The sequence below is a fragment of the Molothrus ater genome, chromosome 24, assembly GCF_012460135.2.
Source record: "Molothrus ater isolate BHLD 08-10-18 breed brown headed cowbird chromosome 24, BPBGC_Mater_1.1, whole genome shotgun sequence".
Lineage (NCBI taxonomy): Eukaryota > Metazoa > Chordata > Aves > Passeriformes > Icteridae > Molothrus > Molothrus ater.
Window position 1 is genome coordinate 3417825 of NC_050501.2, and position 69257 is coordinate 3487081.

General features: G+C 50.2%; 3 protein-coding genes across 3 annotated transcripts; 2 read left to right on the forward strand and 1 right to left on the reverse strand.

Annotated features, from left to right (window-relative positions):
- The first annotated feature begins 279 nt into the window (after window positions 1–279).
- EPHA10 (EPH receptor A10) lies at window positions 280–33891 on the forward strand. The gene is made up of 17 exons (XM_036397215.2): window positions 280–418; window positions 1543–1607; window positions 3033–3702; window positions 10857–11012; window positions 12336–12677; window positions 18733–18857; window positions 20976–21129; window positions 22557–22665; window positions 23376–23431; window positions 24181–24306; window positions 26607–26792; window positions 27792–27853; window positions 27941–28144; window positions 29294–29443; window positions 29566–29759; window positions 29832–29996; window positions 31164–33891. Exons 1-17 carry the CDS (start codon window positions 280–282, stop codon window positions 31276–31278), a joined length of 3018 nt encoding a protein of 1005 aa, XP_036253108.2. The 3' UTR covers window positions 31279–33891.
- An 8509-nt stretch (window positions 33892–42400) lies between these two features.
- On the reverse strand, window positions 42401–47075 carry CDCA8 (cell division cycle associated 8). Its single transcript, XM_036397181.1, has 10 exons — window positions 46777–47075; window positions 46562–46690; window positions 46280–46320; window positions 45728–45803; window positions 45267–45397; window positions 44909–44982; window positions 44534–44632; window positions 43511–43637; window positions 42904–42990; window positions 42401–42589 (listed from the first exon to the last, which is right to left on the reverse strand). Exons 1-10 carry the CDS (start codon window positions 46856–46858, stop codon window positions 42533–42535), a joined length of 903 nt encoding a protein of 300 aa, XP_036253074.1. The 5' UTR covers window positions 46859–47075; the 3' UTR covers window positions 42401–42532.
- A 46-nt stretch (window positions 47076–47121) lies between these two features.
- AIRIM (AFG2 interacting ribosome maturation factor) lies at window positions 47122–52152 on the forward strand. The gene is made up of 4 exons (XM_036397281.2): window positions 47122–47387; window positions 47455–47637; window positions 47734–47852; window positions 48168–52152. Exons 1-4 carry the CDS (start codon window positions 47122–47124, stop codon window positions 48233–48235), a joined length of 636 nt encoding a protein of 211 aa, XP_036253174.2. The 3' UTR covers window positions 48236–52152.
- Window positions 52153–69257: the final 17105 nt, after the last annotated feature.

The window sequence follows — 69257 nt, forward strand, 5'->3', positions numbered from 1 at the left end:
AGCTCAGCACGGCCGTGCGTTCCCTCAGGATCTCGCCCGGTGCCGGTGCCGGTGCCGGTGCCGGTGCCGGTGCCCGTGCCCGTGCCCGTGCCCGTGCCCGTGCCCGAGCCCTCACGGCGCCCGCCCTCCCTCAACCGGCTCCAGAGTCACCGCCCTCCCGCTCTGGCCCCGCCCCTTTTCGCCCCTCCCCTGCCGCCCATTGGCTGCGCGGGCCGAGGCCCCGCCCCGGCGGCGGCGGTTGGCGCGCAGCGGCGGCGCGGGGCGCGGAGTCGCGGCGCCATGGAGACGGCGCTGCTGCTGCCGCCGCTGCTGCTGCCGGTGCTGCCACTGCTGCCGGTGCTGCCGCTGCTGCCGCTGCTGCCCCTGCTGCCGCTGCTGCCGCTGCTGCCGCTGCTGCCCCGCGCCGCCGCCGAGCAGGGTGAGCCGGGCGTGGCGGCAGCGCCTCCCGATGCTCCGGCGTCCCCCGGTTCTTCGCCACTCCCGCGCCGTGTCCCCGGTGCTCCGTCACCGCCGTGTCCCCGGTGCTCCATCACCGCCGTGTCCCCTCGGCGCCTCGGCCCCGGCTTTGGTTGCCCGCGGCGGGTCGCGCAGCGCGTTGCGGTACCGGGAGCGGCCGGCTCGGCTCGGCGCTGGGGTCGCTCCGGGGCTGGCCGGACGGGTTGTGGGGCGGGTGTGCCGCCGCTCTCCGGGGTGTGGAGATCTGCCGGAGGAGCGGGAGAGGACGGACGGGTCCTCCTCATGGAGTGACCGGGTCAGCGCGGGGTGTCCCGGTCCCCGCGATCACCGGAGGCACGAGGCAGCGCGCTGCCAGTGCCGTGACACGGTTCGAGCCTGGGGTCCGTGTTCGCGGGGACTGCGCTGCCACGGACGGACCCCACTGGTACCGGAGGCGAGAAGAGCGTCCAGGAGCATCCCGGAGCATCCCGGAGCGGTGTCAGGGATGTGCCTGCCGGGGATGCGCCGCCGCGCCCCTCGTTCCCGGTGTCCCGGAGCATCCCGGAGCGGTGTCAGGGATGTGCCCGCCGGGGATGCGCCGCCGCGCCCCTCGTTCCAAGTGTCTGAGCCCGAGGCTCAAGCTGCCGCTCCGGGGCTGTGGCTGTTTGCTGGCTGTGGAAGGATCGTGAAGCTGCGATGTGAGGGAAATAGCTCTTCCTGTCAAAGACAGAATTGGCTGTTTTGTGGGAAAAGGGAAATTTGCCAGGGAAATCCTTCTTTCAAAGCAGCTGCTGGTGCCTTTCGGGTCCAGGATCCGGACGCTGTGGGCATGGTACAGTGGCAGTGCTGTCTGTGGTTATGGTACAGTGGCATTGCTGTGGTGTCCCTGGGGTTGCACATTCCTCAGGGCATTGATCAGGCACCTGCGAGCTTGTTCTGAGTGTGCAGTGACAGCTCCGTGCTCACACGGTGATGCCATGGCTGCTGGAGACCTGGCAGAGATGCCACTAAGCTTCCCAATGCATGGACACGGTGGGTTTTACCAGCTTTTTCTTAACCAGCATTTCCTGTGTCAGTGGTTTTCCTAACACGTTGTCTTGCCTGCAGTTGTCCTGCTGGACTCCAAGGAATCGCAGGCGGAGCTGGGCTGGACCTCACACCCATCCAACGGGGTAAGCACGGGGGTGGGACTGTCCCTCTGCACCACTGGAGAGGGTGGAAGGCTCTGCCAGCTTCTTGGTGCTCAGCAGCAGCCTGTGAGAGCTTTGTTTACACGGAGCTGGGGTGGGGCTGGCAGCCACGGGACCTCCTCATTCAAGGTCGATGGGTAGCTTGGCATGATCAGTGCCAGGAGCCTCTGGGAGCAGAGCAAGGAGTGAGGTCCCTCCTCCAAAGGGATTTTACACTCCTAAAACAAGCCAATAAACACTGGATCGTTAAGGCTTTGTGCTGTGGTTTGCACACCAGCATGAGCACCAAGGGTCAGTCCAGCCCTTAGAATCCCAGGGCTGTGGCTGGGGAGGTCACTGGGAGCTGTGCCATGTCGTGTTTGTCTCGTCAGCCCCTGGCTTTGCTGCTGGTGTTGGTCTAAAGCCACTTTCAGTGAGCTTGGAGTTGTGCTCCTTGCAGCTTTGGGTTCATTTTCCTAAATGGAAATAAAGCGTTCAGAGGGAAGAGTGATAGGTCTGGAGTCATCTGTGTGGCACAGCTGTTTGTAGAAGGAACTCTGTTCTGGGTATGTTTTGACTGTTTTGCATAAATTTACCCCCAGAAAGAATTGCTCTGGGATATTGCCAGGTTGTCATTCAGGCTGTGAGGGTTGAATCATCATTTCACTGATCAGAAATCTCTGCTGATAGCTTTGGGGAAACCCTGTTTCACTTGTAGGAGTGGAGGATTTGTCCTGTTGTAGCTAAAACTTCTCCTGGCAGAGAAGCTGCTGCTGTTCATGAGGGCATTTGACATCCTTATGTGATGGTGTGACTGGTGTCCTTAGAGATGGATTAGAGATGGATTTCTTGGAAATCTTGGATTTCTCTAGGTGGCCCAACCCCATCCAGCATTATACTGTGTGGATGCACCTTCCCAGGGACAGAAAATCTGAGGAGTGTGTGGGAGATGAAGGCTCCGGCTCCTCAGCAGAGGATGCTTGATCAAAGCAGAATCAAGCTTTGTTTTCCCAGACCTGCTGCCTTTCTGGTTGCATCCTCACATTTGTACCTCTGTGGAGAGCTCAGGTGTTGGCTGGTCCAGGAGCAGCTGGTGGGCTCAGTGGGCTGAGGACTTCCAGTGCCTACAGCACCTTCCCAGGGATGGAGAATCTGAGGAGTGTGTGGGAGATGAAGGCTCTGGCTCTTTATCAGATGATGTGTCCAGAATCAAGCTTTGTTTTCCAAGACCTGGTGCCTTTCTGGTTGCGTTTGCACATTTGTACCTCTGTGGAGAGCTCAGGTGTTGGGTGGTCCAGGAGCAGGGTTACTGCAGCTGGTGGGTTTGGTGCCTACAGCATAATTGGTGGGGAGGCTGTGGCAGTGCCATTTATGCTGGTTGGTGTGTCTCTGCTGGGCCAGCTCCCGAGCTTTGTGTTCTGTCCCCAGTGGGAAGAGATCAGCGGCGTGGATGAGACCTACAAGCCCATCCGCACGTACCAGGTGTGCAATGTGATGGAGCCCAACCAGAACAACTGGCTGCAGACGGGCTGGATCGCCCGGCGTGATGGCCAGAGGATCTTCATCGAGCTCAAGTTCACCCTGAGGGACTGCAACAGCATCCCTGGCGTGACGAGCACCTGCAAGGAGACTTTCAACCTGTACTACGTGGAGTCTGACTCCGACCTGGGCTGGAGCGTCCATGAGGGGAAGCACACCAAGATCGACACCATCGCTGCCGACGAGAGCTTCACGCAGGGAGACCTGGGCGAGCGCAAGATGAAGCTCAACACTGAGCTCAGGGAGATTGGGCACCTGAGCAAGAGAGGCTTCCACCTGGGCTTCCAGGACGTGGGTGCCTGCGTGGCGCTGGTCTCCGTGCGGGTCTACTACAAGAAGTGTCTGAGCACGGTGCAGAACTTGGCCCTGTTCCCCGACACGGTGGCAGAGACGGCCTTTGTGACGCTGGTGGAGGTGCAGGGCACCTGTGTAGCCCATGCTGAAGTGGATGTGGATAACCCCCCTCGGATGCACTGCAGCGCAGAGGGAGAGTGGCTGGTGCCCATAGGGAAATGCATGTGCAGCCCTGGCTTCGAGGAGAAGGATGGGGCATGCAGAGGTAAAAGTGGCCATTGGTGTCCTGGCAGCTTTGGTTTGTGTCAGTTCATGCTGCTGCCAGAGCTCTCTGGTGCCTGAGCACAGTTTGGATAACTGGAATTGTCTTTTGCAGCAATATGTTTGTTTGGGTGATGGCAACTCCCCAGTGAAGCACCAGAGGTTTGTTTGGAGGGCATGGGGCTGCTCTGCAGCATAGTGCTGCTTGGGCAAGATGTGTCAGAGCGGGTTTGGTGGGCTGAGGACTGCTGCCAGACCTCTCTGTGCCTGAGCACAGTTTGGATAAGTGGATATTGGATATTTGGATAAGTGGAATTGTCTTTTGCAGCAATATGTTTGTTTGGGTGATGGCAGCTCCCCAGTGAAGCACCAGAGCTTTGTTTGGAGGGTGGCATGGGGCTGCTCTGCAGCATGGTGATGTATTAGAGTGGGTTTGGTGGGCTGAGGACTGCTGCCAGACCTCTCTGTGCCTGAGCACAGTTTGGATAAGTGGATATTGGATGTTGGATATTTGGATAAGTGGAATTGCCTTTGCAGCAATATGTTTGTTTGGGTGATGGCAGCTCCCCAGTGAAGCACCAGAGGTTTGTTTGGAGGGTGGCATGGGGCTGCTCTGCAGCATGGGGCTGCTTGGGCAGATGTGTCAGAGCTCTGGATGCTGTCAGGCATTTCCCACAGCTTTATCTGTAATGTTAAAATTACTCTAGAACATTAATATCCCTATTGATACGCTTTGGACACGGTTTAATGATTTGGTGACTTTACAGCTCACAAGGTTGTGTTTAAGGGCAGCTGCACAAATGGATGCACCCTCTGCCTTAACAAGGCATCCCACTAATGAACCTGGGGCTGTGACCACTTCCATCTTCCTTTCAAAGGCAGGTGAGAGACAGGTGTGGGATGCTGGCTGTCATGCTCTTCCTCAGAGTGTGCAGCCTCTGAATGGAGAGAGTTGCTGGGCTAATGCCACCTCTGGGCACCTTCTTGCCAGCTGGGACCTGGGAGAGGAGGTGAATTCTTCAGTAAAACACATCTGAAAAGACCCTTTGCTGTCCAGATGATGCCTTGGATGTCTCCCTTTTCACCTCACAAACACATTGAGAGGAAAACAGCTAAATAAGTCCCAGGCAGGTGGAGTTACCTGACACTGGAGGCAGGAGGTGCAGTAGGAGATTGAGCTTTCTGCCCTTCAGGAGCACCTCCAGGCTTCTCACTGTGCTGGAGGTTCTGCCTTCCTCCTGGTGGTGGGATGCCCTTCCCAGTGCTCTGGGCAGTGGCTTCTCCTTAAGAAGACCTTATTAAAGCTATCAAATTGAAATCTCAGTGCTGTTGATTGCTTCAGTGGCTGCATGGCAGCTTGCCATGCTTTCCACATCTGTTTGGAGTGGGGATTTACATAGTGAGTCCCAGAAGGCTTTTGCTAATGTTTCAGGTTTCTCTGTGTCGAGTTTAAATAATTCATATTCTCTGAGGAAAAATATTTGAAGTAATTTAATGGACATAATTAAGTTTCTCTCCCCTCTCACAGAAAGCAGGTCATTAGTCATTCTCTGTGGAGCAGTGTCTGATGTCTGGTCAAATATCAGAAAATAGTTTTTAAGGGTTGAAAGTTTTGGGTTTGTTTGCAGCCCTGCATTAGCATAGTGCTAAGTGAATAGCTTTAAAAGATTCCTGATGAAAGCTGTAGAAATTCTTCAATGAGGACAAAAGCCCTTGAGCTGGAGGCAGGTGGATGCTTTGGGAGTTTGGGGGTGTAAAACCAGCCAAGTGATGGCACAACACACCTGGCACCGCCACTGTGATCCTGTGAAGGCTTTGGAGGGTTCAGAGGGTGTGAATCCTGCACGAAACTTCTTGGCCACAGTCTCTTTTGCAGCTTTTGTGGGCCTTGAGAGCTCTGGGTGGTGGAGTTGGGGTGGTGGGGGCTTTGCTGGTGCCCGTGGGGTGGCATGGGGGCCAGGGTGGTGGCAGCAGGACTGTGGAGGTGGCAGCAGTGGAGGAAGCAGGAGATGAACTGGTGAAGGTGTTTAACCTTGGTGGCAGAGCTGGTGTCCCTGTAACCCTGATTCAATTACTGAAAGCATCCTGTACCAAGAGAAGGTTTGTGTCCTCGCTCTGAAATTAGGGGAGATGACAAAAAGGACAATAGGATTTCTGACTCTGCTAATTCTGGCTGCAGGAAAGCTGAGTCTTTCCATGTCCATCCTGTCCTGCACCACTGCTCCAGCACTCCTGACAAGTTTGCATGTTTCTGATGAATTGTTTTGGTGTTTGGTGGAGTGCAGCCATCTCTGGGGTGGGACTGCACAACTTTAGTGCCTGTTTAACATCCACCCACAAAGAACAGGAGAGTTTGTCACTGAAAATGCACTCAGACTTGTCTTGTCTGATGTATCTCTGTAGCCAGCTGCTGCTCTGTGCTTACTCTGACCATAAAACCCATTCCCAGCAGATGCACAGCAGGCAGTTGGGCAGTCCTGTGCTCTGTGGATGATCCCTTGTCCATCCCTGTTTTGTTTTCACTTGCCTTCTCAGCTTTGATGTCTTTTTGCCATTAATTTTGTCAGGTGTGAGCTGTAGCCCCTTTGTGCTGTTGTTTTGTGGTGTGTAGCAATAGTTTGTGTGTAAATGAAGCCCTGATGTGGGGGATCTGCCCGACATTTTCATTCAAAGTTGTCTCCTCCTGCTTCCTCTCTTCTATCCAATCCCTAGTAATATCTGCAAGGAGAATTTCAGCAAAGCTCAAGGTTAATATTTACCAGCCAGATTTGCTGCAAATGAGACAACTTAAACCAGATATTGCATTAATATGATGGAGAGCAGTTACCAAAAATAACTGCCAGCCACTCTTCTTTGACTGAAACAGTAAATTTGTGCTCTGGCAAAGTTTCCTCCTCAATTCATTTTCCTCCACTTCTGACAGCCCAGGCAGGGGCCAGCTCTGCCCTGCTGCTGTGTCCCATGCTCTGCTGCCCCCACCAGCACCTGGAGCCCTGCTTGGTCTGGTCAATGATGGTCTAACTAGTGTCCCTGTCCCTTGGCTACATGGGAATGACATCACTGGAAACAGTTTTAGAGTTGGAATAGTTTCTAGTGCTTTGTCAGGATTTTTAAGTGACCTTTTAAAGAGATGAGGGTTGCTCATCTCTTTAAAACCTCACACAGGAGGTGGCTTGAGGGACAGCCTTGTCCACAGGTGCTGTTTGGGGAATAACAGAAATTCCCCCTCCTAGTCTGCATCACTGGGTGGATTTTTGAGCAGCATGTTGAATTCAGCCTGCTATGGACAAGACACAAGGAAGATTTATTTGTACTTCTCTTAGGGAGAAAGCAGAGGTTTAGGGTGGGAGTGGGATGTGGGGTGAGTCAGATGTTCTTCTGTCCATTGGATGTGTCCCACCACAGCATTGTGTCACTGCAGTGTCCTTAGGTGGAAAAGAAATGGTTCCATTGAAAGTTAGAGGAATTTAAAACAATAAGTGACAATATTTTGTCATTTACTGCAAAGATACCTCCTGAAGCCCGAGGTCTGCTTTTCTGTTTAAATAGAAAAAAGATGGATCCAAATGTACAGCACTTGGAGCTTTTGATTTGTTTCATCTTTTATACATTAGCTTACAAACCTGTAAGTGCTCCTGGAGTGTTCTTTATCTGCTGACTGATGCTGGAGGATTATGCATACATTTATTTTTCCTCCTGGGGCTCTGCAAGTTGCACAAAGCACCAGGTTTTGCTTTCATCACAGATGCAGCCACAGGCATCCCACAGTCAGGCCCTGTGCATGCTGCTGTGTGGAACTGGAGGGAATTCCAGAGCAAATTCCAGAAGAATTCTGAAGCTGGGCATGTGGAGGGCAGGTTGTGAGGTGGGATCAGCTGGGTGTTGGGTGCTGCTGCCCACCAGCCACGCACATGGAGCAGCAAAATGAGTCTCTCTGCAGTAATGGCCAGCCTTGGAGGTGTTCATCATTTGGGATTGCACGTTCCCTTGCTGCTCACAGCGTGTCTGAAATAATTCTGCCTTTGGAAGTCGTGACAGATCCACACACAAATCGCTCCGTGACATTTCATTTCAGAGCAAGCTGCTCTGACAATTACAAGCATCACAAGTTGTTTGCAGGATTCCTGTGAGGTTAAGGTCATGGATATCTGGCTGCTGGATGAACGTGTTGGATGGGCTGTTGAAATCCAGAGGGGACGTGTCTTGCCCACAGCTGAGGGGGTTTGTGTGAGCCAGAGTGCTCAGCAGGCTGCTGCAGAGGCTGTCCTTCTGTCTGTCTGACTGGTCAGCCAGTCCTTCACCAGGAGCTGCTTGGTGGCTGCATTAGGGAGCTGAGAACACAACAGTGAATTGCACTTGGCTCAGCGGATGTGCCTGCTTCAGTGTGTCCTTGAGGAACATTCTGGCATAAATAGCAATGAGGTTCTGTCAGTCCTGGCTGGATTCATCAAATGCACTCTGGTAGATATTTCCAGACTGTCTTTCTTCTGGACTAAATCGCTAAATTTAATTTCTGCTGTTAAGAGTTTGTTGTTGGGGATGCACAAGGATCTTGCCCTTGGACACAGGTTTTTGTTTTAGTACTCCACAAATTATTTAACAAGGACAAAAATTACAGAGTAGCATTGTTTAGAGGTGTCAGAATTGCTGGCAATGTGTTGGACCCTAGGCTGCTTGTTAAAAACCAGTTATTAAAAACCTCCAAACTGTGTGGAAGGCTTTTGGATTCTCTGGGGTGGTGCAGCCCAACATTCCCATCATGGCAGACATGGAAGCAAGGTGAGCCTGACTCAGTGCTTGTATTGATTGCTCCTCATGCTGACTTTGTCCCTCTCACAGAAGCACAGAGACTGGACATGAGTGCTGTCCCTTCTCTCTGCCTGCAGTATTGATCACAGCTGGTGCACTAAGGCAAGGTGAGACCCCAAACTCAGTGTGGAGGGGGCAGGAGCCTCTCTGCCACCCAAGGATGTTTCCAGCAAGGCTCTTTGGCCACCTCAGTGCAGCACTGAAGCTCTGTTCTGTCAGTGATTTGGTGCCCTGTCTGGTTTGGGCAGCCTGTCCTTGTCCATGGGCACTGGCTGGCAGCATCTGTCCCTCCTTGGGGCTGCTGTCCCCTCCTTCCCACTCTGCTGGCCTGAGGCATTTTGCCTCTGAAGCACTGATGAAATGTTTGGAACATAATAAACAGTGACTTGATAATGGGATTTGGATGGATGGAGTAGGGCTGTGCCAGCCTGGTGCAGTGAGGGGTCAGCAGAGCTCCTGTGAGGGATGCATTGTGAACAATTTGGGTGACACTGGTGACATTGCAGGTTTGAGTGCTGCTCAGGGAGGGCTGGAGGGGCCCAGTGCTCCCAGTCTGCCCTTTGCTGGGAGGGGTTTGGGCTGTCAGGCTGCCTGTGGTGCTGTCCTGGTTCTTGCTGTGGCACCCCCAGTGCTGGCTGCCTGTTTCCCCAGCTGTGGCTTTCCTAAAGAGCATTTTTATGAATGTCTGCTTCAACAGAGAAAATTAACACACATTAAAGCAGATGAACTTTGTCAAATACAATTCCAGGACCAAAACTGGAAAGGAATTGATTTTGGAAGACAAGTGAGTTGTAGTGTTAATTATAAATGCCTGTATAGGCATTTTGAGTGAGGCTGCAGCTGTTATTAATTCATGCTGGCACACACAGCACTGCTGCTGGTAGGACTTCACTGGGAAGGGAAATGGAAAGCTGTCCTGTGCCACTGGAGTGGGAAACCATGCATTTTCTAGGTCTGCATCCTCAGTTACCCCTGCTTTCCCCATGGCACGGGCTGGGAATGAAGAGAGGACGTTGCTCCCTCCAAAAACACCCTGTCCTGCCTGAGGAGCTGTGTCAGATGAGGTGCTAAGAGAAGCCTTTCCCAAGGTTGCTTCATGCTGGGTAATTAGCCAAGCTGCCTCAGAAATGAGTGCTGCTGGTTTGGCAGTGTTACACAGAGGGGAATGTGCTCTCCCTGGCAGGGACAGGATCATAAGTGTGCTCCTCCCTGCTTGGGGAGCTCCTGTGGTCAGCATGGTGGAGCTGGAGAGAGGCAGTTGATCCATCTGACCCATCTGACTGCTTCTCTTTGGCTCTGGGACAATGAATCATTGAATTTCGTTGTTTAATAATTTAGTCGTGGTAGCACCAGAGGACCAGGAGCAGGATAGAAAGCAGTGTACAAAAAAAGAGAATTTCATTCTATAAATTGATGACCTGATCCCCTCAAGAGCTGTCACATACCCACTGCAGAAATAAGCACTGTGAAATGACAGGGACACCTAAACCAGCTGGAGACCAAGAAAAACACTCGTAGGATGAGGTGGAAGAGGGTGGGAGTTTGTCTGAAAAAAGAAACAGAGACACACACATGATGCATCACATGTGCTGGGCACTTCTGTTCTTTTCAAGGGCAAGGTTTGGACAGCCAAGGGAAAAAAATTAGCAAGTGAAGCCCATGGCTCCTTGTGGGACACACTCACATGGGGTTGTGGTGCCTGCTCCTGGGACATGCAGATTGGGGCATTTTGTGCCAGTATTAATGTCAGGCACTTCTGTAAACTTACTTCTGGCTGTTAGAAAACAGGGTGGACTATTCTGAAAGACACTTCTAATTGGAAATATTCAGTTTCCTGCCATGAGATGTCAGATTTGTGTGACAGCCACATCTGAGGGATGGGGTCTGGGTTTAGTGCTTGGATCCCATCATGTTTGTAAACAGGATTGATTTTCCTGTCTGATGCAGTGATATTTCTGCCCTGTGGGGTGGTCAGTGCTGCCTAACTAAAGGAAAAAGTACACTCTGTCTCCATTCTATGAATACACTACAAGTTTTGATTTGGTTTCTCAAACTCTGAAGAGAGAACTGGAAAATTTGGGAGTAATTTTAACATTTGCTATTTTTTCCTAGTTTATCCAGTACCCTAGACAGGGAATGACATTACTGTGAAAGTCAGTGCAGAGCTACACAACCCAAATAGGTAAAACCCAGGGACATCTTTTTTTCTTGGTGCCAGGATCATGCAGGTGCTCAGGGAAAGCAGCTTAGAGGGTGGTGTCTGCAAAGGAGGCTCCAGGAAACAGGGAAATGCAGTCATCAGATGTGTCCCTGTGTGGGTCTTCCCTTAACAGCCTCTCTCTCTTTCAGCTTGCCTTCCAGGGTTTTACAAGCTCTCCCTGCGTCTCCCTCTCTGTTCTCCATGCCCTGAGCACAGCTTCACACATGAGGAAGCCTCCACCTTCTGTTTGTGCCAGACAAATTACTCCAGGTCTCCTTCAGACCCACCATCTGCCTCCTGCACACGTACGTCTCTGTCTGTCTGTCTGCCCAGGCACTCTGTCTGTCCTGCGGTGCCCAGAGCTGTGCCTGCCTGCTCTGTGTGCTCATCTCAGTCTGTGCTGGGGGGATGCTGCACTGGGGAGGGGATGCAGGGGATGCAGGGGATGGAGGGGCTGTCCCTACAACCCAGACTGCTGAGGCAGATGTGCAGTCAGGCTCACAGACTCCCTGATAAACTGGGGCACTGTCATTTAGTCACTATAATTCACAGGTTTTAATTAAATGACCTCTAGTTAATTGGACTGGACTCCAGCTGCTCTGGTGATGGATGCTGTCCAGCTGGCAGCACAGGGATGAGGAGCCCTCCATGTCTGCAGAGCATGGCTGGGCAGTGTCTGACCAGGAGTGGGCTCCCGGGGCTGGTGCCGCTCAGAGAGGTTCTGGGACCAGCCAGGTGCTCCTCATGCACACTGTGAGCTGTGGTTTGTGATGCACACACATCCCTGCAGCTGGCATCCTCTGTCCCACATCCCACTGTGCCTCTGTGTCCCCTCGTGCCACCCCTGGCTGTGGCTGTCCAGGACTGTCCCCTTGTGCCACCCCTGGCTGTCCAGGACCTCTGTGTCCCATCATGCCACCCCTGGCTGTCCAGGACTGTGCCCTCGTGCCACCCCTGGCTGTGGCTGTCCAGGACTGTCCCCTCATGCCACCCCTGGCTGTCCAGGACTGTGCCCTTGTGCCATCCCTGGCTGTGGCTGTCCAGAACTTTTGTGTCCCCTCATGCCACCCCTACCTGTGGCTGTCCAGGACTGTCCCCCTGTGCTCTACCCCCAGCACCTGCTCTGCTGCTCCCAGAGAGGACCTACAGGTTTGTGATGTGTTCCTCTTTGAGCCAGGTCTTATGAGCTCTCAGAGAAACCCATCACACCCGGGACAGCTCAGCTACCCCAAATGGCATAAAATTACCAGGATGGCTTCTGAGGTAGTGTTGGAAACAGAAAAAGGTTTAATAAAAGGCAAAATAACAAAGCTCTTAGAGAGAAAAACCGTGCCAGGTTTTGCAGGGGCAAGAGATTCTTGCTTCTGCTAAAACACCCCACAAAAGTGATTATTTCCTTTGTTCTTTTCCTTTTCTAGTGAATTAACTAAGTGGCAGCTCTTGGCCTCTGTCCAATTGGACAGCCCCAGGTCTGAGGTGAAGTCCCCAAGGTCCAAACTGGGAGAGAAACTTGTGGCCTTTTTTTCCTTTTGAAGCAGACAAAGAATAATTCAGTCACTCCGCCAACAGGGAGCACATTCCCATGTGTTTACCCCAACACCTGAGCACTGACCCTCTTTTCCTTGCAGGCCCCCCCTCAGCCCCCAGGAACCTGGTGTACAGCCTGCGCCAGTCCTCCCTGGTGCTGCACTGGAGCGCCCCGGCCGACGCGGGCGGCCGCAGCGACCTCACCTACAGCCTGTGGTGTGCCCGCTGCCCCACGGTGCCACCAGGGCACTGCCAGCAGTGTGGCACCAGCGTGGGCTTCGTGCCGCAGCAGACGGGGCTGGTGGAGCGCACGGCCACCCTGCTGAACCTGCTGCCCCACGTCACCTACACCATCCGAGTGCTGGCGCAAAATGGCGTCTCGGCCGTCAGCCCGCTGGGAGGCCAGCAGTACGCTGAGGTCAACGTGTCCACTGGGCACACAGGTAGGTGACACTCTTGGAATGTACCAATATAGCTGGATGGGACGTGCCTGAGCTTCTCTGGCCTTGCTGCTGAACTAAATAGTGGCAACTGTGGTGTTTCACCCCACAGACACTTTTGGCTGCCTGGGTGTGTGGTGTTTCACCCCACAGACACTTTTGGCTGGCTGGGTGTGTGGTGTTTCACCCACAGACACTTTTGCCTGGCTGGGTGTGTGGTGTTTCACCCCACAGACACTTTTGCCTGGCTGGGTGTGTGGTGTTTCACCCCACAGACACTTTTGCCTGGCTGGGTGTGTGGTGTTTCACCCCACAGACACTTTTGCCTGCCTGGGTGCTGCAGTTGGCACATGGGGACAAGGCCTGCAGGAGCTCTGGTGGTGCTGGGATGGAGCTTCCCCCCATAACAGGGGCTGCTCCTGGGGTTTCCCTCTGGCAGAGAAGCTTTAAGGGGATGGTGAAGGAAAGGAGTCGGTTCTGATGGAGGGTTTGGATCCAGAGCTTTATTCTGGCCCTCAGGCCTCTGAATGCAGCACCAGCTCCAACAGAACTCCCTGAGCCCGTGGCTGCTGCTCCTTTAACCCCGGGGAGAGGGGCAGGGAAGGGGCAGGGAGGCACCAAGCAGGGACAGGAGGGGAGGGACAAAGGGACAAAGGACACCTGGATGGCCCAATGCCCCCCAGGGGTAGAGGGCATCCTTTGGATCTGCCAATCACTCGAGGCCCTTCTGGAATTCCAGGAGTGCCAGACAGTGCTGGGAGGGGAAAGGAGAGGGGACTGACACACCTGGGAGGGAATTATCAGGGGAGGGACCCGAGGTTCTGGGGTAAACCCTGAAATCACAATGCAACAGCATGCACAGGGACAGCTCCCTGCTTTGTCCCCCTGGGGCTGCTTTGTTCTGGCATTTTGTGACTGACACTTCTCTGGGAGGCAAGGTGTTGTTGGGGAAGATGAAACAGGAAAGCCTTATAAATATGATTGCCTGGCAAAAGATTTTGAGAATATGGAAACTATAAGTGAGATTGAAATGAAAGCAAGCTTTGAGATCCCTCAGTTCCTGAATAACTGGAAAACAATGGCATGGGCAGCTGAAGGTGATCCCCTTTTGATCAAACAATCCCCTCTGCTTGCAGACAGGCCCAAGGCTCAGAGCAGACCCTGCCAGCTTGGCAGAAGGGGCCCAAAGAGGAGTTTGTAGGGTTTAAAATGTAACCCAGTGTGGTAATGTAATGATTCCTATAGGCTGTATGGAAATGCTGTAGGATTTGTATCTTGGACTAGATTGGTTAGTGAGAATTAGAATATTCAGCACTGGAGAAGATTGATGGTATTGTAATGGGAACCTCGCTCTCTCATCCTCTTTACCCCTCTCTTCTCTCAGGCCTGCTCTGAGCTGTGGCTGGCAGCTCCCAGCAGGGCCCTGCACCCAGGCCCTTTGCAATAAACCCCAAGTTCCCAGCCCTGGCTGCAGAGATCTCTGCTCTCTGTCCATCCCGACCGTCCTACCCCCATCACTCCTACACAAGGAGTGAGCCTGGTGACAGCCTGGGCTGTGAAGGGACAAGTCTGCTCTGAGATCTGGCTGCAGTTTGAATTTATAAATCATAAAACCCCCTTTGATGAAACAGCATTTCCAGCCCATTCATCAAAAAATCCTCCTTAAAATAGATAATTCAAATGTTGGCTATCATTCAGAAACAAAAAATTGATTTCCTCTCTCTATCCTGTGCTGGTCTGTGACACAATTCTTACTGTAATTGTCTGTTCCCTCCATTTTTGTTCCCTCAGGTGAGGGGAAGTGAGTGCCCGTGCCTGTGGACAGGTCCCTGACCAGAGGGGTTGGCTCAGGAGTCCCTCCTGAGGTGTTGTCTGTGCCAATGGACAGTCAGGTCCCTCCTGTGCTGTTGGCTCTGCTGAAGGACAGTCAGCTCTGGCTTGTCGTGTCCTTGTCCATTCCTCTGCAGTTACACTATTAATTTGCATGAAAAGCCTTTCCCAAGCCACAGTTAATGGAGACAGATGATCCTCAGGTACCTCTTGGCAGAAAGTGGCCAACAATTTCATCTGAAGAGATTAAACTTTGATCTTGTTAGAAATAATTTTCCCACCACTTGATCAAATGGTTTTTTGTGCACGTTGCTGCTTTCTCTTCCCTCATGCCATAATCCCTGTGGCTCCATTGGGGGATGCTGTGCTGCAGACTGCTCCTCAGCTGAGGTGTCACTCCTCATTAGAATCTTTGCTGTTCAAGGATGGATTTAGCTCTGGGAAGGTCTTCTGCCTCCTGAGCTCAGGCCAGGGGCACAGAGAACAGGCTGGGGTGGGGTGAGCTGAGAGAGGTCTGGTGAGAAGCCATTCCTCCAGCCTGGTGCAGGCAGAGGGACCTGGAGCTGTCACCTTGCCTGGGCCCCCAGGTCTGAGCTGGCTCAAGCTCAGGTGTGGGCAGTGAGTGCCCTGTTCTTTTAGGGAGCAAAGCAGCAAGTCAGTGATGCCAGCCATGCCTTGGTGTAAGAGCCTAAATGAGAGATGCAGGACTCCAGGCTGCTCTCCAAAATGCAGTTTATTGCATCCAAGGTGTTACAGCAGTCCAGGGTCGTGGGTGACAGAGCTGTGCCTACAGCTGTCAGCTCCAGCTGCAGGCAGGCCTGGAGACCCTTTAGTTTAGGTTACAAATGCATTCTATACGTTTCTTTTGGTTACAATGCATTCTATACTTTGCTGAGCATCTTAATACAATAGAACCAATCTATACCTTAACTTTTATCTATAGCCTGTCATAACTACTGTAATTACCATATTCATGTTACTGTTCTCCAATCACTAAAAGTTAGTACATTACAGTTTAAGCTAGAAGTTGGTTTTCAGTTTTTTTGCAGTAGAAAATTCTGAGACCTTTTTTCTACTAGCAATATTGGCAGGTTTGTTTGCCTGTGCTCTCTTTCTGCTTGGTAAAAACATCTTATTTGGGGTGGGTTTATCCTTTGCTCTAAGCCATAAAGACCCCTTCTAACACACCCTTTGCCTCCTTGGTTATCCAGTGAGACTGGCTCAGCAATTCTTTTCTTCTATATAAAAACTTGCTTCCATCTCTATTCCTTCTTCAGATTCTACATTTAAAAATCTTTCTGCTAAGCATACATAACTGTGAGACTTTCTTGTCAAACTTTCATCCTTCCCAATACCTTGGCTGCTCAGAACAGCTTTTCCCCTGGGGAAGGGGGAAATCTCAGCCCCTTGCTCGTACTGTGTACTCCTGAGGGAACTGAAATGCATGTCAAGAACATGGATAATTAATCCTGTAATCTGCTCAAAATCAATGTCTCTTGTTGAGCTGTCAAGTCTCCAGATGCAGGTGGTGGCTGGGAATTACCCAGGCAGCTGAGGCTTGGAAGTTTCTTGGAACACTGACAGTTTTTATTGCTGAGGGTGCCAGGCTGGGGCTGCCCTGCCCTGGTTCCTCTTGCCTCTGCACCATTGGCAAGGGGTGACAGTGATGGTTAACCCATTCCTATCAGCAAAGAAGAGGAGAACTGGGGAGAAGTTGTGTCCTGAGTTTGTCTGTCAGACCTCACTGCAAGGAGGGGACCCTGCGTGGGCAGGACACGGAGCCACAGCTGGCAGGGACAGCCTGGGCAGCTGCTCCTTGGAGCACATGGTTCCTTGGAGTCCTGACTCTGCAGCCGCTTGTCACTAGAGCCCAGCACAGAGGTGCTGGATGGGGCCAGAGGTCAGGAGGAGGGAGGCTCCAGGGATGCCTGGCAGTGCTGGCTGTCGTGCTGTGGTCTCAGAGTCGTTTGCAGCAGCAGGGGTGCTCTGTCTGCTGATAAGCAGGTTCAGAGGAAAAATTAAACAAGAAACAAGACCTTATTTAGCTGTCAGATCCTGCTCCTCTAATCCAGCTCCGTGCTGTCCTTCCCCTCCAGCAGTCACCAGAGGGAATTGTCCATTGCTCCTTGTAATTGCAGCCAAAAGAAGAGATGCAATTTAGTCTGCAGGTGGCAAAATTAATACTGTGTTTTTTCTAATCTGTCCCCAGCATGAGACTAAATAAAAGTGTTTGAGGAGTGAGGGGAACTGTTTGCCTGCAGGAGTGGAGCTGCATTAGCCATGTAAATGTGCACTCCAGGCCACTGTCATTTGTATTCCCGGCAGGAATACAAGGCTCCTGCCTTAAAGAGCTTTTAAATCTGCTGCTGATTAATAATGCAGCCAGTGCCAGAATGCATCCTCCTTCCTGAGGCTGGAGAAGGGGGTTGAGCTGGATTTGGTCCTCCAAAGCAGATTTGCCTGTGTGTGCCCAGGGCTGCCTCAGTCACCGTGGGGCAGTGGGGCTGCAGGATGAACCAGCTCTGGGGCAAAAGTCTGAGCTTCTGGGGTCTTTGCCCTGAAAGGGCTGCCTGCTGATGGTGAGGCAGCTTCTCTGCTTTGGAATGGAGGTATCTGAGGCATGTTCAGTGTTGGGATGTTAGTAACTGGTGAGGGAGGAGAGAGGTGGCTCTGTCTGGCACGAGCAGGGGTGTTTGGTGCCCAAGTGCAGCTGTTGGATGCAGTGAGTTGTTCTGGGGAAGGACACGGTGCACATGTAGTTTTATGCCTGTTCTGCTGTAGTTTTATGCCTGTTCTGCTGTAGTTTTATGCCTGTTCTGCTGCTCCCCTGGTTAATCAACAGGAGAAAACCCACGTACAGGGGAATGGAGTTTATAAAGTCAGGCAGTGTGGTGAATAATTTAATGTTTGCTTTTTCAAATAGAGGCAATGATAGGAGAGCTTAAAATATTGATGGGAAACACATTTTTTTTTTCACAGTGTGAAATGCTTTATAGCCTGTGTGATTTTCTTTAATGTTTTTTAAACATGTTTGAGGCTGGCACCTGCTTTTCTGTCATGTACCATGGGCTCTGCTCTAAAGCACATCTGTGAGTGAACAGGATTTTTCCTGCTGACTTTGTTAACAGTCAGGACCACGCAGTCAGGGCTCTCCAGTCCATTTCCAGGATTCAGAGACACAGGAGGGCAGCTGTGTGATATTTTATTGATGGGGATCATACAACACAGAAAGGAGCACTTAGCTTATCTCACAGGAGCAGGACCCAAGGCAGGTGTTGGGGGATAATGTTGGATTATGTCCCACACCCTGAGGGAGCTGTGTGTGGGCCATGGAGCTGCACAGGAGCCTCTTTGACTCCTCTCTGGAAGCCAGAGTGACTTGGAATCAAGGAGCAAATCACCATGAATAAAACATCATGAGGGCTTTTTATTTCAGCAAAGATTAATGAGCTAAGTAATAAATACAAAATTTCACAGATACTTAAGTTTACTTTCTAGGGACTTGTTCCTCTCCATGGGAGTCTTGGTGGGACAGAGACAGGTCCAGCAAATGTCCTGATTTGATGGGAAGTAGGACAAGCTGGAAACAGTCAACATCCCTGTGCAGCTTTTGCTGTGCCTGAGGGCTGTGAGCTGCTGCCTGCATAGGCTGGAGACCTGTTTGGAGCCAAACCTGGTTAAAATGGGAATATTGGCAAGTGCATCTTACAGTGGATGAACTAAACGGATGCTTGCATGTCAGGGAGGGAGTTTGTGCTGACCAGAAATACACAGGCAGCTCCTGAGGCACTGCCTGCTCTCAGAGCAGGGGTCAAACTCTCAGCAGTCCAGGCTGGATCTGGTGTGAGGTGGTTCAGGAGGCCTTGGTGTGTCCCACCAGCCCTCCTGATCAAAGACTGTGTTTTGCCTATCCAGGCCTCCTCAGCAGGGGTTCAGAGCCCAGGACATGAACCCATCCTCAGACCCCTCAGCAGCACTAAGGGTGGAAGGTGCTGTTGGGATTTTTGCCAGTTTTCCATTGGAGGGTTGCAGGCTGCCCATGGATTACAAAGCTGCTGTGTTTCACCACTATCTTCTCCAGGATGATCACCAGCTCATCCTGGAGCTATTCCAGTCCTGATTCAGAGAGGGGGGATTGGTGTCTGCAGAAGCCACACACTCTGTTTAAGTGAAATGTTTTACTGGAGCAGCCCCTCAGTCAGTGCCCTTTCCCTCTCTGCATTTTCAGAGCCAACTCCTGTCACTGACATCCGCACAGACAGAGTGGAGCAGAAGAGTGTCACCCTGTCCTGGCAGGAGCCAGGCTTGCTCACTGCCAATGGCACCGAGTACGAGGTCAAGTACTTTGAGAAGGTAGGCTCTGGGTGTGGGAGTCCTTAAAATCACAGGGGTTTGGGAAAGCTGCCAAAGGCAGGCCTCAGAGACAGCAGAACTGGGATTGGAGCTAAACAGTAGCCATGAGATTGATCAGCAGAAAAATTATGTAAGAAGTAGAAAAGTAAGGACAAATAGAACAATGGTCTGTGTATTAATGCTTAAGGAGTTATTATTAAGGAGTATTAAGGAGTCTAGAATAACTCCTTAAGCTGCAAAAAAGTTTATCTAGTGAGATATTAGGAAGTTCTAACCTTAATAATGGAGCTCTGTGCATTGTGTTTTAAGGCTTACAAGCAGGTATGGTATTCCAAATAAGCAAGCATTGTTTTAACTGAAGGGATGTGTACTTATGGTGGTTGGATAGAACTACTGTCAATGTGCTTTTGCTTTGTGTGATTGGTCAAAAAACTTTCAAAGTGAGTTGTAACATTGAGTTCTTTGTCTGCTGCCTGGGATGTGAGCTGCTGGCATCTTCCCATTGTCATCACCATCTAATGAGACTGATGCTGGAAAATAAAACAGCTCAAGGTGCCTTCCCCAGCAGTCCCACCCTGTCTGTGATTTGTACAGAGCCCCTGGCTGGTGATACTGGGCACTGCCATGGGCTCTGCTTGTGCCCCCTGGCTCTGTGCCCTTCCCTTGCCCCCCTCAGGAGCAGGGGTGCTGTGTGTGCCCATCCATCTGTGACTCCAGCTGGGCACTGACACCACAGTGGTTCCTACATCCTGGAGGAGATGCTCTCTGTATTCCCAGCCTGCTCTCCAGGAGAGGGTTGGACCTTGTGGTCTGCACTGGTTTAGGACTGAGAGCCACAAACCTGTGACTGTGGGTGGCCTTTCTACATAGGAAATATTTTTATGACAGTTTCTTGATTTTAAAAATTGCTGCTGTTTGACAGGTGCAGTAGGTTGGGAATTTTAGGAGAAATACCAGTGGGCAGAGCAGGGACAAGGCTCTAAATGAAAATGAATGCAGTTTATGACACAGTTCTGCAAATTACCTTATCTGCGTGTGCTCAGGCTCGTTCTGGAGCTGATGGTGTGTCAGGCACACTGTGCAGGTGACATGCCAGCATTCTGTATTTAGAAGCAAGCTCCCCTGAAGCTGATTCATATTAATGTGATTTGCAGCATCTGATAGATTTGAGAGGAGGGATCTGTGGAGGAGGGCAAATGCTGGAGCCCGAGACAATAATTCCTGTGCAAATGGGCTGCAGCAACATGATACTTGGGGTATGAAATGAGGAGCCTTCCTCCTTGAGTAGAGAATTTAAATTCAGTTTAGCAGTTATTCACTGAAATGAGGCTCTTGATGCTGACATGGATATCAACTTAGTTCCTAATCTTTGCTTTTAAAGCTTTTGTTTTTACTGTGAAGATTCAAAGGGGGAAACATATCAAATGGAAACACATTTGGTAGTGATGTGAGCAGTGCAGTGAGTGCCTGCTGCTCATGCCCATGCCAGACTGTGGGGCTGAGACGCTGAACTGTGGGGTGGGGACACTGCCTGTGCTGGACTGTGGGGTTGGGACACTGCCTGTGCTGAACCCTGGGGTGGGGACACTGCCTGTGCTGGACTGTGGGGCTGGGACACTGAACTGTGGGGCTGGGACACTGCCTTCACTGCCTGTGCTGGACAGTGGGACTGTGGGACACTGCCTGTGCTGGACTGTGGGGTGGGGACACTGAACTGTGGGGCTGGGGTGCCCCTCAGGGCTCCACCTGCCATTCACCAATCCCCACAGATTTGCTCCAGTCCTCAGCAGCTGCAGCAGGGGAGCAGGGAAGGGCTGGGCAGGGCTGCTGGCTGCTGCCACAGCTGAGCCTGGCACAGGGGGAAGTTGCCATGAGGGGTGGCACAGCTGCTCCCCACCACCCCACCTTCTACCTTCATGTCCTCACAGCACCATCCACCTCCATCTGCCATCTCCTGTGACCTTCCCATGTAATTTCTGTTCAGACATGCAGTGAATGTATTGTTTCTTTTGGAGGCTGTCCTGACGGGGCCCAGAGCTGAGGACAGGGCTGTGCCATGCTGGCTCTGTGTCACAGCTGTCAGTCCAGCTCCATCTCAGGTATCTCATTATTTCACAGGATCAGAGAGATCAAAGTTACTCAACTGTGAAAACCACATCAACGGCTGTGACAGTCAATAACCTGAAGCCTGGTACCCTCTACATTTTCCAAATCAGAACATCTTCCTCTCCAGACTACAACCCTGGCATTGAAGTGGAGACATTGGCAGAGTGTAAGTGCAGCAGGGCTCTGAGCTGAGCCCTGGGGAGGCTGTGCTTGCAGCTTGTGCCCCAGCTGCTCCTGGTTCCATGGAGCAGCACTTGTTCCTCTGGTTCTGCTGCTCCAGGTCTAAGGTCACTGCTGTCCAGGAATTTGCTTCTCCTTGCATTTTCCCATTAGATGTTGATGAGGTTGGTCCTGCCTGTGCTGGGGGAGCCTGTCCTGTCTCTTCTCAGTCAAGAGTCAATGAGGGCAGCTGCTCTCTGGCTCCTTTCTCATGAGGAGGCTGGGACAGGCTCTGCTCTTTGGCTGAGCTTGCCCAAAACCACGCTTAGCTCATGACTGCTCCCTGCTGCTGTCCTGGCTCAGGAGGCATTTGGCTTGCCTGCTCCTTGGCTGGCTCAGGGCAGCCAGCAACAGTGTTATCTGCTGAGACTTCTCCTTTTAAATTCCCATTCATAACTGTGGTCCAAAAGCATCTTATTTCACTAAGAGAGGGCTGGAGGGATGTTGGGCTTCAGCACAATCCCCCATGCTGGGTGGAAGAGCAAGGCTGAGCTGGCTGGCTCAGAACAGCTCCCACAGATTGTGTTTAACAGGGCTTTAAATTGCCTTCATTTGCCACACAGAAGACATTTCAGAATTAATTGAAGCCAATAAAAATTTTATAGAGAATGTAGTAGCTATCTAATACCCCTGTTTGCAAAAGCAGGAGGAAAAGGGATTAATGTGATGAAAGAAAACTATTTGTAAGGCCATAAATTTTGATATGTTCCTCTGATAAACAGGATTCTTCCTCAGCTCTGATTCCCAGCACCAGGAGCTGGTGCAGCAGTGCTGGGCTGCTCTGTCTGCAGTGCCCAGCATGTTGGACTGATCCCACCAGCCTGGGCTCTTAAAGCTGAACCATGTCATAGACATGTTTTCTGAAAAATCCTTTCCTTAGGATTTTTCCTCCTGAGAAGCTGAGAGGCCTCAGGAACAAATTATAAACATTGATTATCTGCTGCTGTGGAATGCAACAGGTGGATCTGTGATTGGTCTCATGTGGTTGTTTGTAATTAATGGCCAATCACAGCCCAACTGGCTCAGACTCTCTGTCCAAGACACAAGCCTTTGTTATCAATCTTTCTTTTTCTGTTCTTAGCCAGCCTTCTGATGAAATCCTTTCTTCTATTCTTTTAGTATAGTTTTAATGTATATATATCAAAAAATAATAAATCAGCCTTCTGAAACATGGAGTCAGATCCTCATCTCTTTCCTCATCCTCGGGCCCCTGTGAACACGGTCACAGAACCAGAACATGAATTGTGAGGATGGTGAAAAGCAGCCAGACTCCCACAGCTCTTCTGGAGGACCCAGGCTGGCCATGGGAGCAGTGAGCAAGGCAGCTGCTCTCCTCAAACCTGGCTGATGAGTGGCTCTGCTTCCCTCCTGCAGTGACAGTGGCCTCCAGTGAGCAGAGCCCCGTCCTCATCATCGCGGTGGTGGCCATCGTGGGGCTGACGGTGCTGCTGTCCCTGGTGCTTGGTGTGATGGTCTGGAGGAGGTGAGCAGGGCCAGCTGTGGCCCAGGGGGGTTTGAGCTGGGGTGAGGAGCTACTGCCCAGGTGCTGCTGTGCTCTCAGAGTCTCTGTGGTCAGGATGACCCCAAGATGTGTCAGAGTCTCTTTTCCCAGCCTGGCTGCCGAAGAAGGAGTCAGAATTCTTCTGTTCTGCTTTTCAAGGTTGTTTATTTTTTGTAATCTATAACATTCTCTCTCTCTGACCTGCTGAGGTCTGTCCAGCAGGTCGGGTTGTGGCACACTGACCACCCTTGGGGTGGTATTAGCTTTTTATACTAAGAACTACATGTACATTATTTACAATAACTTCCCAATACCCATCACCTATGTTAGACAGTGAGCTTCTACTCTAAACCAATCCAGAAGTGCCACCATCACAGCAGAAGATGGAGGACAAGAAGAAGAAGGAGAAGGACAGGACATGCCCAGATTCCTCCATCTTGACTCCTGAACCCCCATTCTAAATCCCCAAAATTCTACATTTCACCCTGTGATAAATTCACTATCATTCTATTCCAACTCTTGTGCCTTGTAAATCTTCACACAAAGTTGGTGATTTTTTTCCATGGGCTAAAATTGAAGGTGTTTTTGACTCTGTGCCAAGGTCTCTGAGCCCCCTGCCAGGGTTTTGAGTCCTCCAGGGCAGCCAGAGGAATGTCCTGGGTTCTGACACTGCATCTTCATTCTCTTTGCAGGCAGTGTGGGTACAGCAAAGCCAGCCAGGATGGGGATGAGGAGCTGTACTTCCACTGTAAGTGGCACCCAGCTGTCACAGCCAGTGTGACTGGGGGGTCCCTGATTTATCCCTGATTTATCATTGTTAATAACCCACCAAAGCAGCCCTGAGCCCTCACTTTTGAAGTGCTGTCACCCTGTGTTATCCCAGAGCAGGGGCCAGCACAGCAAGGCTCTCTGAGGACCGTGGGCTTGTCAGCTGCATGTGCCAGTGTCTGTCCTGGCTGCGTGGGGGTCACTGTGTGCCAGAGGAAATGGGGACACTTGCTGCTTCCATGGGGTGTGTAAATTATTGTCAGCTTCTCAAGCAAACAGCCTTGTTTTCTGGGGCTACTCTGGATTAGTGAGCAGCAATAATTTTATAGTTGTCAGAGGGAATTCAGATGTAGGGACTGATGAGTTTATTTCATTCCAAGCCCATAGAGTGTACACATGCTTTTCTGTTCCCCAAAGCACCTTGGAAGTAGAAGAGCCTGCCTTGACATTCCACTTGGCTTTGGAGGGTGGGAGCCTCTCTGGAGCAGAGGGGCTGCTCTCCTTTACCCAGGGGTTGTGGCAGGGGAGCAGAGCAGTTGGATTCACTTAATCCTAAAAAAAAATATCTTAGAAACCTTAGAACTGAGTCTTTTGCTTTGCTTATAGAAAGGTGGCACGTTGGTTCTGCCCACAGACCAGGAGATGGATGAGCTGGGACAGTGTTTCCCGGATGGGTGGGTGGAAGTTCTGCTGAGCCCCTCTCACCTGCCCTTTCTGCCTTTCCTGCAGTTAAAATACCAACCAGGAGGACATACATTGACCCCAGCACCTGCGAGGACCCCATGCAGGCTGTGCACCTCTTTGCCAAGGAACTGGACAATGCCAGCATCAAAATTGAGAGGATTATCAGGACAGGCAAGTTCCAGGGGTGGTGGCTGTGCTGGTGTGCTCCCCTTTCACTGGGCCATGGCAGTCCTGGGGGTACCCACCTGCAGCACAGGATGGCAGTGGGGCTGGTGAGGGTTTTATCCTGAAGCTTTGTTCTACATTCCTGGTGTTTTCCTGAGGCACTGAGCACAGCCAAGCCACGCAGAGCAGAAAGCATCAGCAATTATCTGCATCTGGGCAGTTTGACAGCAGCATGAAAACTATTTATAAATACGTGAACCTAATGATTTATCGATTTTCATCAACTTCACTGCCTAAAACTTAAAAGCAAATTAAAATCCCCTGACTGGACCCTAGAGCCTTAATGGCTACTGTGTGCCAGAATGTGGGAAACGTGATCATTCTTTGTCATTTGTTTTCCTAAAGATAAATTCAGCTGTAGCAGCAGCAGAGGTGGAGGAAGGGAGGAGGGAGGGCTTTGCCTGCAGCTGAAGGACAGTGTTGAAGGGGAGAGGACACTGAAGAGGGGATGAGGTTTCCTCTGAACTGCAGGGTGGAGCAGCTCAGAGGAGCCCCATGTACCTTTCATGAGCAAAATGGTGTTCGAAAAATCAAGAAAGAAATTAGTAAGGAAGACATTTAAATCTAAGGAATTTGGGAGTGTGTTTGTCTCACTGCTGACCTAACAATAACCTGATTTCCAAATCAATAAAGCTGTTCATAGCTACACGCTTTTTGCTGTCAAGCCAATATTGGTTTTTTATGTTGGGAATTCTGTAGCTCCTGTTATGGAGTGCATGGCTGTGCAGTGGGATGTTCTTCCTCAAGGATTGCAGGAACCCCCCCTCACAGCCCTGCTGTGTCCAGCTCTGTGGGAAGCAGACCAGGAGGCACAACCAGCCAGGAGGGTCAGAATCAGCCAGGTCCAAAGCATAACCTTAGTGATTGCTCCTCCTCTCATGGGCTAAAATACAATATGCACTGGGGCAGAGCATGGAGAGAACAGCTGAGAGGCTCTGGAGGTGCCTGAGGGTCAGCAGCTTCCATGGGGTGTATAAATTATTGTCAGCTTCTCATGAACATGAGCAAACAGCTTTGTTTTCTGGGGCTACTCTGGATTATGGAACAACAATAATTTTACAGACAACAATTGTAAGACTATTGGAATTTACCAATATAGCTGGATGGGATGTGCCTGAGCTTCTCTGGCCCTTGCTGCTGAGCCAAACAGCAGCACTGTGGTGTTTCACCCCACAGACACTTTTGGCTGCCTGGGTGTGTGGTGTTTCACCCCACAGACACTTTTGGCTGCCTGGGTGTGTGGTGTTTCGCCCCACAGACACTTTTGCCTGCCTGGGTGCTGCAGTTGGCACATGGAGACAAGTCCAGGCCTGCAGGAGCTCTGGTGGTGCTGGGATGGAGCTTCCCCCCATAACAGGGGCTGCTCCTGGGGTTTCCCTCTGGCAGAGAAGCTTTCAGGGCCATGGTGAAGGAAAGGAGTCGGTTCTGATGGAGGGTTTGGATCCAGAGCTTTATTCTGGCCCTCAGGCCTCTGAATGCAGCACCAGCTCCAACAGAACTCCCTGAGCCCGTGGTTGCTGCTCCTTTGAACCCTGGGGAGAGGGGCAGGGAAGGGGCAGGGAGCCACCAAGCAGGGACAGGAGGGGAGGGACAAAGGGACAAAGGACACCTGGATGGCCCAGTGCCCCCCAGGGGTAGAGGGCATCCTTTGGATCTGCCAATCACTCGAGGCCCTCTGGAATTCCAGGAGTGCCAGACAGTGCTGGGAGGGGAAAGGAGAGGTGACTGACACACCGGGAGGGAATTATCAGGGCAGGGACCCGAGGTTCTGGGGTAAACCCTGAAATCACACCACAGCATAAGATGGAATTCAGATGTTGGGACTGATGAGTTTATTTGATTCCTAGGAGTAAGCTAGTGATAAAGATTAGTTTTGCCTGGGGGTTCATTAGCAAGGGAAGGAGTTGAACCCTCATTTTTGGGGTATGGGCCCCATAGCTTGTTTAGCTGACCCTACTAGAAGGTAATATAAAGGAAGTATGGAGGGTTTTGATTCCTCTAGTGTAGGTTTGATTCCTGCTTTTCTAAGTACTAGGAAATGAGAGGGCTGGTATACCTCCATGTTCACGTTATCATAGTGACCCTTAGTGTTCAGGCACATTTCCAGTAGGGCCTTAAGTAAGGAGGTAGGCCCGCGTAGGTCGGCTCCCCCACATGCAGAGGAGCAGCACAGTGCTGAGGATGGCCTGGTGTGAGTGCCAGCAGTCCTGCCAGGGATGTGTTTAACCCATTTCTCTGCCGTGCAGGAGAGTTTGGGGAGGTGTGCCGGGGGTGTCTGAAGCTGCCCAGCAAGCGCGAGCTGCCGGTGGCCATCCGCACGCTGAGGGCCGGCTGCTCCGAGAAACAGCAGCGCTCCTTCCTGGCCCAGGCCTGCACCATGGGCCAGTTTGACCACTCCAATGTCATCCGCCTCGAGGGGGTCATCACCAGAGGTACATTCATTGGAATATTTACCAATATAGCCGGATGGGACCTGCCTGAGGCCTTGTCTGGTTCAGGGCCTGGTTTGGCCCTGAGCCAAACAGCAGCACCGTGGTGTTTCACCCCACAGACACTTTTGGCCGGCTGGGTGTGTGGTGTTTCACCCCACAGACACTTTTGCCTGGCTGGGTGTGTGGTGTTTCACCCCACAGACACTTTTGGCCGGCTGCGTGTGTGGTGTTTCACCCCACAGACACTTTTGGCTGTCTGGGTGTGTGGTGTTTCACCCCACAGACACTTTTGGCTGGCTGGGTGTGTGGTGTTTCACCCCACAGACACTTTTGGCTGGCTGGGTGTGTGGTGTTTCACCCCACAGACACTTTTGCCTGGCTGGGTGTGTGGTGTTTCACCCCACAGACACTTTTGCCTGCCTGGGTGCTGAAGCTGGCACTGCAGACAAGTCCAGGCCTGCAGGAGCTCTGGTGGTGCTGGGATGGAGCTTCCCCCCATAACAGGGGCTGCTCCTGGGGTTTCCCTCTGGCAGAGAAGCTTTAAGGGGATGGCGAAGGAAAGGAGTCGGTTCTGATGGAGGGTTTAGATCCAGAGACTGCTCTGACTGCTGCAGCTCTCTCCCATGAGTGTGTGTGCAGAACCAGGCTATGGATGCGATAGTTAAATGGATATTTTGTAAATCCAAAGATTCTAACCCTAAAAACTAGGGTTTTTATAAGGAAAGGAAGTTCTGACTGGGCTGGTTGCTTTTGCTTTCACTGGGCTGTGCTGTCCTTTGTGATTCAGTCCTGACGGAAGGAGCTTCTGATACTGGAATCTGTTCCTAGCTGGGAATGGCAGGGAAGCCTTGGCCCTAGTGCTCATTATAACCTGGCTGAGATAACATCCTTATCTCCCCCAAAAGCCAGGCAGTGCAGGGGTTGGCACCTGGATTTGTAACCCCTGCAGAGTCTGAGTGATGACAGCACTGACACCGTGCTGTTTGTCTGTCTGTGCAGGGAGCACCATGATGATAGTGATGGAGTACATGGGGAATGGCCTGCTGGACTCCTTCCTCAGGGTGAGTACTGGGGTGTCTACCCAGCTTGGACTCTCCTGGCTGTGTTCCCATGGCTGCCCTTTGGTTTTTCCTCTTCTGCTTTCACAGAAACACGAGGGGCAGCTGACGGGCACGCAGCTCATTTGCATGCTGCAGGGCATTGCCTCTGGCATGGCATACCTGGCAGAGATGGGCTATGTGCACAAGAGCCTGGCTGCCCACAAGGTCCTTGTCAGCAGCAGCCTGGCATGCAAGATCACAGGGTTCAGACAGCCTCAGGAAGACAAGATGGAAACCATCTTCTCCACCATGGTGAGCTGCATGTCCACATTCTATTGTCAACACTTTTCCTAGGCTCCCATCCCCTTCTTCAAGTATGAACAGGGATTCTGCACCTTGGACTTCTTTCTCAGGTAGAAATCCAATGTTTTTGGTCAGGGACCTTCATAGCACCTTCATGCCTGCTCCAGCCACAGCCCTGCTGCACAAATCAGGGCAGAGGGGACTTGTGTTTGTACAGCTGTGGGATGGTTTTCCTTAAATATCAGTGTACAAAAGGCTATCAGCTCTTCCTGGGGACATCCTCCTCTCGCATTAATATTTCAGGACTCACACTCCAGCGTAGCATACAGTTGCAGTGACATTTTAAACAAATTGAGGGAAAAGTTTTCTCTTAGCACTAAATGTGCTCCTGGCACATGGGTTTGCTTGGTGTCCACCCTGTGATGCCAGGCAGGGCACAATGAACAGTGAATGCCTACCTGGGAATTGCCAGCATTGGCCACATCCTGCTGGGCTCTCAGAAGGTTGCAGTTTATTGCAGCCCTGAGATATGTGAAAAGTCTCTGTTTCGGTCCACACGTTCGAAGAATGAGTCAGAGTTCTTCAGTTCTCAGTCTCAAAGCTGTTTATTGTATCTTATCCATAAAAATTTTTGTCCTGCCCTGCCAAGGTCTGTCCAGCAGGACAATTCCAGGCACACTGCCTGCCCCGGGGCAGTGTTATCTTTTTATACTACAAACTACATATAACATGTTTACAATTACTTTCCAACCTATCACCTGTGTTAGACAGTGAGCTTCTACTCTAAACCAATCCAAAAGTGCCACCATCACAGCAGAAGATGGAGGTAGAGAAGAAGAAGAAGAAGGCTGGACACGCCCAAGTCCCTCCATCTTGTCCTCAAAACCCCTATTCTAAAAAACCCCCAAATCTACTTTTTCACCTCGTGATAATTTTATTATTACACTACTTAAACTTCTGTGGCTTCCAGGTCTTCATACAAAGCTGGTAATTTGTTCCATGGGTCATAATCAAACCCACAGGTGTTCTGGGCTGTGTGCCAGTGTCTCAGAGCCCCCTGGCAGGGGTCCTGGCAACTCTGGACACCCAGAGGGATGCACTGAGTTCTGACACTGGGCCAGTAAATGATAAATCATTCCTGCCCTTCTGCCTGTGCAGCGTGGGAAGAGCCTGGTGCTGTGGTCAGCCCCTGAGGCCATCCAGTATCAGCACTTCAGTCCTGCCAGCGACGTGTGGAGCTTCGGGATCGTCATGTGGGAAGTGATGTCCTACGGGGAGAGACCCTACTGGGACATGTCCCACCAGGATGTGAGTGCCCTGCAGCTGCTCAGTGCATGGTGCTGCAGCTGCAGGAGTGGCTGGGAGGCTTGCCCCAGGGTTTGCCTCTGGTTTGATGGCAGCAGCTGACCCCAGCCCCTCGTGTCATGCAGGTGATGAAGGCTGTGGAGGATGGCTTCCGCCTGCCAGCCCCTGCCAACTGCCAGCCTCCCCTGCACCAGCTGATGCTCAACTGCTGGCAGAAGGACCGCAGCCAGAGGCCCAAGTTCTCACAGATCCACACTGCCTTGAGCAAGCTGGTGCAGAGCCTGGAGCCCCCAGAGTGCCCCAGCTCCACATGTCCCAGGTGACCACACCTGCCTGTCCCCCCCTGCCCTGCCATGCCCCACTCCCTGTTCACCACCCTCTCTGCTGGCAGGTCCCATGGCACGTCCATCCCCCTCTCCAAGAGAACCTTCTCAGCCTTCCCCTCGTTCAGCTCCGTGGGGGAGTGGCTGGAAGCCATAGAAATGGGCAGATACAAGGACAACTTCACTGCTGCAGGCTACTGCTACCTGGAGTCTGTGGCCAGGATGACAGCCCAGTAAGTGACCTCTTCTCCTGGCTGTAATCTCGTGTGTGGGTGTGATGGTGTTCACAGGGGTCCAAGGATGAGGGAAGAGATGAGGATCTGACGTTTCAGAAGGCTGATTTATTATTTTATTATATATATCATATTAAAACTATACTGAAAGAATAAAGGATTTCATCAGAAGGCTAGCTAAGAATAGAATAGGAAAGAATGATAACAAAAGCTTATCTCTCAGACAGAGTCCAAGACAGCTGGACTGTGAATGGCCATTGATTAAAAACAAACACATGAGACCAACCCCAGATGCACCTGTTGCATTCCACAGCAGCAGATAACCATTGGTTACATTTTGTTCCTGAGGCCTCTCAGCTTCTCTGGAGGAAAAATCCTAAGGAAAGGATTCTTCATAAAAGATGTCTGTGACATGTGGGTGCAGTGGGAGCAACGTTTCCTGCCCCTGCCAGAGAGCAGAGCCCATCCAGAGTGATTTACTGATAACCTGTGGTGCTGCAGCACAGGGTGGTGGGCTCAGAGCTGTCCCACACTGGTGTGCTGCAGGCTCCTGTTAGCCCAGAATGCCTGGTCAGGGTCAGTGCTGCTTTGGCTGGGGCTAAAGCTTGGGGATTTTTTATTTATGCATTTTCTTACTTGGGCATGTGTGGAATGGGCACTGCCTGGCCTGGAAGCAGTTACTGTTGGGGCACACGGTGGTCATGGTGATGTGAAATGCACATCAAGAATGTGGATAACTAATCCTGTAATCTGTTCATAAGCAATGTCTCTTGTTGAGCTGTCAAGTCTCCAGAGGCAGGTGGTGGCTGGGAATTACCCAGGCAGCTGAGGCTCGGGAGTTTCTTGGAACACTGACAGTTTTTATTGCTGGGGCTGCCCTGCCCTGGTTCCTCTTGCCTCTGCAGTGTGTGCAACGGGTGCAGTGATTCCCAAATGGGAATCAAGTTAGTTCATCTCCAGATCCTTTTATATTCATTAGCCACATCTTAAGTCCTGTAAATACACACTTGAGAAGTGTGTATGGTTAACCCAGTGATGGTTAACCCATGCCTAGCAGCAAGGAACGGGGAGAAGGTGGGGAGAAGGTTGTGTTCTGGGGGAGTGGCTGCAAGCTGAGCTTGTGTGTAAGGGTTGTGTGTGCTGGCTGATGTGGGGCTCATTTTGCAGAGACATCCTGAGCCTGGGCATCACTCTGGCAGAGCACCAGAAGACCCTCCTGAGTGGGATCCAGAGCCTGCGGGCCCAGGTGATCCGGATGCACGGCCGGGGCGTGCAGGTGTGAGCCCGTGTGTGCAGAGGGGCAGAGCAGCCCCTGCTCCCGGGGAGGAGAGACCTGCTGGGCCAGCCAGCCCCACCTCTGAAACCTGGGGGTCTCAGGTGGGCTGTGGGAACTGCTGGGTGCTGCCAAACACGTGGTGGGAGAGCAGGGCTTCTGTCCCCTGTGCCAGCCCAGCATCCCCAGGGCGGGGCCTGGGGGACGTGGCTCTCCCCAGGGCTGTTTGTAAGATGAGTCAAACTGTAGTGATGCCATTTCATGTGGTAGTTGAGTTCACAGGGTGGGATGGACCTTTTTGCACTGTCTTAATCCAGAGCCAACACTTCTGTGTCTAGTATCCTGCTGGTGAATCCATGGGGACTTTTATACAGCCTGACAGATCACAGCAACCCCACAAGGAGTTTTTATTGCTTTTATATTTAGAAAGCAGCTCTCACCCAATGCCCAACTCCTGGAAGGTGACTTTCCCCATCTGTGCTGAAGGAAACTCTTTCCCAGTTGCATCCCTTCTGCTCCATGAGCTACTTCACAGAGTTTTGACACCTCACTTGGTGAACAAAACCAAATATTCTCCAGTAAAGCACAGAGGAAATGGTGCTGGCTGCATCCATGCAATCCACACTTTGTTTTGTGAGCACTGTGCTGCCTTCCTGGCACGCTGGCAGCTCCCAGAGCTGCAGCCTGATCCCCGAGAAGACATAAATAGCATCTTAATAATACAACTTTCCTTGAGGTTTGTTAATTAAATGGGTATTTGCAGCCCTTTATGGAGTTTTGTAAGGTTTTATTGTGATCTGTAAGTGTCTCAAGTGAATTATTAATGCTGAAAGGCAAAGATTTACATAGGGGATGAAGGCTGTAGGAGATGCTCAGAGTCTGGTTGGAAATCTGCTCCAGTCAGACCCTGTTGTTGGCTGCTCTGAGAGGATGAGGATGTGAATGAGGATTGAGTGCAGGGCCCCTTGGGGCTGGCAGGGTGACCTCTCTGCCCAGGAGAGTGCTGCATATGCTCTGGGGAAGACAAGATCTCTCCTTCCTGTCTCCTCTGCAGTTCAAACCATGCCTCTTGTGACCCTCCCCAGAGTTTCTTGGTCAGTGTTTTTAACAGAAATCATTTCTCCAAGTCTGGCCCATTCCAGTCAGGTTGGTCACTTGCCATCCCCCTATTTCCCAGCCTGAAGAGCAATAGCAGTGACCTAAGCCCTGCATTTAGTGAAATGCCTGATCCCAAGGATCAAGTGCAATTTGTGTGCTCTCTGTGTTTACATTTTATCTCTAGAGAAAGCATATTACAGCTCTCTAGGCAGGGGCTTGAACCAGCTTGGTTCTGGTTCTTGGTTCTGGTTCTTGGTTCTGGTTCTTGGTTCTCCCCTCTCCCTGCTGGTGCTGCCTGTTGGGATGCAGGAGCCATGCTGGGAAGTTGCTGCTGGAGGAGCTGGCTCCAGGCTGCTTCAGGAGATCTGGAGACATCTAGGGCTTGGTGGTGAGGTGGCAGTGTGCCTCAGTTTGGAAAACAAACCTGGCCATGAGCAGGCAGCACCGTGTTCCCTTGAGTCCCCAGAACAGACCCTGCCTCCAGAAAAAGGAATGTGACAAGAGCCAGCTCTGGGTGCCTCTTGTGGCCACTAAAATCTGCTTTTCTGTCCCTCTGGATGCTGCCCAGCTGGAAAGGGATGAACCTCAGCTCAGTTATCTGTGGTCATGGCTGTTTCCCTGGGCTGCAGTGGCTGGGGGCTGGCCAGGGCTCAAATCTGAGCACCTGTTGGTTTGATCACCAAACTCCCAAAAAACTCACTTCCTTTTCAAACCAGGACACTCCTGTAGTTGCTGTGGCTGTGTGGAGGGGTCCCACAGGAGCTGAGCTCTGGAGTGGGCTCTGACCCAGCAGAAACAGGAGTCAGCAGCTCTCCTGCTCTCTCCCACAAGGAAGGAAAGGAAAGCCCCCCATGGAAGCAGCCTCCTAGCCCAGTTTTTTTGCAAGAATAAACACTTTTAATTGAGCTCTCACCAACACAAGATAACAAAATTTGTAGATTAAGCTATAGATTGTTGTTATGATATTAAAATTAACTTGCATCCTCTCAGCTTCTCTCCTTGGGGAAGTAGTATAATTAAATTAATCAGCAAGGCTGTTTTGCAGCTGCAAGGGAAATGCCTCAAAATGACCCTGATCTCTTCCCATCCAGCCTCTGGCATGTCACAAGGCTCTTGCCTTCTCCACGGGCTGGAGCAGCATCTGCAACACTCCCCTCACTAGAAACCAATGGGAATCAAGGTGGTTCATCCCCAGATGCTTTTCTATTCATTAGCCACATCTTAAGTACTGTAAATACACACTTGAGAAGTCAATATATATTTTTATAAGCTTGAGACAAATGTAATATAATATTATAAAGGACTCTGTGTGCATCTCATGTTTGAACTATAGTCAGACATCTCCAGGGAATCTCAGTTGGTTTGGAATATTATTTATTAATAATGACAATAGTAATAATAGTTATTATAAATGCTAATAAAAATCTATTGACATTTTTTAAAATTTTGTATTTATTGAACCACTGTTGAAGCTGGCAATAAAGAGATATCTAAATACCTGAGTAAAACCAACCCATAATCCTGCCCTGGTTTGTCTGAGTGGGTCATTTCAGTGTTCTGGGGGGAAATGACACTTTATCAAAGGTGCCATGTGGAGTAAGGGACAGTTTTAGTAGCATCAAGGTGTGAAGTGATGCCTTGTTTTGTCAAATGACATCTGTGCTAAGGTGAGCTGACACCTGTAGAGGGGCTGGAGGGGTGGTTTCTTGATAGTGACATTTTGTGGGGAGGAAAAGCACCTGCTTTGCTTTGCTGGTGCATGTTGTGGTGTCAGAAAGGTGCATGGGCTGGCCTGTGGGCCAGGTGCTGTTCAGAGAGGTGGGAATCCCTCCCACCACCCCTCAGCATTCATTGCATGGTGAAAGTGAAACCCAGGACTCAGCTGGCACCACCAGCAGGTTTGGGTTTTGGGGAGAGCAAGGGAGGAGCCAGGGCTGTTCCTCCTGCCCCTCACTGCCCCACAGCAGCCCAGACATGGAATCATCACCTTCCCCCTTCCTCAGACATGAAATCATCACCTTCCCCCTTCCTCAGACATGAAATCATCACCTTCCCCTTCCCCCTGTGGGCTCTCACTGCAGAGAGGCTGCCAGACCCAGGGTGCAGGGCTCAGGTGAGCCTGGCCTTGCTACCAGCTGTCCTGGGAAGGTTAAAAAGAACCTGGCTCTGGAGGAAGAGCAAGGTTTGAATGTGAATAATGGCTGATTATCAGGAAGAGCAGGTGCCATTTGTCATGGTAATCAGTGATCTGTCAGTTCAAGTGAGCTCCTTTCCTCCTGTTCTTCACCTCCCACGTGTGCCTGGAGAGCCCTGAACAGGCTGGGACATGGCCAGACCCCTCAGCTCCTCCTGCCCCACCAAGGATGGGTTCCCAGTGCCACCCTGGGCTGCCCCAGTGCCACCTTGGGCTGTCCCCAGCGCCCTGCACCACCCACCTCAGCCAGGATCAGGTGGGTGCCCCTGCACTGGCTGGCCAAGGGGTGCCCATGGGGAGACAGATGTGGGGATTTGAGGCACAACTGGATCACCCTGGAGCAGGGCTGGGTGACAGGATTGGGTGACACTGGCACAGGGCAGGGTGACATTTGTGCCTTGCCACTCAGAGCAGGGCCATGTGCACAGCAGCAAGAGCAGCCTGGCAGGCACAGCAGCCATTGAATTACACAATTATAAACAACTTCAGCCTTTTTATCTTCCTGGGGCTGCCAGGCACCTTCAGCAGCACACAAAGAGCAGCTGTTATCGCTCAGCACAGCAGCTCCTCCTGGGCAGCTGCCACCCCTGAAGGGGCACAGCCAAAAGCAGAGGAGCTGTGCTGTGCCAGCAGGTCCAGGTGTGTCCCAGAGCCACTGTCACAGCATGGCCATGGATGCCCATGGAAGCTGGGTTTTCCTTTTTTCTGCCACCTCCAGAGCCCCAGGAGCAGGAGCAAAGGGGAAGGAGGACAGACACGAGGTTGTTCAGAGGTTTCTGGAGTTTCTGTAACAATGAAAAGCATTTACAAGGTGTTCTCCCCAGGCACCTGCTCCCACACCCTGTTTTTAAAGGATGATGTCTGGCTTAGAGGATGTCAGTAATTAAAAAGTCATTTTAATGAGCTCTGGCTTATTGGCAGACCAGACTTTCAGGAGCTGATGTGCCAGGAGGAGCATTGCAGTGTTCATAGAGCTCTCTGGAAAGCAGCCACTGCTGGTGGTGCTGCACAGCTCTCAGGGTGGCAGTGGTGCCAAGCCAGGGTCACCCCCCTGCCTGCTCTGCTGCTGGGCACCTCCTTGGGTGCTGTGGCAAATCTCTGCTGTCTCAGGATCTCTGCTGCTCACAGTGACCCTGAAATATTTTAAAAAGTCTCTTTTCCCAGCCCAGCGGTCGAAGAAGGAGTCAGAGCTCTTCAGTTCTCGGTCTCAAGGTTGTTTATTGTTTCTTAGCTATAAAATTCTTTGTCCTGTCCAGCCTAGGTCCATTCAGCAGGTCAGACAGAGGCACTCTGCTGTTATCTTTTTATACTAAAAACTACGTGTACAATATTTACAATAACTTCCCAATACCTATCACCTGTGTTAGACAGTGAGCTTCAACTCTAAACCAATCTAAAAATGCCAACATCACTCAGAAGATGGAGGCCAAGAAGAAGAAGGAGAAAGGCTGGACATGCCCAGATTCCTCCATCTTGCCTCCCTGAACCCCCATTCTAGAAACCTCAAAAAGTCTATTTTTCACCCTGTGACAAACTGATTATTATTCTACTTATACTTTTGTGGCTTGCAGATCCTCATATAAGGTTGGTAATTTGCTCCATGGGTCCTAATCAAACTCACAGGTGTCTTGGGCTCTGTGCCAGGGTCTCTGAGCCCCCTGGCAGGGGTCCTGGCAGTCCAGGACAGCCAGAGGGATGTCCTGAATTCCAACACCCTGGCACCTGCAGCATGTGGGGAGCTGCCCTTGCTGTGCCCTGCGTGGTGGGAGCCCACTCACTGCTGGGTGTGAGCCCTGAACATTTCTATTGACTCCCACAGGACTGAAACTCCAAAATGGGGCTGAAATAAAGCAGCAGCATCACATCCCTGTGGGAGCCCTCAATCATCTGCTCCAGAGGCACCCTGGGGAAGCGTTTGGAAAAGAATTTAGAACTGGGCAATTCAGGTTTTTCTTGCAAATCCCTCCTGTGTAATGAAGCCTGTTCCTGGTGGCTTGTTCCCAGGGGAATATTGTGTCTCTGTTTGCTGGAAGCTAAATGCAGCCCAGGTGTGATGGGGAAGTGATAGCTCAGGTTTGAGCTTTTATATTTTTTAGATTCTGTGCTGATTTAGTTTGTGGGTCTGAGCTTCACATCAGGGGATGCTGAGCTCTGTGCACAGAGCAGGGAGACAAAACAATTCCTGCTCCAGCTGGGCACCAAGGACAAATGATCCAAATCTCAGCCCAAGAGCACAAACAGCGTGGGCTGGAGAGAGAAAAACAAGCAGGGTGGGACTGCAGGGGCTAAAGCTGGAATGGGACAATGAACTGCAAGATGCAAATGGAGCAGAACTGATCCAAGGGAGAGACCCCCCTGAGCAGTCATGCATTTTGTGACCATTTGGGTTCATCTTGGGTGCAGCCCTGGCTGGGCTCTTGTGCTGCCCAAGGTGCATCCATTGAGGCCTTTTAATAAATCCCTAATTATTCTTTAGTTCTGCCTTGTCTCTGTTCTGGGGCAGCCTGCACAAGGCATCAGCAGCAGTGGGGAGCAGCCAGTGCTGCCAGACCTGGCTCACAAACCCTGTGGCTGCAGGCCCAGGGACTCCTGGAGTCCTGAGCAGGAGGTGCTGGGGCTGTCCCCTCAGGCAGCCCTAAGGGTGGCACTCAGCCCTGGGGGTTCATGCTGTTAAATATGTTTAAGTAAATTCTATTAAGCACTAGGAGGCAAAAAGATTAGGAGGGCAATGAAGAAGATTTTTGTGAGATTTAGGTGTTCCTGGGTGATGGCAATTCCGTGTTGGATAAATGGCTGTTAGTGACTGTAAATACAGGCTCCCAGGGTAATGGGATGTACATCAGGAATGCTGTACACCCCTGGAGAAAAACAGGCACCTCAAAAATGAGGAGAGTTTCCCTGAGCTGGTTAAAATCATTGCTAGAAGTGCTGTCCCTCCTGAGGAGAGCTGGGTGGATCTGTGAGGCACACACTGTCTCACAGCAATGCTCAAATCCCTGCCTTGCCTCAGGGGGAAAAGGATGTGTTAGGTATCACATCACACTGCATCAAAATGAGAAGTGGCACAATGAATCCAACTCCCCAAAATAAAACTTTCTTCCAGAAATAGCTTGTCACTGTCAATTTTAAACTCTTGCCAAAGAAGCGTGATTTGAGACAGGTTCCTCTTGCCAGTGATTTACAGTGGTGGGTGTGTTTAATCACTATTTCTGATAGCAAGAGTCTAAAAGGAGGTGTTTCTATTCAAAGGTCCAAACCCAGATCCTAAATGCAGCTCTGATCCAGCACAGCTGGGAGGAGAGAGCACAAAGCACAGTGTGAAGGAAAAGGAGCTTTTCCTCCATTTCCCCAACACCATGGTAGTGGCACAGGGGGCTCTGGGCAGGACCACTGCCCACCCAGCCAGAGCACTGGCCCCTGCACCTCAGGACCCTGAGGGGTTTTAAGGGGTTATTTAGAGACAAAATCTTACAAAACTCTGCAGGGAGGGAGAGGATCCTGCCTGGTTAACAAACTGTGAGAAAGGCATCAGAGTAGCAGCCTGGGGAATGGCCTTTGTCTGGAGAAAGGCCTGATGTGCCATGCATGGCACTGATCCCAGTGGCTCCATGTTGGGGAAGATGAAACAGGAAAGCCTTATCAATATGATTGCCTGGCAAAAGATTTTGAGAATATGGAAACTCTAAGCGAGATTGAAATGAAAGCAAGCTTTGAGATCCCTCAGTTCCTGAACAACTGGAAAACAATGGCATGGCAGCTGAAGGTGATCTCCTTTTGATCAAACAATCCCCTCTGCTTGCAGACAGGCCCAAGGCTCAGAGCAGACCCTGCCAGCTTGGCAGAAGGGGCCCAAAGAGGAGTTTGTAGGGTTTAAAATGTAACCCAGTGTGGTAATGTAATGATTCTTATAGGCTGTATGGAAATGCTGTAGGATTTGTATCTTGGACTAGATTGGTTAGTGAGAATCAGAATATTCAGCACTGAAGAAGATTGATGGTATTGTAATGGGAACTTCACTCTCTCATCCTCTTTACCACACTCTTGCCTTCTTTCTCTTTCCCTCTCTCTCCCTCTTTCAGTCCTGCTCTGAGCTGTGGCTGGCAGCTCCCAGCAGGGCCCTGCACCCAGGCCCTTTGCAATAAACCCACAAGTTCCAAGCCCTGGCTGCAGAGATCTCTGCTCTCCATCTGTCCTGACCATCCACCCTTGACACTCCTACAGCTCCCCTATTCCTTCTCTAGGGGATGGGATGGTGACATGCTCCTGGGCTGTTCTACTGCAAAGAAGAAACCCTGCAATGCCCCCAGAGCAGCACAGCCCTGCTCAGGGAACCCTCTGAGGCACCAGCCTGTGGCTGGTGGGACCCTGTGAGACCATGTCTGGGATGGGCTGTTTGGGTCCACTCTACAACAGGACCCTTCAAGGCTGAGCCCAGCAGGGGCTCTGTCACTGGCTTGAGCAATGTTTCAAACAGATCATTTATTTTCATTAGACTTGTACCAATATCTCTGTCCCAGTGTTCCTGATGCAGGTCGACAGCAGTCCTCAGGAATGCTTTAATTGTGTTTTCCTGGCTTTGCACAGCTCTTATCTAATGCCTTCTGGCTTCATTAGATTAGACACCTCTTGTCCCGAGGATGTTGTCATGTTTTCAAATGGCTTCAATCAGCACCTCCCAGGCTCTGGCTATTTCAGGATACAATAAAGCTGAACCTCATCCAGGCTGGTGAGTAATGGAGGTGCATCTCCCACCCCCGTGCAGCCTGGCTTTAAATTTGCCTGCCTGACATCCTGTAGCTGCAGGCAGAACACAATTAAACCTCTTGTCTTTCAGGCATTGTCCACGCTCACACACAGCTCAGGAGGAAGAGCACAGCAACAGCAACCGAGTTTCTAATGATCTTGTCATCCAGAACAGCAGAGAGAGATAAATGAAAGAGTGAGGAAGCAGCCAAGATCAAAGGCAGCTCTCCAGATGTCCAGGGCATGGCAGGTTGCAGGCTGGCTGTGCTCATCTCCTCAGACCCACGCTGGCACAGGGTACAGGGACGTGTCCTCAGTGCCAGGGAGTGAAACGCAGAGGGAGCAGCCTAAGCCCACCCAGCACCAGTGCTGGGGGCTTCTCTCCAGCTTTGACTGCTCACAAACCTCATTCTGCAGGAGACTTCACCAGCCCGTGTCCCCACCACCCAGCTGCAAAGTGCCCACAGGCTCAGGAAGGAAACCGAGGTGGGAAGGGACAAACCAGACCCCAGGCTGGGGGCAGAGACCCCCAGGTGCACTCTGGGGGAGGGCTGATGGCTCCAGGACAGTCCCTGCACTGTGTGTCCCTCCTGGAGCCCAGCACACCAGTCCCTAGCACAGCAATCCCAGGCACTCTCCCCTGGCAGGAGAATTTCCTCAGCCCTATCTTCTTATCATGAGCCACCACAATATCAGCATCGATCCCCTTCACCCCACAGGCAGTATTTTGACTTCTGGAATTCATCTTACCTAGCAAGGGACTCTAAGTATATCCCAGACAATTTCCTCTCCTCATTTTTAATAATCTCTTTCAGCCTTAAATTCATTTTTGAAAATATGTATTGGGATGATGGGCTTTTTATCACAGCTGATGGACAATATTCATCACACCTGTGTCCTACTCCTCACAACACACACACACACATTCCTTACAGCACTCCTGCATCAATTTGAACAGCACTTAATTCATTACAGCCCCATCACTGCCTGTGCCTGCTCCCCTCAACAATGGCACTGGTGATTTGTCACTTGGGTCCCTGTAGGCAGCTCTGTCCCACCCTGCAGAGCCACTGTCACTCCCTGAGCCATGGGACAGGGTGGAATGGCCCTGTTCAAGCACAGCAGGTGTAAAGGGTTCTTGTGCAAACCCAGGGCACTGGGAATATTTCCCTGTCTGCTCTGGGGTGCTTTGATTTCGAGGGGAGCACTGACTTTGACCCTCATTCATGGAGAAAGTTTCCTAAACTCCAGAATAGACCAGAATGCACTAGGGTGTGAAACAGATTATAGAGAGTAGTGTAGATTTATCACTTAGGTGGGAAATTTAGGTTTTAGGATTTTTAGTAGGTTGTAGATGGAAGCAAAAACCTGAAGACCAAAAAGATCCAGTGTGTCTCTCTTTCCTGACACAAAATCACTCCAGGAGTGTTTTTCCCCCTGGGAGGGCCCAGCCAGAATCCCAGAAGTTGAGGAATCAGCAACAGGAACCCAATAGCTGCTTCACTGTCCCCACCCTGGAAAGCTCCAGGTGGCAGGTGGGAGAGCAGAAGCAAAAAACCCTTTTCTGTCCAGGCTCTCTTGTCTCACTGGGCACAGCAGGGCTGAGGACACGTGCTGGGGCTGTGCTGGCACATCCTCCCAACCCTGAGCCCTGGGGACAGCACCAGTGGTGCCTCTCTGGGCCCCCAACTCAGTCAGGGTCCCCAGGACAGCAGCTCCTTTAGAAAAACTCCTCCAGCAAATTCCCCCTTTGCTAGAAATTGGGCAGGACCAGTGGTGTCTCTCTGGGCCCCCAACTCAGTCAGGAAACACAGGTTTTTGGTGGAATTACACAGGTCAGGGCAGAGAGCTGCATGTGCTGTCCTGCACCTTCAAATCAAGAACTCCTGCATGAAAAATCTGCCTGGAGATGGCTCTGATTTGTTCCAAACCATCATCCCTTCCATCAGCAGGCAGGGAATTGTGATCTATTTATGTCTTACACTGCCATTGAATCAAATGGCAGCTGGAAGATGTTGAGGATGACAGAGCTCAGAGCCAGCACAGCCCAGCACAGGGGCCTCACTGATTATTATTTCTCAGATCAAGTTTCACATTTCCATTAATAATTTGGGCAGAAATGTGGAGTTCTCACAGCACAGCTCAGCACACACCAAGCCCCCCAGGCCACAGGAAGCCCTGAGGAAGCAGGGCTGAGCTCTGGCACAGCCAGGGGAAGCAGAAATGCTTTTTCCCTGCCAGGCTGCACTTACCCAGCCCTGGGGAAACAGCCACATGCTTGTTCCCTGTGCAGCTTTCTCTTTCCTAAGGGAAACTTCTTTTGGAAGAGCTTTGGTCTTAAAAATTGCAACTGGAGCTTTTAAATTAGTGTTGATTTAAAAGAATTGCCCTAGGTCAGCTAAAAATACTAGTTAATTTTGTTTTCATTTTTTAAAGCAGAATCTCAACTTACACATCCAAAAGCACATCCATTTTTTTATTTACAGCTCAACTAATTGATACCTTTAATTAATTAATATGTGCAGAGCAGAGCAAGGCAGGTGTAGGTGTAGCTGAGTGGGATATGTTATTGCCACCTGCAGTTAGGACTCAGAATCTGCTGAAACCTCTCAAAGAGAGTTTTCCAAATCCATGGTATAGACATGAGGTCTTCCATACAATAAAGTGCTTGCTCTGCAAAAGAAATTCATGTATAAATGCTGTTCTATAAGCTTTGCCACACCCTGCACCAAAGAGCTCTGACTGCAGTTTATCTCCATTTTAACCATGCTGCAGGCCTGGTTTTGCCAAAAGTAGAACTCTTCAAATATACAAAAGGTTCCAAAGTCTCAACATCCCTGTTTATAGCCCCATAAAGAGGCTTAAATAAAGGACAAAGAGGCATCTTTGGAAAGGACAGTGCAGCAGCTTCCAAAGAAACAGGTTTTTTTTCAAGAAAAAGAAAATTCTAGACAAAGTTAGAGAGAAGCAGAGTTATTTACTCTGAACATGGCCCTTAACATGCCAATCATCAGGCTTGCTGCCCACTTGCTAATCTGCAAGCCCAAGAGAAGTGTCATGGTTTCGACCTTAAAGGAAATTTTCAACTAATTTTATTTCTCTCCAAAGTTCTATTTATTTTTCTTCCATTACATATCATAGGTAAAATAACTAGGTTTTAGCTTCCATTCTGTGTATCAATAAAAGGAATATACAAATTAAAACAAGAACTACAGAGGGATGTCTTGCTCACTGACTTCCATCTTGGGGCATTTTTGCCTCGTTGCAAGCCTGTGTGAGACAAACCTGAAAGGAAAGAGAAATCCATCAGTACTCAGACACTGGTCCAGCCCACAACCACCTGCAGCTCCAGCCTAAAGCACAACTCTGTTTTTCAGACTGACAACAGCTCTTTTCCCCACTGTGCTATGAGCCAGATGTGATGTAAAGCTCCTGCTTCTCCCTTCCCTGCTCCACGCTGCTTCTTCACCTAGGCCAAAATTCAAGAGAAGGGGCCAGGGGAAATAAGGAGCTTCTATTGCAGCTCAAGAGTCCCCTGAGAGGTGACAGAGGGACAGCATTGCCTTACAGCCATGGCTGACAAAACCACCCAGACTTACTGACAGCTTCTGCATGAGCCCTTGGGCCTTGGGGTTCAGCTGAAGAAAATTCTTCTTGGTCAGATCCTTTTCTGTCAAACGTATGCTCTGTGAAAACAAACACAAAGCTCAGGTTTTCTGTCTGGCCAGCTGCAGCAATTGGACACAGTAAAAAAGTTAAATAAAATAAAAGAGACTAAGATCTAAGTATAGACAGGCAGAGAACTACATTCAGCTGGAACAGCAGCTCATCTCACACCTCTCCTGCAGTGCATTACTGCATTACTGGCTGTGGTGGTTTTAACTAGCTTGATTTGTGGTGAGGGGAGATAAAGCCAGGGAGTGAATGACTTTTTTTGTGGGTGCACTGGCATGCAGCCAGCATCAAACCCAGTAAAACTGCAGTAGTGTAAGTGCTTTAAAGTGAATGCACAGTGAAACACCCTCCTGTTCTGTTTCAACCAGCTTGAGCAGGCCCCACTTCTGGCTAAGAAGCTCTTCAGGTTTGTTTGAAGCTCAATCAAGCCCTTGGATAAACTGCAGGGGCACAGCTAAAGAGACCAGAGTGGCTGAACCAAAGCAGGTGAGGCTCCAAGAGGTGCCTGGGCAGTGGAGGGTCAGGATTTACCTCTCCCCCACCGAGGGGCAGGGTGAGCACGATGTCCTCGGGCTCGGCCAGGGGGCTGCCCTTGGCAGAGAAGGTGTAAATGCGCTCGTTGATGGCGGGAGTGCGCAGCCCCGGCGTCTTGAACACCCTGCAACAACGAGACAGGAGGGAGTGGTATTTGCTCACAGCACCTGCAGTCCAGTAAGAGCCTGAATGAGAGATGTGGGACTCCAGACAGCTCCTCAAAATGCAGTTTGTTCCACCCAAGAGTTACAGCAGTCCAGGGTTGTGGGTGACAGAGCCTGTGCCTACAGCTGTCAGCTCCAGCTGCACCCTTAGTTTGGGTCACAGTGCATTAAACACTTTTCTTTTGGCCACGATGCATTACATACTTCTTTTCATTTGGTTACAATGCATTCTATACTTTTCTTTTGGTTACAATACATTATTATACTTTGCTGAGCATCTTAATACAGTAGAACCAATCTATACCTTAACTTTTATCTACAGCCTATCATAACTACTGTAATTACCATATTCATGTTACTGTTCTTCAATCACTAAAAGTTAGTACATTACAATTTAAGCTAGATGATGTTTTCAGTTTTCTTGCAGTAAAAACTTGAGACCTTTTTTCTGCTTGCAACATTGGCAGGTTTGTTTGCCTGTGCTTTCTTTCTGCTCGGTAAAAACATCTTCAGTTTAAAGTGGGTTTATCCTTTGTTCTAAGTCATAAAAACCCCTTCTAACTAACATCCCCTTTGCCTCCTTGGTTATCCAGTGAGACTGGCTCAGCAATTCTTTTCTTCTATATCAAAACTTGCTATCATTTCTATCCTTCTTCAAATTCTATATTCAAAAATCTTTCTGCTAAGCACACATATCTGTGAGACTTTCTTGTCAAACTTTCATCCTTCCCAACATAGTCCAAGTCTTTCATTTCAGGTCCAAAGAGCCACTGAAGGCTGTGCTGTAAACAGATGGTGTGGAGCAGACTGGAGCAGAGATAGAAGGGAAATGTATTTGTTTTCTCTGTTAACAAACCTGGGATCAAATCTGGGTGTAACCATGGAGGTGCCTCCCCGAGCACACATATCAACCATTCTGCCAGAAGCTGGAGTGATGAAGCTGTTCTTGCTTGATCTGTTAAAGGGAAATAAACATCTGCACATACCACAACCTCTAACAAGTGTACAGGCACTTGTCAAAGGCTTGGAGAAGGTGACCACCACTAAACCCAGGGGTTATCACTAACCAGTGACCCCCAAAACTGGGAATAGCTTTCATTCCCATCAATTTTGCCCTATAGTGAGGCACAACTCTCCCCTCCCAACCAAAGCCCATCCCACCAAAGAAAATATTGATTATTTGCACTCCCACTCTCCATTTCTAGAGAGGAGACACAGACATCCCCTTTACCTCTTGCTCATGCCCTTCACACTTGCTGAGGGGGGTCTTCTGGCCACGGGTGGTTTTTTGCTGGATGCCTTCACCTGCAGCACACATCACTCACCAGATCAGTTACTTCCATCTCGTGGGACAGCTGAGTCCACACGAAAGAGGCTTCCACACAAAATGCTCAGTCCCTTTCCATGCACAAGAGCCCAGAACAAACACCATTCAAGCCTTTGGGATCCTCCCCACTGGTGGAACTCTCTGGGAAGCACCAGCTGGGTGTAGTCTCCCTCAGAGCATCCTGGGCAGCCCTAGCCATCAGCTCAGCCAGGAATTCCTGTCCTGAGGATAATGTCACCCCAGAGAACAGCTATTCACTCACCTTGGCAGTCCTTGCATCCCCACCCTCAGCCTCTGAGGGACACTGGCTGGCAAGCCGAGATCTCTTCTGCCGTGGAAGTGATGGAGGCTCTGCTTCCTCATCAGCTTCAACACTCCTTTTGATCTTACTCACTAGAAAGAGAAAGTGTTACCCAACTGAATAATAACTTTACATTGTTATTTAGCAGGGAAGGCAAATAGCTACCAGCAGTTTTGGCAACAATTTGCTTCAGAAATCCAAATTCCAAAGCAATCCTAATGGTTACCAGAGCATTACTTTGGATTATTTTGAATGTTTTAATGAAATTAATTAGAGGTACTGTAGGTACTCGGCATAAAAGTAGGATTATTATCCTGGTTTAAACATGCTGAGGGATGTCAGCAAGAACTGAATTATTATTCACAGTAAGTAACCACAACATGCTTCCACCTCACCAGTGATGCCACAATGTTTCAACTCACCTTTCTCAGCAACATCCAATAGGGGATCAATGATGTCTGCGCTCAGCCTGCGGATTTTTGTTATTTCCATGTCTGCCTAAAATTAAAAACACTTGTGGCACCATTGGGATTGTTGTCAGCCCAATATAAGTCAAAGTCATAGAGCAAACCCCCAATAATTTTACAGCCAGATAAGCTCCATGTTTGCTGTTGTGCTCAAACTGGGCCCTTTCATGCATCTCTGCCTCCCTCAGGACTCAGTGCCTGGTTGGCAGCTGCAGGTGCGCTGTGCCTACACCCAGCTGCTCAACCAGCTTGGAAATGCTGGCCTTTACTGCAAAGTGCATGTGCTCTCAGGGATTCTGGTGTGCTACCTAGCAGATAAGGAAAGATCAACAGGGAGGAGCAGCACCATGTAAATCCCACCTCTGATACAATGGGCCTCTCTTATTGTTAAATTTTAAAGAAACATTTGTGAAAATATTGATGTAACTGTTTCTCTTGTAATGCTCCAGTGTGAGGAGCAGAGTAGGATAGCTCCAGAGATACTTTATGTTCGTTCTGGAAACCTACCTTAGCCACATCCTCCGGCGTGTTTTCACCTCTTGCTAGAGCTAAAAAGAAAACGTATCAGATACATCAGGACATGTCAGGGGACACTCACACAGCACAGCAGGGCTGTTACCGTGGGGGTGAAAAACCCAGCACAAACCAGACAACAGAAGCAGTGGGGTAGTGGGGTCATTCCCTGGGGATTGCAGGCAGGGTAGCTCCCAGCCCCTCCCTTACAGCCGTTCGTTATTATCCGCGGGGGAAGGAGTCCCTAAGCCCAGCAGCCCCGGCCCCGCTCCGCACCGAAGAACTCCAGCCAGTTCATCTCGCGGATGGCGGCCGGCAGCCGCAGGATGGCCATGTCGTACATGTGCTCCACTTCTTGCACCATGCGCTCCCCGTCCGCCTCGATCCGCTTCAGCCGCCGCTCCACTGCGGGGAGACGAAGCATTAACGCTGCCCGCGGGCCCGGGGCCTCTCTCCTCTCCGCGATCCCCTCCTCCTCCTCCCTGCCCTACCTTCTCTGTCGAAGTCTTGGAGGAACGCCTCCATTTTGCGGCGGCGGGCACTGGAGCTGCCCTTTTTCTTGGCGGGGGGCATTTGTGGTTCTGCGGTTCTCTCCTCAGCGGTTCTTATTGCGGGTTACTTATTGCAGGATCTCTCCACTGCGGGTTCTTATTGCGGGTTACCTTATTGCGGGGTCTTTATTGCGGGGTCTCCCCTCAGTGGTTCATGCCGGGCGGGCTCACTAAGCGCTTCCTCAGCGCTCGCTCCTTTAAACGCAACCGCCACCCCAGCTGGCCAATGGCGGCGCGGCGCGGGCTGATGACGCGCGGCAGCAGCGCCGGGCAGTGACGGCCATGATGGCGGCGGTGATGGCGGCGCCCGTGGCCGCACTCCGGGCCTGGTCGGAGGCGGTGGCGCGGGCGGAGGCGGTGGCGCAGGCGGCTCTGGCAGCCACGGCCCCGCTGCTGGGCTCGCTGGCCGCGCTGGCGGCGCAGATGCGGGCGGCGCGGCGGCTGCCGTGGGACGCGACGGCGCTGGGCGCTTTCCCTGAGCTGCGGGCGCGGCTGTGGCAGAAGCAGCGCGGCGCGGCCGAGGCGCTGCTGGAGCAGCTCGGCCAGCGGCGGTGAGGAGGCGGCTGGGGCCGGGCGGGCAGGGCCGCCAGGGCTCGGCTGACCCCGCTGTGCTGGTAGGGAGGAGCTGCGGGACGTGCGGGACGCCGTGGGGGCCGCCGGCAGCGCCGTGCTGCGGCTCGTGGAGGAGCGGGGCCCGGCCGAGCTGGGGCTGGCCGCGGTTCTGAGGCGAGGCCCGCGCTGCCCCTCGCTGGCCGATGTGCTGGAGGGGCTGCAGGACGTGGAACGCTACTACCGGCACCTGTATCCATCCTGCTGGCGGTCTCTGGGCGGCGCTGGGGGTGTCAGGGCGGTACTGGGGGGGCTCTTTTGTCCTTGTTGTCCTTAGCAGGCACGAAGGTACTTGGAGAGCAAACTGCTCCTGCAGCGCCTCAGCTTGGACAGCCTGGCAGACGTGGAAGCCCTGCCACAGTCCTGGGAGAGGATTTTGGAGCGTTACAAAGATGATGTTGTTCAAGGTAGCTCTGTGTGGAAAAAGCTGAGGGGTGTTGCCCAGGGCTCCGGACTGATGTCCCCTGGGGACAGGCCTGGCTCTGCTGGCTCTGCAGCAGTGGGTGACCCTGCTCTGAGATCTGGGTCAGCCTCAGGTGAAAATACTCACCATCACACCTGGGCACAGCTGGAAGCAACATCCTCACAGTGTGGCAAGGGCTCAGTGCTCATCAGTTCTACCCACGCTTTTTTTTATTGCCTTTAGGACAAGTTTTTGGGAGTACAGAATACAGGTAAAGCACATTGCAGCTGACAGGGTTGTTGTTTTCTCTCTGTCTCAGATACACTCCTGAAGGTCTCACTGTTTGTGGAGAACCATCATGAGGTGAGCTGCTCACCTGGCTCCTGACAGGGCAGCAGGGACTGGCACTGCCCAGCTTCTGGCACGTTCTGCGATGCTGCAGAGGGGATGAGGAGCTGAGGGAGCTCTCCTGGTGCTTTTTGGAAGCTGAATGAGTTGAGTCTTGGCCTCAGCATGAAATGCTTGAACTGTACCATTTTCAAGTGGAAATGGCCTTGGTCTATGAAGAAGGGGCTGAGCCAAAAAAGCCATGAAGATAGAAGGGAGTCACCTCCAGCTGTGGAACTTGTCCTTTCCTCCTTCTGCCATGCCTGTTTTGTGTCATGGTAAAAATGTTGATACTTACATGAGGTGCTGCAGATGTGTGAGTGTAATAGAGTCCTTCAGGCTGGTGCCATGAAAGATATTTGTCCTTACAAATAAAGAAAACATGTCAGATTAGGGTCTAGAAACAGTGCTCACCTCATGTCTTTGAGCAGTGTGTTTGCATTCATCCCACCTGGGCATGGAGGAGGAAGGAAGCAAATCTGGCTTGAAAATGTCATTACAGAGGTGCACAAATGCCTAAGTTCTGACACAGGTGAGGAGTACACTGCTCTGTTACCACTGAAATCAGTCTTAAATATCACTGTGTGACAGTTCAGGGACACCTTTTGGTGGCCATGGCCAACAGGAACTGATCCTCTGAGCATTCCCAGGAAGCAGTGGGGTGTTTGTCTCTCAGCTGTGTATTTCTTGAGGAGCTGCAGGGTGACATTTTATGGGATCCCCTGTGGCTGGAAAGAATGAATCTGATTCCATGTTCTTAGAAGGCTTATATTATATTATATTATATTATATTATATTATATTATATTATATTAATTAAAAACCTGTGACTCTCTAGAGTCCCGACACAGCCAGACTGTGATTGGTCATTAAGTAAAAACAATTCACGTGCTGGATAAACAATCTCTAACCATATTCCAAAGCAGCAAAACACAAAAGGAGCAAATGAAATAATACTGTTTTCCTTTTTCTCTGAGGCTTCTCAGCTTCCCAGGAGAAAGAATCCTGGCAAAGAGATTTTTAAAAATTTAACAATAACACTGCAGCTTCTTGGAGAATGCCAATAAAGAATTGCATGGGACACGTTGTGGGTGTGGTGTTTGTGCTCACATTTCTGTGTCCCCAACCTGGGGTGTCCCCGTGGCCACCTGAGGGCACTGCATGACCCATGAACCCTGGAGGGGAGCAGATCAGGGTGCTGGGGATGCCAAGGGTGGGAAAGGGCTGGATAAGGGCTGGGCTGCCAGTGCTCCCATCAGGGACAGGGGATCACGAGTTCTAGCTGCAGTTCTTCACACACAGCTGTAATTGCAAAGGAAACCAGCTGCAATGGAAATCCTCTCCTGGTGCTGGGTGCCCTGCCTGTGGCGTTCACATTCTCTGAACACGATTGCTTCACCCACGGTTTTCTCCTGGGAAGCTGAAAGGCAGTGAGAAACCTCAGAGAAAAGAAGAACAATTCTTATCTCATTTGCTTCTCCTGTGTTGTGCTCATCTGGAATGAGTTCTCCTGTGTTTGGAGATTGTTTCATTGGATTCTGCTGTGAGTTGTTTTCACTCTTTGGCCAATCAGTGCCAAGCTGTGTCGGGGCTCTGGAGAGAGTCAGGAGTTTTCATTATTATCTTTTTAGCATTCAGTGTCTTTTCTGTATTCTTTAGTATAGTATTCTTTAATATAATATAGTATAATAAAGTAATAAATTAGTCTTCTGAGAACATGGAGTCAGATGAATTGTTCTTCCCTGCCATGGGACTCACTGTGCATTTACAATACCCTGCCCAAGGGTGGAGGTGAGGTGGGTTCTGCTCCTGGTGGGGGCTCACATGGCTGTGCAGCCTTGGCTCCTTACACAGGGTTTGGAGCATGGCTGGTGGCTCAGGGTCAATCAGAGGTGTCATTCTTGCTCAGGCCTCCGTGTGCCATCCTCACAAACCAGATGCTGAGCTTGGATGCAGAATTGTCCTTGCATGTGTGCATGCTGTACAACCCTTCAACACCCCTCTTCTGTCAGCCTCTCTTCAGGACAGCTGCCCAGTGAACAAATGGATTTAAATTCTGGGAGATGTTCAGCACAGTTCAGTGGTGGCCCTCCTGCTTCTCCCAGATGTTTGGCCCCTGATGTCTGTCTTTGTGCTAACAAAGTGCTGAGGGAACTTTCTGCATTGAAAGTGGCTGTGCCCTGACTCTGACTGACTGAAATGGGGTGAGTGAGGTGCTCATTGAAGTTTTGGTGTGATTAATTGCTCTGTGCTGTTCCTGGGCTGTGTCATCAGCCAGGATGAGCGCTCTGTGGGGTGTGAGTGAGTCTCTGCATCAGAGCACTCTAATTGGGATCAGCTGTGGGCTTGTTCTGCTGCAGATCTGCATCTTCTGTCAGGATGGCTGCCAGAGACCCCACAGCTCAGCAGGACACGGTTCCTCATGTGTGCAGAGCTCCCTTCAGCCTGGGAGTCTCTGGGGTTTGAGGGCTCTGCCATGAGCAGAGCCAGGGTGGGCATTCAGCCTGTCAGTGTCACACGTGTCCTCAGGCAGCTGCAAAGGCCACTCCTGCTCCTTGCTTGACAGCTGCAGGGCTGAGCCAGACCCCTGCTCACAGCACAGGGATGTCTCTGGTGCCAGATTTCTGCACCTTCCTGACTACTGGGACAGGAGGGAGGTGAGTGAGAGCAGCAGCTGCTGGGGAGCCAAATGCAGGGTCAGGGTGATGCCTTTTCCTTGATCCTAAAATTAAGAGCCAGGCACAGTTCAGGGATAAAGGGTTTTTTTCTTGGTATTTAATAAGGATCCTTAGGGTGCAACACTTCATCAAGGTGGAGTGTGCTGAAATGTACACCTGAGAGATTGTGTGTACAATTTTATAGATTTTGCAAATTAGTATATCTAATAAAGATGCTTCAATGAGAGGCTTGAATTAACAGTCTGACATTTTCTCATCTCAAAATATTCCCTCTTGGATGGGCTTAATCTTAGTTTATAAGATGTATTTTAGATGGGACCTTGGATTTTCAAGATAGTGTAGGGCTTTCCAGCTTTCATCTACAAGGCCTTTAGGATGTTTGATCTTCTAGCCTAACAGAATACCAGGACTATATTAAATTTACCAGGACTATATTAAGCTATCAGACTTAAGGAATTACAAGTATGTGTTCTAAGAGCACTGAGAATACATAAAAGATATAGAAAAGATCTATAAAAGATATAGAAAAGGCAAAAATTTATCTTGGCATCAAGGGGCTCCAGCCTGTGCTGTGTCTTAGTGAGGCTATGGGTAAGGCAGCATAAGAGCTTCTGAGACCAACTGGTAAAATATATGTAACCATAAAAATAAATCCAAGTACCTTTATTTTTGGAGTAGAGCTCTTAAAAGTATTATTGCACAGAGATCTGTCTTTGAGGAATGCAATAAAATGCAGTTAGCAGCTGGAGCTACCTTGTTAAAGGAAAATTGTCAGGAAACACAAAGCTCACACTTTGATTTTCAGCTTTACCTCCTGCTAACTCCATTGGAAAACAGTTATTCTTCTCTTACAGGAAAAGCACAAACTCAATTCAGCTATTAAATTCAAATGCCCACAAACATTTATAAGAGCACCTGACTCGTGTATGGTTGGGTTTTTTTCCTCCTGTAGGGGTGGGCACTGGCTTCTGGTGCAGTGAGGCCTTTGCAGTTCTGCTTAGAAATGGGGACCTGCTCTTGGTAACACCAGATTTCCAAATCAAACCCAAAAGCTTTGCTTCAGCCTAAGCTCATGGATTTGAAGCAGATTTCAAAACTGAGTGTATTACAAGAGCCCACAGTTATGGACAAGACAAAGGATTTGGCACCTGAATTGAAGTGTAAAGTGGCTCAGAGGCAGAAATATGTGATAAAAAGCTTTGTGATTAATTTAATAAACCAACTATGGGCTTCACAAGTCCCTGTGGTTTTTGAGCTTATTCTTTGAGACTTTCATCTTGGCCTGAAGCAGAACTCTTCTGTGACTTTGCTGAGGGGCAAAGAAAATTGCCCCATACAGAAATATTAAGCACCTATTTAATTTCCCAAAAAAGTACCCTGAGATTGGGTTCCCCTCTGTCCCTCTTCACTGGGGCTGCCATGGGATGGCTCCCTGTGTCACCATGATATTTTATGAAAAATCCTTTCCTAGGATTTTTTCTCCTGAGAAGTTGAGAGGCCTCAGGAACAAAATGTAACCAATGGTTATCTGCTGCTGTGGAATGCAACAGGTGCATCTGGGATTGGTCTCGTGGTTGTTTTTAATTAATGGCCAATCACAGCCCAGCTGGCTCAGACTCTGGTCAGTCACAAGATTTTATTATCATTCCTTTCCTTCCTTTGCCAGCCTTCTGATGAAATCCTTTCTTCTATTCTTTTAGTATAGTTTTAATATATAATTTTCTTTTAATATAATATATATCATAAAATAATAAATCAGCCTTCTGAAACATGGAGTCAAGGTTCTCATCTCTTCCCTCGTCCTGGGACCCCTGCAAACACCACCACACTCCCTGTTCTCCCTGCTCTTTCTCTCCACAGCCCGGACAGTCTCGAGGCTGCCTGGGGAAAGCAGAATGAAGAACATCAAGCCAGTAAGTCTCCTAACCATTCTGCTATGTGAGGAATGAATCCAAGAGCCTTTGCACACTATTAATCTTTTCCAGTTCCTAAGAAAGCAAACGATCTCCCGCTCCCATAAATCCAACCTCTCTCTCCAGCTTCTCCCCTGGTGTTTGAACTGCTCGCCAAGAGCTTTATTAAAACCTACAAGATGCAGTTTTGTTCCTCACTGAATCCTAAACAACTGTGCTAGATGGAGAAGAAACATTTGGTGCTGTCAGCTTTAGAGCATTTTTGTGTGTAGTCCATGGCCACTTGTCAGCCTCAGCCCCACACTGAGCCCAACAGGACCTTTGCTCTGCTCCCCTGAGGCTGGGAGATAAATTCAAGCTGGCCAAACCTCACGGCCTCGTGTCCCAAAGCACCTGGCACTGGTGCATGTGGGGGGCAGCAGGAGGGATGTTCCCCTGGCTGCAGAGTGCCCCTGTGGCACCCTGCCCTCCTGTGCCAGTATCTGCAGCTTGCCAGAGGCCCTGGGGACACTGTGCTGGGCAGCTGCCACTCCCTGGCAGCTTTCCTGCCACCTCCTCTCCTGCCCTGAGTGGAGAGGCTTCTGCTACAAACCCTGTGTCTGTCCCCTTGGCATGACCCAGCCAGTGCCACCGTGGGGGTGTGGGGCAGCAGGGGATGGTCTGTTGGAACCCAGGAGATTCCTCTGGCTGCCCTGGGTGACTCCAGACCCTGGCAAGGGGCTCAGAGACCTTGGCACGGAGTCACAAACACCTGTGCCTTGGATTTTAACCCATGGGAAACAATTACCAACTTTGTGTGAAGGTTTACAAGGCACAAGAGTTTGAGTAGAATGTTAGTGAATTTATCACTGGGTGAAAATGTAGAATTTTGGTGATTTAGAATGGGGGTTCAAGATGCAAGATGGAGGAATCTGGGCTGTGTCCTGTCCTTCTTCTTCTTGTCCTCCATCTTCTGCTGTGATGGTGGCACTTCTGGATTGGTTTAGAGACAGACTAAGATAGGTGATAGGTATAGGAAAATTATTGTAAATAAAGTACAGGTAGTTCTTAGTATAAAAAGCTAACACCACCACAAACAGACCTGCTGGACAGACTTCAGCAGGTTGGAAGGACAATGTATTAGATAAGAGCAAATAAACAACCTTGAGAACAAGAGCCAAGGAATCCTGACTTCTTCTTTGGTCTCGGGGCTGGGAAAAAGAGACTTTTTAACACTTTGGGGTCCTCTCAACACCAGAGACCTCATCAGTGGTGCCCAGGTGCTGGGGTGAGCAGAGAGGCTGCAGCTGGTGCTGGGCAGCTGTGGGTGTGCAGGGACAGCCAGGTGAGGCTGGCAGGTCCTGTGGGGGCAGCAAGGCTGAGGTGCACACCAGGGTCCTGCCAGCTGCCGCGCATCACCGCTGGCCCTTGGCACATCCTGCAGTGTGTCACAGCCTTCTCCCTCTGGTTTCCTAACGTTCCCTCAGTCTGAAACTCATCAACCAGTGCTGAGAGAAAACATTCGCAGACGAAGCCAAAGCAGAAGTGAGCAAAGCTGTTCCTTTGGCTGGGTTCCTCCAGCTCCTTGTGCGCCACTGCTTGGTTGGAGCAAGAGCCACCTTTGCCTGCCCTGTGCACCTGAGCCATGGGGAGGGACAGAATCTCCCCCTGCTCTGGGGGGGAGCTCTTGTTGTGGCTTTGCCAAGGAGAACTCCCTTTCATGGTACAGTTCTGGTACCTCAGCCCAAAGCCCAGGGAAGGGGTGAGAGCAGGTTGTGTGAGAGGGAAGACAAAGCTGTGGAGCGTGGCTTGCACAAGGAGTGCTTTTAAACTTCAAAAATCTACTTGTGAGGAGCAGGAAAGGGTAGAAGTGAGGCTTGAGAAAGTCAGTATAGCTGTGCCCAGAGGAGGAGCAGCTCTGGAACCAAGAAGCTGCAGCTGCTCTGCTGGAAGCAGGGGCTGGGGGCACCTGGGGCAGTGACAAAATTCAGCTCATGAGGAACCTAAACAGGAGCCCCTGTGCAAGCCCCATCTGGGGAGCCCAGAGCTGGCACAGGGGGGTTTGGGCAGTGCTGCCCATCCTGTCCTCACGGGGTGCCACCCCCCTGCTGCCATGTGGGAGGACAGGGAGCCAAGCATGTGGAAAAGTCCCAGAGGTGAATAATCCAGCCCAGCTTTGGCTGGACACGGCTCCCCCAGCTCTGAAAGGATTTTTGGTCGGGTTTAATGAGATTAGTCTGTAAGCTCTGGAGATGTCAGCCTGCTGGCAGCTCCCTGTTCAGTAGTTCCTCGTGTGCCAGGGAACGATGTTCATTTCATTGGCCTTGACTCTGCTGGATCAGGCTGTTGCTCTGCTCCTCAATTAGCTGCATCTGCGTGGCAGTAATGAGCTGGAGGTCACACAGCCCAGAGAGGGGTGCTGAAAAGTTCACTTGTGTGGAAGGGAGCTCTCCATGCCCCCAGCCAGGAGATGCTGGGGCTCTGCACCCAACCTGGCCCCTGTTCTCCCCACAGCCCCACTGGGGTCCAGACCCTGCTTATCACTGCTGTGGTGACCCTGCACAGCTGAGAGGCTGTGCTCGTGAAAGCTCCAGTCTGCGTCTGTGCTGACATTATTGAAGCTACTGGTAATAAAACATGTCACTACAGGGGCCAGGGCCACATCCGAGCCTGTGAAGGGAAAGCAAAAATCCAAACAAAACCCAAAACCTCCAAAAAAGCTCCAACCAAGCGCATGCTGAGGGTAGGGCTGGATTTCCAGGCATGCAGACCCCACTGGTGCCACCCTGCCAGGATGACAGGCACCTCCTGGCCCTGCTGGGACACAGGAGTCCCAGCTTCCCATCCTTGTGCATGTGCTGAACCCTCCCTGTAGTGCAGGAAACTCCAAATACATGCTGTTGATGCCTCTGCCCTCCTGTCAGGGATTAGGACATGCTGGAGCAATTTGCATGGGGATGAAACTTGGAAGAAATGGCAAAACTGAGGGAATATGATATTATTTATTATTGCCAGTTGCAAGGGAACAGCAGCAGCCTCCAAACTTGTATAACTCTGGAACATGACTATTATTAGAACGCAAAGTTAGCAAGCAATTAGCTAATTGCAATTCGCATTGTCTGTTGGCAATTATAAGGAGAACAGTTATAAACCCCAACAGATGGAACTCAAATGGGTCAGCCTCTCTTTTTCTGTTTTATTTTTTCCATCCCCAAAAGGCATTTGCTATGAGCTAAACTCAGGTTCTCTCTAGGGCTTGTGAAAGCAGCCAGCCTGTGAGTCAGTGTGCACCAGGGTCCCCGCAGGTCCCTGTCCTGCACATGGGGCTTGTCCTGTCCAGACCTTCCCAAATGACCCAGTTTTGAGGCCAGAGAGCTCAGCTAAAAGCACTGTGGTTTCCATCATTTGCTGTCTGTGGTGGTGTTTTTTTTTTAGTGGCTGTGGAAAAAAGCAGGAGCAGAGAAATCCAGCTGCAATTTGTCTTTGTTCCCATCCAGTTCCTCACAGCTGTACAGCTTCAGGTAATACCTTCCCTTCTCTCTCCAGCAGTGACACAAACTGATGCTGCCTCCCTGAGCAGGATTTCTGAATCTTTTGAGGTTATTTGAGGGATTTTCATTCCCTTCTGAGGCTGAGTCAGAACAGGGATCTCTGCGAAGATGAGCAGGCAACAAAGCAGCTCTGCCTCCCCTCTCCTGCAACAAAAGGTACCAGCAGAACAGCTCCCACAGGGCAGAGATTATCTCATTGCTTTTGTCAGAAATGCCTGGGTGATGCAGCATCAGGGCATGACAGAAGGGCAGAACATGAGCCCTGGGCTCGAGGGATCTCAGTGCATGGTTCACATCTGTTTAACCAAGCACAGGGGCTCCTCCCTGTGACACTTTGCTCTCCTCTGGGTGGGTTTTGTGCTCTCAGTGTTCAAGGGGTGCTGTGACAGGTGGCTGCTGAGGGTCACGCCTCAGGTTTTAGTTTTTATTTCAGATTCTGAGCTGCCTTAGTGTGTGGGTCTGAGCTTCATATTATGGGATGGTGAGCTCTGTGCACAGAGCAAGGAGACAAAACAATTCCTGCTCCAGCTGGGGACCAAGGACAAATGATGCAAATCTCAGGCCCAGGAGCAGAAACAACGTGGGCTGAAGAGAGAAAAACAAGAAGGATGGGACTTCATAAGCTAAAGCTATAATCAGACAATTAACTGCAATATGGAAAAGGAGCAGAACTGATCAAAGGGAGAGACCCCGTGACTGGTTGTCCATTTTGTGACCATTTTGGCTCATCTTGGGTGTAGCTGGGTATGTGCTATTGTACTGCCCAAGGTGGATCCATTGAGGCCTTTTAATAAATCCCTAATTATTCTTTAACTCTGTCCAGCCTCTGTTCTGGGTCAGCCTTCTCCAGGCATCAGGGGGTCAGAAATCATCATTTACCTGTCAAGCATTTCTCTGCTGAAGCATGGCAGGGTCCAAGCTGTGCACACAGATCAGTGTGTTTGACACCAGAGCCAAACCAGGGGCACACATGATAACCCCAATACCCCAAGTGGTGCAGCCTGGCACGTGCCAGCCTCTTCCTCACCTTTACAGCACCTGCAGGAGAGGGGCAGCAAGGCTGCTCTGACACGTGGCAACTCATCCTGCATTTCAGACCATGGAAACTCATCCTGCATTTCAGACTCCTGGAAACTCATCCTGCATTTCAGACTCATGGAAACTCATCCTGCATTCCAGATTCCTGGAAACTCATCCTGCATTTCAGACCATGGAAACTCATCCTGCATTTCAGACCATGGAAATTCATCCTGCATTTCAGACCATGGAAACTCATCCTGCATTTCCGATCAATGGAAACTCATCCTGCATTTCAGCTTAATGGAAACTCAACCTGCATTTCAGATTTGTGGAAACTCATCCTGCATTTCAGATTTGTGGAAACTTATCCTGCACTTCAGACTCATGGAAACTCAACTTGCATTTCAGATTAATGGAAACTCATCCTGCATTTCAGACCATGGAAATTCATCCTGCATTTCAGATTTGTGCAAACTCATCCTGCATTTCAGCTTAATGGAAACTCATCCTGTGTTTCAGATCCATGCAAACTCATCCTGCATTTCAGCCTAATGGAAACTCATCCTGCATTTCAGATTCATGGAAACTCAACCTGCATTTCAGATACCTTTTTAGAGTAAGGACCAGTACAGGCCTTAAGAGGAAATATCACAGAAAGTATTCTGAGGAAATATTTCACTAAAGGACCTCATATCTGCTTTCAGATTCTTAGTGGCCATGGAAGGAGCTTTGCCCTTTATCCTTCCTGAATGCTGGTGATGTCAGTGACCATGGCAAAAGAACATCCTTGTTTTGGGTCAGGCTGATGCAGACACAGACACAGCTGGGTGATCTGAAACAGATTAGGCCCAGCAATATGAATTTCATAAATAGCAACACAAACCCACTGCACACCTTTGGCTGATATTAGACAGGGGATGGGTTGGAATTCATCTCAGAGCAAAGGCATAATAATGAAATGGAAACATCAGGTTTTACTTAGAGCTCCCAGGTTTCCCATAGGAGGCAGTTTGTGTAGTGCCCATTTATTAAAGACAAATGCTATCATTTGGAACATATCTCATGGACAGCAGGGGACTGGCTGAGGCAGGGGAGCAGTAACTGGAGATGGAGCTTTGCATTTACAAGCAGTTGTTTTCAACAGGCTCTGCATGTCCTGCCAGGTGTGATGAAAGCTGCCAGGTGCCCCAGAGCCTGCCCTGGCCCTGGCCCTGCCTCCCACCATGCACAGCCCCACGAGGGCCCTGACCCAGGTGGAACATGCTGGACTTCAATGAGTGTTTAACAGCAGACAGAAAGATAATCTGGTTATCAGGAGTCAGGCAATCATGGGCTAAAATAAGCAGGTACGGATGGGGGGCCCAGCTCTGGCTCCAGGTGCTGAGCCCTGCTCTGGGTTCCAGGAATCCCTTGAAATGAGAGCCAGCTCCTGCAGAGCATCTGCTGGGGATGCCTCAGGTTTGAGCTTTTGTGTTTTTCAGATTCTGGGCTGCTTTAGTGTGTGGGTCTGAGCTTCATATTAGGGGATGGTGAGACAAAGGGATAGGGAGACAAAACAATTCCTGCTCCAGCTGGGGACCAAGGACAAATGATCCAAATCTCAGGCCCAAGAGCACAAACAATGGTGAAGTGAAGAGAGAAAAACAAACAGGATGGGACTTCATAAGCTAAAGCTGTAATTGGACAATGAACTCCAATATGGAAATGGAGCAGAACTGATCAAAGTGAGAGACCCCGTGACCAGATGTCCATTTTGGGACCATTTTGGTTCATCTTGGGTTCATTTTGTGACCATTTTGATTCATCTTTGGTGCAGCCCTGGCTGGGCTCTTGTGCTGCCCAAGGTGCATCCATTGAAGACTTTTAATAAATCCCAGATTTATTCTTTAGCTCTGCCTAGCCTCTGCTCTAGTTCAGCCTTCTCAAGGCATCACTGGGGCCAGAGGAGACCTTGGCCAAGGAGCAGCAGGGACCAGGATGTCACCTGTGCCCCAGGGCACGCGGCAGCCTGCACACGTCACCCCTCACAGCTCCTGAGGCTCTGGGGTCTCTGATTTGGGGTCCTCGCTCAAAAAGCTTCAGAGGGCTGTGCCTTTTGGAGAAATTACAGCCCAGGGAGGGCTGTAATTTCTTCCCTAAGTTATAGCCCTCCCTGGCTCATCTTGTTCCTTTTGAGGTCCTTTTGGGTCAGCACTTGCTGGGCACCAGGCTGATGTTCCCTTCCTTTCATAAATGAGTGGTTCTGAACTAAAGGGCAAATGCTGAACAGGAACAATTGCTGTTACAGTCACATCTGCAGGCACCTCTTGTTCAGGTATTCACCTGGAAAGAAACAGTGTCCAGTTAATTAATTGGGAAAAAATTGCCCTTCTGGATGGGTCCTGGCATCCCAGCAAGATTGCTGTTTGCTCTTTTGAGAGCAGGATGCAGGACAGGCCTGTCCTTCCTGGGCAGTAGCAGGTAAAGCTGCATCCTTTGGGAAGTACAAGTTCTGCTCTTTGCATGTAGGAGAACTTCCTGCCTCGATGCAGGGCGTCAATTGCCACCATGAATTGGAATAAATTCCATATTTATGCTCCATGCAGATTTCAGTACATCAGCCAGAGCATTCATATGGGGCAGAACAGTGAGTGCTGCAGTGTTTATGCAGCCAGTCCTGCCTGTATTCCCCTCCCATGTGACCATCAGGGATCTGACATCTGATGCCACTGCTCCTTTTTCTTACAGAGCTCCCTGAGGTCAGTTCATGGAGTCCTACAAGAATTCCTATTGGGAATTCTTGATTCCCAAAGATTGATTAAGAGATTGCTAAAGGAATTCCAAAGACTGATAAAGGAATCTTGATTCAAGATTCCTTTTGGGTAAAAAGCAGCTCTGGAGCAAGAGGGGTTTGGGATCTCTCCCACTCCTCGTTCTGGGTACTGGGGGGGAGGCTGACCCCCCTGCAGTGTGCCAGGGAGGAAACATTAAATGACATTAAACATTAAAACATAAATTACATTAAACATAAATTACAGCCAGGGAGGGCTGTAAATTAGGGTCAGTTCATGGAGTCCTATAAGAAGCCACGGATTCCTTTTGGGTAAAAGGCAGCTCTGGAGCAAGAGGGGTTTGGGATCTCTGCCCATTTCTCATGCTGGGTACTGAGGGAGGCTGATCCCCCTGCAGTGTGCCAGGGAGGAAACATTAAATAACATTTAAACCATAAATTGCAGCCAGGGAGGGCTGTAAATTAGGGAAGAATATTGACATTGCTGTGATCCCCCCAGTGAGCACTGCAGGCATTGGGGAACCTCCTGTCAAAATACAGGCACAGGAAAAGGTGCTGGACTCAAGACCCATCATTTGGCATCCCTTAATGAGAAAATCAAACCTTGTCCCCACAGAACTGCCTGCTGCAGGTGGCTTGACCCTGGCAATGTAGCTGGGGAAAATCTGCATCTGTGCTGAGCCTGCCTGGCCCCTGAACAGAGTGGAATAACCCCCCAAAAGGCAATTGGTATCAGACAAGGGATCTCCTGACTGCCTCATCCTGCCAGCTCCACATCTGGGAGGGGAGCAGGAGGGCAGAGAAGTGCACTGCCTGCCTGCCTGCTCCGTGCAGACAGCCTGGTGACAGCTCAGCAATGTAAATGATGCATAATAAGCCCTAAATAAAGTGTGAGGAACATGTTTGGGATCAGCAAATCCATCCTGACAAGAGGAAGCAAAGGAATGAAATCCCTTTTCCCAAACAGACTGCTAAATCATGGAATAGATGTAATCTAATCCCCCTGGAAAATGGCTACTGAAGATTTCTAGCTGATTTCTCCATGGTGCACCAGGGGACAGGGACGAGGAGAGCTGGGCAGGGAGTGGGGGCCACATTCTCCTTCTAAAAATGCTCAGGTTCTACTGAAACCACTTTTGTGCACTCATTTACAGCCAAATCTGTCCCATTTCCTACATTCCCCCATCAGCCATTTATCACCAGCAAGGCTTGGCTGGAGCCAAACGTTCCCCTGACCCTCCAGAGCCCTGTGAGCCTTCCTGCTCTGCTCAAGTGCGAGACTTAAAATAAGCCCAGAGCAGTCTCCAATAAACACAGGGAGCTGATGGCTCACAGGCTGCCTTGACCAGATGAGGAGAAGGGGATTCTCTTCTCAATTCTGGGGTGCTGTGGAGTTTTTGTCCTCACAGGATGACAGGCAGGCCAAGAGCCACTGCAGCACTTCACAGCAGGACGAGTGGAGGTCACAACCACAGGCAGAGAGCCCAGAGCAGCGTCCTGGGGTGACTTCATGTAGCCTCATTCATCTTTTTAGCCCAGAAATAAGTTTTGCACCTTTAGGACTCATTCTGAGAGTGAAGAGGGGGAAAAGAAGCAGAGTTTGTTATCAGAAACTGCACTCAGCCCTCCACATCCCTGCTCCTGTGCTGTCTGCAGCATGGACAGACAGAGCTCTCCTTTGCTTTCAGGTAGTTTTATCTAGCTGAGGCACAGAAGTTCCCTTGACTGTGGTTTTTCTTTTTATTGGACCTGTTTAAACCTGCTCTGGACTGAACACCCAGAAGAACTCCAGCAGCCCCACTTGTGGCCTGAGCACTGATAAGAGACTGATAAGGGACTGATAAGGGACTGATAAGAGACTGATAACAGGCTGAGTGAGCACAGCTACAGTCAACGAGGGGACTTTCTGAGTTTGTCATCTCTTTTGGAGCAGCAAGAATTTTTATTCTTCAATAATGTTCATTTTTTTTTGTGCTCGTTAATGCGTTACCTGTTAAATAAACAAATTTTCCCACTTTTCTCCAAGAAAATCTTGTTCCCAAACCAGCTGGGGCAAGGGCTGCTTGAATTGGTTTTCTAGAGGAAACCTCTTTAGAGGGTTTTCTCCCAAAATTGCCCTAAACCAAGACAAGCAGCCACAGTGCCAGGAGGAGCTGTGCCCTGGGAGCAAGAGCAGCCCCATGCTCCATGCAAAGTGTGATTTGACCCAGCTTTGCACTGTTAATTTTCCATGGGTTTCTATGCCCATTCCCTCTGCTGAGCCACCTCCAGGCAGGCACATATTTTCCAGGGAAAATGCATTTTTTTTGTCTCATTTTTGTCTCATTTTTTGCCCACGCTGGGAGGTGCTGAGGCTGCTCCTGTGGAGGCTGCAGGGAATGGTCCTCCGTGGACTTCGCTGGGACTGTGAGCCTTCAAGCAGTTGTTTCATGTTCTTTGTTGCCCTTTCACTGAAGCAGGGGCCAGAAAGGTGGGATCCAGATTGCAGGTGTGTTTCTGGTGCCTCTTTGTGTCTGGGAGCTGCTGCTCCTGCCCTTTGTGGGCTGCACTGAGGGTCTCTCACTGTCCCCAGACCCTGGGGACCCCCCCAGGCTCTGCAGGTTGACCAGGCAGCTGTCCCAGGACATGGGGCTGCACTGACAGCACGAGGTGCAGCCTTGGAGCACAGGAGGCTGCCAGGACACCTCATCAGATGGAGATTGCCTCTTTGTTCCTCTGAAAACCACAAAAAAAAAAAAAAAAAGAAAAAAAAGTTTCTCTCGTCACAGTTCACTGATGCCCAGACAAAGATGATGTGAAATCTGTGGGAAGAGTTATTTTATTACAATATAGGAATGCACAGAACCAGATGGTGAAGCTTAGCTGTGGCTCCTCCATGTCCTGCTGTCCCTGCTCACAGGGTGCTGTGCAGCACTCAGAATGTGACACAGCACTCTCACATTCTCTGTGGGACCCTCACATTCTCTGGGCAGGTCCCCAAGAGTTGCCTGGAGTCAGGGACAGGAAGGAAGGAAGGAAGGAAGGAAGGAAGGAAGGAAGGAAGGAAGGAAGGAAGGAAGGAAGGATCTGACTCAATGTTCTCAGAAGGCTAATTTATTACTTTATTATACTATTTATATTATATATATTTATATATATACTATATATATTATTCATTTATTATCTATTATTATCTATCACTATCTATTATTATCTATTATTATTATTTATATTATATATTATTATATATGTATTATATACTATTATATTATTCAAATAATATAATAAAATATTATATTAAAGAATACTAAACTAAACTATAGTAAAGAATACAGAGAGAATACTTAGAGAAGGCTAAAAGATAATAATGAAAAACTCGTGACTCTTTCCAGAGTCCCAACACAGCCTAACCCCAACTGGCCAGAGAGTGAAAAAATTCACAGAAACCCAATGGAACAATCACCAGTGGGTAAACAATCACCAAACACATTCTACGTGAGCACAACACAGGAGAAGCAAATGAGATAAGAGTTGTTTTCCTTTTTAAACAAATTCCAAAGGAGCAAAACCCAGGAGAAGCAAATGAGATAAAAAGTTGTTTTCCTTTTTCTCTGAGGCTTCTCAGCTTCTCAGGAGAAAAATCCTGGGCAAAGGGATTTTTTTTCAGAAAATAGGAATGCGACAGGCCATGGCCACTGCAGGTCCCCTCTGTGCCACAGTTCCTGGAGGAGCAGGTGTCCCTTGGTGACCCCAGCAGGGCTCACAGCCCCAGCCCCATCCCCTGCAGGTGCTGCTCTGCAGGGCCCCAGGCTGTTTTGCCTTTCTGTTGTCTCCTGGGGCCAAACCCTGCTCCTGGTTTTCTGTTTGTCTCTGCTGCTTCTCCACTGAGTTAAACCAATCCAAGTCCAGCCAGGGCTGTGTCCTGGTGGAGCTGGGAGCCTGCAGATGTTTTGCAAGAGCCTGGGATAGCCCAGCCCAGCCCAGGCTCACACGCACCTCCAGCCTGACAGCCTTGTTTGTTTCTCCAGCAGCCAGAATTTCATCTTTTCCACCTCCAGGCTGCCAGGAGAGTCCTTATGCACTGCCCTGACACCTCCAGGGTTTATTTCCAGCTGAGCCACACTGCCTCCATATGTGCTGCTGCTGTTGGTTGTGAAGTTAGTGCTGTTATTGGTCCCCCTGCCTCCATTCAGAAGTTGGCAGTCATTAAAAGCTCATTCATCCTGGGAGCCCAGTGGCAATTACAGCCTCTCCTTTGAGGTGGGTTAACTCCTGCTCTCCCACCAGCCTGAGGGGCAGCAGCCACACCTGGTCCTGATTAATGTGATGCAGAAAATCTAGCTCTGATTAACGTGATGCAGAAAGTCCAGATCCCCACTCTGCTTAGGGAGACACAGAGAGGGAAAGGGGGAAAATGGTGAAAACTGCCTGGAGGCAGGAGATAAGCTGGGTTACTGTGACCTGCACAGAGCTGTGGGCACTGCATCCCCTCACTGGGAAGGGCAGAGTGCTCAGTCTGCAGTGACTGCAGCAATGATGGGAGAGGACGTAGGTATTTCCCCAGCAGGGAAAATTGTCGATCTGATTGTAAAATTAAATTCTAAAATTGTCAATCTCATTGCCCTCATTGCCTTCCCAACCATCAAGGTATTCTTGGCTGTTAGAGGAAGAACTGGCAAATGTTTGTGGGAAAATTTCAGGGACCATTGCCCAGGAGGTTTAAGTAAGGAATTCAATGCCTGGAGAAGTGCAAGGCTCACAGTGATTCCAATTCCAGGGACAGGAGGGGCTGCTCCCTTGGACGTGGTCACTGTTTAACAGAAAACTTCAGCAAATCAAATGCTCTGAATTGCCCCTGGGAACAAAACTCCCAAAGCACGAGGATTATAATGACCAGGAAAGAGCAAGCTGAGGGTTTGTGGCCCCTGAGCAGACTGTTTGCAATTCCTCCTGCTCCAGAGCTTCCCTCCAGGCTGCAAGTCAGAGCTAATGCTAAAAAAATATTTTTTATGCAAGATCAACTCTGAAGTGAAATAGAGAAACATACAAAGGAATCTCAATTGACTATCTGGCTCTGACACTCCTGAAGCTCATGGCTATTTATCTCTGCCCAAAAGTGTGCTTTAAAAACACAACAGGAATCTTCCTTTGGGGAGAGAAAGGAGTGACTGTCCGGCCTTCAAATGTCAAATCCAACACCAAAGATATGGGAAGCACATAAACACCAAAGAACAAACACTCCATACCTGAGATGAAGCTTGATTTTGGATGCAGAAATGTGTTTATTTTCTTGGAAAGAAGCAGGCCCTGGCCTTTCAGCTGTTACAGATTTTCTCAAGGGAAAAATTTTCCTAGCAAACCTTGTTCCTTCTGTAATCCTTTGTAGCAACTCACCGAGTCATGCTGCCCTTGCTTTAAAAATACATTTTCAAGGCCCATTAGCAAATTCACAGGTTTTTTTTTTCTTTTTTTTTATACACTGAGAATTAAAGTGAAAACATAAGACCCAGCAAACCATTTTCTCTTTATATACAGCCTCCCCAGTAAACAAGTGTTGCAAGAGCCTGTGTGCTGCCGGCAGAGCAGAGGGATGGGAAACAGAATGTGGTCACATGTGGTTTTATTCAGAGAGTTATTTATATAATCTGAAGTATAGTAACAATGTCCTTGGATCCAGAGTCTCCCAGCTCTGCAGTCCCTGCTGCTGGTGCCTCTTGGCTTCTCCCCTGAGCTCCCAGTGCTTCACTCCCATGTGACACTGCTCCAGTCAAGGTCCTGGTTCCTGGGAGCTGGGATCTGCAGGGCTCTGGGACACATTTCCAGAGCTGCATCCTCCCACAGCACCCTGAACCCTGGTACTCACAGGATACATCATCCTGGTACTCACTGGGTGTGTCATCCTGCATCGTGGTACTCAATGGTTACATCATCCTGCACCCTGGTACTCATTGAGTACATCATCCTGGTACTCACTGGGTACATCATCCTGAGTCCTGGTACTCACTGACTACATCATCCTGAGTCCTGGTACTCACAGGATACATCATCCTGGTACTCACTGGGTGTGTCATCCTGCATCGTGGTACTCAATGGTTACATCATCCTGCACCCTGGTACTCATTGAGTACATCATCCTGGTACTCACTGGGTACATCATCCTGGTACTCACTGGGTACATCATCCTGAGTCCTGGTACTCACAGGATACATCATCCTGGTACTCACTGGGTACATCATCCTGCATCCTGGAGCTCTACTTGTACATGCTCCTGTGTCGTGGTACTCACTGGGTACATCATACTGAATCCTGGTACTCTCTGGGTACAACATCCTGTACTCACTGGGTACATCATCCTGCATTGTGGTACTCCCTGAGTACATCATCCTGGTACTCACTGGGCACATCATCCTGCACAGTGGAGCTCTGCTGGTCCATGCTCCTGTGCCCTGGTATTGCCCTGCTGCAGCATCCTGGTGCTCCACATGGATGTTCAGCATCACCTGAGGCTGGGCAGGAGGGTGCTGTGACAATGCCTGAAGGACAGCGTGTCCCAGGAGCCAGCATGGCCTCATCCTCCCTGGTTCTTACCTCCCTCTGCCTTCTCAAAGGCCCAGTTTATGGCTAGAGATGTCCAAAAGCACTGGGGCTCCATCTCCTCACTTTGCATCACCTGCCTTACAGCATTATTGTATTTGCAGGGTGCCCCAATGAAGGAAGGAATGATGAATTTGACTCCATGTTCTCAGAAGGCTCATTTATTATTTTATGATACTATATTATATTAAAGAATACTACACTATACTAAAGAATACAGAAAGGATACTTACAGAATGTTAAAAATATAATAATGAAAACTCATTTCCACAGTCCTGACACAGCTTGGCACTGATTGGCCAAAGAGTGAAAACAACTCCCAGCAGAATCCAATGGAACAATCACCTGTGGGTAAACAATCCGCAAACACATTCCACATGAGCACAACACAGGAGAAGCAAACGAGATAAGAATTGTTTTCCTTTTTCTGAGGATTTTCAGCTTCCCAGGAGAGAAATCCTGGGCAAAGGGATTTTTCAGAGAATGTGAATGCCCCAGAGCCTCTGTTCCTGTGCCCTCCCAGAGCCCCCACAGCAAGGGATGGTCCCTGCAGTGAGGGGCTGTGCTGCCCCCCGTGTCTGCACGCCCTGGGGTGGGCAGCCAGCCCAGCAGCACCCCCGGGTTCCTGCCAGGGCACAGGAGGGCACCGAGCTTGGTGCATGGGCTCTGCAACACTGCAGACTAGTGGCACTCAGGAGATCAGCTGGGAAGGGCCAGAGCAAACACCTGATCCATTCCCGTTTCTTCAAAATGTCTTTAATCTTGCTGGAATTAGAGGCTATGGTCAGCCCTTCTCCAGGCAAGTGAATGGAATTCCTTATTGTGCCTATTTGGTTATATCTTGGATAGCAATAAGGATTACCCTCGGATTTTTGTGTCTCACTCAGAGCCCCCAGCACGTGTTTATAATTTTCTTCTCCCTTTCAGGCAATGCCAGCAATCTCCTGAAGTTCTTAAACCAAACCTGTGAAATTTAATGGCTGGACAGTGTAGAGGAATATGTATCTGACATATTCCTCTAAAATTCAAATGTGCTTCTCGTGCTGATTTACGATCTTTTTTTTTTTTCCTGCAGCAAAATATCCCCTGTATTTTATCTCTAGCATTTCTCATGTGATTCTGTGTCAGAAAGGAAGGTCAGGCACGCCACTGCTCTGAATTTCCAAGGAGCAGCAGTAGGTGGCTGGCTTGGATTTCTTTAGTCTGGTTTGTGCTTGTTTGTGCAGGCAAAGCCTTTTTCAGGGCAGGGACAGTCAGAGCCTGGGCTGGGCAGGTCCTGGCCCTTGGCCCTGGTGCTGCAAGCGCAGCAGGGGCAGGGTGGGGTCTGGGGCAGCATTGCTGGCACTGCCCAGCCCTGCTCCCTGCTCTGGGGCTGTGTCCCAGCCCAGCTCAGCCATCCTGCTCCACTCTTGGCTGCTTTTCTGTTATGAGCCCGGGGTTTAAAACTTGAAATAACCACGGATAATTACCCAAATTGAGGGGGATGATGCTGCTGCTCTTCCCGAGCCAAAAGAAAGACAATTTATCATGGAAATTCCATAGGTTTTCCTACACACACTCTCTGCTCCTGTGGAGCTGGCTGGGTGACTTGGGACACTCAGGTGTCCCCATACCAGATTTTGGTGAACATTTTGTGTCTTGCTGTCCCCCTGGGGTGCACCTAAGGCTGGTGGGGGCAGCCAGCTTGGCTCTGGGGCTGCAGAGGGGCTCCAGGCAATGCTTGGTGGCAAGGCTGGATGCTGAGCCCCACGAATCTGTAATTGCAAATGTGGACCTGTGGTACTGAGGGAATTCAGTGAATCCACAGATTTCATATCTCCACTGATCTTCTGTGGCCCATAAATGGTCTAAATACTGGTTCCTGTTGTCTGTGGCCAAGAGTTAGCTCTTGGGTTTTTGACCAAGAACTGGCATCACTTGGCAGCAGATTTGAGGCCATGTGGAGTCATCAGCTCTGCTTCTCAAAAGCTTTTTTCAAAAGCAATTTCTTCCACTGAACCTTTAAGTGCTGCCCTCATCCCAGCCCTTCCCTGCTCTTGTTGCACCCTCAGCCATCACATCCATGCCTGGTGTGGGGCTGCCCCTCTGCCTCTCAGCAGTGATGGGCAGAGCTTTAAGGGCTCTGCTTCCCCACCCAGGCTCCTGCACAGGTCCCAGGAGGAGGTGGCACTGCCAAAAGGCAGGAGGAGGTGGCACTGCCAAGACCAGAAGCAGCCCCAGGAGGTTTCACAAGCAGAGGATTTGCAGGAGGGATCCAGTGGCACCACCACGCACCAGCGTGTGCTGGGAGGAGGCTGCCAGAGAATTTTCCTTTTCTTTTCTTTTCTTTTCTTTTCTTTTCTTTTCTTTTCTTTTCTTTTCTTTTCTTTTCTTTTCTTTTCTTTTCTTTTCTTTTCTTTTCTTTTCTTTTCTTTTCTTTTCTTTTCTTTTCTTTTCTTTTCTTTTCTTTTCTTTTCTTTTCTTTTCTTTTTCTTTTCTCGTCCTCCCACCCCAGTCTCTGTGCTGGCCAAGTGTTTCCAGCTTTCAGAAGGAAAGGCAC

Coding starts and splice junctions, on each gene's coding strand:
- EPHA10 (XM_036397215.2), top strand. CDS start 280: ATGGAGACGGCGCTGCTGCTGCCGCCGCTGCTGCTGCCGGTGCTGCCA. Junction 22,666..23,375: donor GGTGTGATGGTCTGGAGGAG/GTGAGCAGGGCC, acceptor TTCTCTTTGCAG/GCAGTGTGGGTACAGCAAAG. Junction 28,145..29,293: donor AAACCATCTTCTCCACCATG/GTGAGCTGCATG, acceptor CTGCCTGTGCAG/CGTGGGAAGAGCCTGGTGCT.
- CDCA8 (XM_036397181.1), bottom strand. CDS start 46,858: ATGCCCCCCGCCAAGAAAAAGGGCAGCTCCAGTGCCCGCCGCCGCAAA. Junction 44,633..44,908: donor GTGAAGGGCATGAGCAAGAG/GTAAAGGGGATG, acceptor TCCCTTTAACAG/ATCAAGCAAGAACAGCTTCA. Junction 42,991..43,510: donor TGCCCCTCGGTGGGGGAGAG/GTAAATCCTGAC, acceptor TTGTTTTCACAG/AGCATACGTTTGACAGAAAA.
- AIRIM (XM_036397281.2), top strand. CDS start 47,122: ATGGCGGCGGTGATGGCGGCGCCCGTGGCCGCACTCCGGGCCTGGTCG. Junction 47,388..47,454: donor GAGCAGCTCGGCCAGCGGCG/GTGAGGAGGCGG, acceptor CTGTGCTGGTAG/GGAGGAGCTGCGGGACGTGC. Junction 47,853..48,167: donor CAAAGATGATGTTGTTCAAG/GTAGCTCTGTGT, acceptor TCTCTGTCTCAG/ATACACTCCTGAAGGTCTCA.